Raw genomic sequence first — 72,089 nt, 5'->3', positions numbered from 1 at the left:
CACAGTAAGGTCATATCAGACTTCTAGTCTCTGATAGCCTACATTTTACTGAAGGATGCTTTATTTTTTTGGAACTTCATCAGCATTCATCCCTAACCTCTGACACTCTGCAGCAGTCAGCTGTTTGGCATTCTCTTGGCATTGCAATGGGGTGATTCCTTCTCCTGAGAAATGTCCCGATCAGCTGGGTTTCTAACAGTGCCAGAGACTTACTGTGAAGACACTTTCACATGCCAATAGGTTTTAAATCAGCCATTCACTCGGTGAATTGAGCAGGGAGAAAGGAAACAAGACCCCAGGGGATCACTAGAGGGGAATGGTGCTGTAGGAGGTGGTCAGAGGAGGTAAGGGAGGACAAGGGTGAAGGTAAAACTTGGAGGAGAGAGGAGTGGGCTATCAAATGGAAGGTAAGGAGGACTTATGGCAGTTATGAACTTGTGACAGTGATACAGGTGACAGCTGGAGTTTGTGAAGCCTATAACACGCTTTTTAGGCATTTTGAGTCTGTGCAATAAGGGAAATGCAGCTGCAAGAAGCATATGGCCCAGATAAGAGGAGGCTAATAAACATATGGATGAGGTTTAAACCCTGCTAGATCAAAGGAATGTATTTAGCTGTTCTCATAATAAAGGGTTTACCCTTGCCTTGCTATTTCCCCTCAGATAGGAAACTCATTTGTTAGTCCCAGAGCAGTTCAAACTTTTTCTCTAGGTCTCCAAACAACACTTGTGAGAGTCTAAAAAGAAAACCGACCTCTTGGCTTACACTTGCTCTCAGCACAACACACCAACTTCTCTCTTGTCTCAGTCTCTTGTTCCCCACCATTGCCCTGGGTCCTCTACAGCTGTACACACCCCAAGCAGCAGTTACATCCCACTCCTCAGCCCCTGTGCCCCCAGACCAGTCCAGGATGCTCCACAACTCTGACTCTGGGCTGGGGAAAACTGCAGTGAGCAGGAGATGCCTGCTAGGGCCTTACCTCTCTCTGGGAGTGAGGCCAGGGCTGCTGCACATACACAGATGCACTGACCTAGATAGGCTGCCTGCAAGGCTGCTAATGCATCCTGCACCCGCCAGCACCAATAAAAGCCACCATTACTCTGCTGCAAGTCCTCACTCTGTAGCTAAAGCTGCCAGGACTTGTGTCACTGAATGTTTCTTCTGTGCACACTGCTTCAAATTTTACAATATCCCTTTTCAGCTAGCCTGACCATCTGCAGAAGACAAGCTCTTGCCCTTCAAATACAGACCTTTCCCCACAAATCTGCTAATTGCTTTTACCTATTCCAGCCATCTGGCCTCTGTTAAAGGGAGAGCTGCCTGAACCCCAGAGGATATACTTTTTTCTCTAAGTAACTCAGTAGACCACTCTGTGCCTGTTCATTTGCATTTAATCTGGTAAAGCTAGCAAACATGTTTAGCTAAAAGAAAACGACAACATCTTAAAGATAGCATTGAGTATAATTTTGGAGTAAGGACTCGGTCCACTGAGGAATAACTCTCCCTTTAAGCTAATATGTACTTTATCTGTTGCCAAAAAATACAGCTATGTTTATCTCCATTGCTATTTGCTCAACAGAAAATATGTCTAGTTCTGAAAACACATCAGGCCACACAAAAGATCTGCAAAGTTCTTAATGAGCTGATGATTCATTTTGTATCCTTGTTTGCCTTATCTTGGGATCCAGGTTGTCATCTTTAATTATTTTTAAATTAACTCCCACATCTTATCTCTTAGAATACTTTTTCCTTCTTCACTCTTGTATCTCTTCCTTATTCACAACATGAAAAGGAAAACACTGTGGTTCTTCTTTGATGATCAATGTTTTAGCTCATTGCTTCTTAAAATGGGGAAAGTTTCAAAAAGCAATTTCTATTCTGGTTCCCTGATGTGAGTGTTCTTCACTGCTATTTAGCTCTTTCCAGTTGACTTTTCTTGTATGCTGGATGACAAACCCCAATGTCCTCCAGTTTTCCTGGAATGCATTAGCTATGCAACACTGGAGAAGAAGAGCTCCTAGAGACTAGAACAGGTGATATATGAGCCCACCTACTCTACTCCACTTCTCCTGCTTCATTAACTACAGGTTTAACATTGTGACAGCTATGCCGCCTCCTGCCAGCCCAAACACAATGTCCCTTTCCACCATGCTGGAAAACGTTGGTTTTGTTGATAACTGCTGTCTATCTAGCACAAAAAAATTTGGGACAGAGGTTGCAGTGTCTGATCTATCCTGAAGAAATGCAGTAATTTAAACAACTTATTTAAATTAGTTTAAATAATTTGTTGTTTGTTAAAACAATTTATGCTAAAGAGAGGCAGTATTTTCTCGGATGCACCCTGCTCTGAAAGAAGTGAGTATGCCTATTAGTGTACATCATTGTCACAGGGCTTGGACATGGCCTGAGGAGTCAGGAGTGCCACTCCCACCAAGGGCAATGGCATTTAGAATAAGATTTTAAGACCTCCTGCCATGAGTGGCATAAAGGTTCTGAGGATCATTTTTAGATGTTTAATGAGTGTGAGATGTCCATACAAACTTTCCTAGATCCTTGGCATCTGAATATTCTTAGATGTCTGTGGCTTTCACCTGTTATCCCATCTGTGACAGCATGTGCCCCATGTGGTCACTGCATTATGGCCAGCCAGCATCAGCAGCCACTCGCCCGTCACAACCACGGCCTGCAACAGGAGAAAGCTGCTACACCTTGTGGAGCTGTCTGTGGGGCTTGAAAGCTGTTCTCGAAGGCGACTTTAGCATGCGGGTTATTCTTTAGAAAACAGGCAGATGGTGTGAAAAGGTGACTGACACATCCCTGAGTGGGAAAGGAGTTGTGACACTTAGAAACCAGCTTTCTTTAAGATTATTTTAATTGTGGCCTCTTATTCACAAAGATCAAAGCTAATCTATACAATCTACACAATGGAAAAGGTTATGAGCACAGGCAACAGGCAGAGAAATGCCCAGGTAGATACGTTTCTATTCGTTTGCCATAATACGAGCTTTTAGTGATCAATACAACGTAAATTTTGAAAGGTGCGGATTGAGTGAAATAGGTTTTTAGCATTTGGATTATCACAAGCAGGATGTAGTGAAGTAGTTCTATGCCAAAACACTCAAACTGGTATCTTATAATGTATAAGTGTGTCTGTCAGAAGCCATTCATTTCAAATTTAATCATATTAGGCTTAAAATTAGGAAATATTCGGTACAGAATTACTGCCACACGAACCTGTGGATACAAGAGAGTATGTAAAACCAGGACTCACAGACACACAGTAGAGGTGGACCAAGCATATGGATTAGCAAGAAGTGAGAATGCAACACTGGGCAACAAGCTGCACCAGTATGGATATGGAAATAATTTGAAGTGGGCCAAAGAATGGTGTACAGCATCCAGCAAAGAAATCAGAGCCCCACGCTAGAGAGTGGAACAGCAACTGGCATCAGAGCAGAAGCTGAAATGAAAGCTGACAGTGGAACAAATGTTGGTCGGTAAAACACAGGCTGATGATATACCAGTTAGCATCGATTCAGATGCCAAGAATAACAGCAGGCACTGGAACAGAGTGGGGGAGTGTGAGGCACTGAGAAAGAGCTTGGCACAACAGAGCAGGAGATGATTAAACAAACAAAAAACCAAATAACCTTCCTACCCCAAGAAGGAAGTTATTAAAGCGGCACAAACAGGGAGTTGCAGCCTTCTTCTGTGGGAGGCTAATTCTGCAGTAAGCTGGCAGGACTGGAAAGCCAGCAAACGGCAACTTTAAATTACTGGAGGAAAATGAACCAGTGTTAGTCGTTCACTAGCATACATCTGACCTTTCTGAGAAAACTGACGTAAATGCTTTTATTAATGACCATGGCAGAGAGAAGGGCTGGAGTGGAAGGAGGTTGATTTCCGGACCATCTGTGATCCTGCCTTCCAAGTGATAGTAAGTCAGATGGCCACTGGCCAGCCCTGGCCCAGGACAGTGTCTGCTCTGACAGGCAAGGGAAGATGAGAGCCGTTTGTCCGCACTTCTCTTATGCAGGGGGGCTCATTTAACTCTTGAGCACTGGCATTTGGATATGGGGACCAGCTGAAAGTTCTGCAAATAAAACACACTGTTTGCCTGGGGAGTGGCATGTCCAGGCTCTGTGTGGCCTGGACATGCTTACTGGGAGAAAGGGGAGGATAACAAGAAGAAACACCCACTAGATTAAACCATGTAAGACCTTGTATTTCGTGCTACACAGAGTCAGTGTTTTTCTATCTGCCAAGCCATTGCCTTTTGTTTCAGGCACACTTGGAAAGTACTTTTAGTCTCTTTGTTACATTTTATCAATGAGCAGGAGCGAAGTTAGGCAGATAACAAAAAACGTGACATTCAGTGTGATCATAGAAATACCTGGTAATTATGTACAAATGCATACAGATGGAGAGTGCTGTGAAAGAGGTTATCCCAGTCAATATCATGGATTGTTTGGCCTCATCTCCACAGGAGCATTTAGTACAGTGACTCACAAGGATTTGTTTGTAGAGATGGCAAAAACAGAATAAAGATGAAGAAGACACTGTAAGAGTATTAATAGGTAAGGGTGTTGACAGCACATAGCGGTATCTCAAATTGCAACTAAGCCCATTTCTCTTCATGCCTGTGGAGCAAGACAAGGCCTGTATTTATAATGGATGGCTGGATTGGGAAGACTTAAGTAGCCTGGGGCTAGTAAAAGTATGAAATGTAATGGAAAGTGTGTGGCATAATTGAGCTGGAGTCAAAGAAGAAGGTCTGTTGCCACATGCTAAGATGTTACTCGGGGACGCTGGGTAGGAGAGTCATCTGGGTGTACTGTAAAGCAATCCACTGCTGCTGAGCTGCCTGTACTCAGCAGTTGGAAAAGATGTGACAGCAGATCCAGAAGGTATCACATGGAATGTTTTCCACAGTGGCAGAGAAGGCCCTAGTGCTGGCTAAGGCTCTGCAGCAGCCTCATTGAGCTGTGAATGTGCACTTCTCATCCTCTGCCATACAAGAAGATTATTTGAAGCAGGCAAGTGGGAAACAGGCTAATAGGAAAGAAGAGATGATTCACTCTGTTTCTTACGAGTAGATTAAATAGCCTGGCTTGCTGTGTTAACAGAGGACTGAGAGGGGCTTGGATTAAAAATAAAAGATAAAAGCTGCTAGAAGATCAGTCAGGTGTACACTGACCCTGAAATAATGTAAGTTGGAAAGAAGAAGATATTTAGTATTAAGAAATAAAATGCCAGAGCAGCCTTTGAACAGGGATGCTGAGAGACAGTATCTGACTCTTACAAGATAACGTCAGATCAGGTTACAGAAAAGGTTGTGTGAACACCAGAATGCTTCTTGGTTTTGGAAATGATGGTGTAAGGTACAGGGTTTCAATTCCTGTAGTGTTATTCAGTGTTCCAGTTGAAAGGAGACCTAGTGACATGCATTTGTGACACTAGATTTAGCTGTTTTAGTGCCATGCCAGGCCAATTTCCTGGTTATCCTCAGCCTCCAGGATAGAATTTCTCCTTCTTGCTTGATGCTATTCATTTTGATTTTGTTTTTTACTATTCTTGCGGGCACCAGAGACATTGCAGGCAGCAATATGTTTTTGGTCTGGATGCATGGATGCCTCAGTGGCACAGAGACTACTCTTAAGAACCTGACTGGTTTGTTTCCCACCTCCAGAGTGGCCCAAATGAGACTACAGGACCATTTTGCTTGTTAATTTCCTTGAAATTTTAAATTGTATTAGATGTGATGAGGGGAGACTCATGTTTGGCAGCTGACAGCATGAAACTGAAGAAAACAGTATGGTGAAGAAAGGCATTGCCATCTGCAAATGCCATCCTTGCAACGGATGGACTTTTTCCTCTGACCTGGACTGAGTCCAACCCTGCAAATATTTCCACACATCAGTAGACCTGGCTTGGGAGACACCTTCTAGTTTTGGGGAAGATTTACTTACAGAAACCATGAGCATTTGTAAACTGGGGCTTTCAGCCTGCACCCTTCCCAAGCTGAATGCTCATCCAGGCTTCCTTGTCTTATTAGAACCAAATCCTATTAAGGGACAACAAACTGAAAAAAATGCATATAAATAATCCAAGAACTAACAACCCATTTATACATAACCGAAGGAGCTGATATTTGAAGTGCATATTTTTTTCCCCAGGAATATTTGCCAGCTGCAGTGTAAATGAGCACGAAGTCTTTTTTCCTCACCCAAAACCTCCCTCAGAACCAATCTTGCCCAGCTATTAAACACCTTGGATGTATTTAGACTAACCCATTTGACAGCAGCATCTCTCAGAGGACTGATAACTAAGTCTTAAGCCTGTTGAAAACATACAGCTCTGCTGTGGCATTAATACATACCTACAGCTGATATGAAGCCTAAGTCTCTATTTGTTTTGAGTTTGTCCCTACAGATGATAAATGTTTATCCAGCACCTTCCAGCCGGTCACAAATATTTTCCTGTAATCCATTTAGCTGGTCTTCAGCTTAAACAGTATCGTATAGAAGAAGAGCTGTCAATGCTATGGCTTAGCGCGTGGCATTGAATTTTGGAGGCAGAACAGGGAATATATATGCTAAAATTGCTAAGCTTCCATGAAACCATGCACCATGAGCACTGTATGGGGGTGAGAAGATGAACTGAATTTAAGCAAGAGAGGAACAAGGATTCAAATTCCAGCTCAATGCCTGTTCTTGCTTCCTCAGTCCTTCAGAGACCAGGTTGCCATAAGGAGCTGGATTTGGGCTCTTGGCATGGAGGGGGAAGTTCCAGGTCTTGTATAGGCTTCTTGGATAAACTCTGTGTGTCAATACATTTATTTCTGGTAAAATAGTAGCACAAATATGACAGAATCTGGTTGCATTTCTAGAGCATGATAGAGCCATAACCTGTCAACAGCAGGATTTACAAAATCAATGAATAAGATGAACTTGGTTCCTATTCAAAGAGATGAAAAACTATTGCTTGAAATTGGAGCAGTAATGCCTTTTATTATTCAACAGATGGGTTTTCTAGAGATTTTATATCTCACACCTTACAGGATGCAATTAGTTATTAAAATTTGAGATTGACCGTGTGCCTCGGGGAATGCCTCAGGGAGCTGCCAATACGATGGCGTTAGGACACCATCATGATGCTGATGCAACACCTCAAAAAATAAATTCAAAATAAAGTTGGATTGCATTCCAGCAGAGTCATACCCACTGGATTTGCAGGATGAGTGAGAAGTGTAACAGTGATAAAAGGGTAGAAAAATAGCAGCAGCAAATTGTTGTGTTAGCTATCCCTCTCAGTCATTTTGGTGCATACACATCCTCTTGTTTCTTGGGATGCAGCAAAATTACCTTCCCAGGGACTTGCTGAACTGGAGTTGTGTGCTTTCCATTCGTTCCTGCTTGTCTGCTCCAGCTATCTTATGTGAGAGTTTATCGCAGGCTTAGATTTTGCAGATAGGGAAGATGATCCTGGGTAACAATTTGCCCAGTGGATCTATTTTTGTTCAAACATTGACAGTCTCTCGTTTGTGTACAGACCAATGCATTATCCTGTTTAGTCACCAAAGTCACATTTAAGGGCATTGAGGACTAAAACCATTGGAAGAACTATTGATGTTTTGAGATTAGTTTTTATTTCAATTAATATCATACAAAGAAAAAATTTTAAACCTTATTAGCCTCCTTTGTGAGAAGATGAGATAGCAATACTTGCACCATCAAAATAATTAGTAACTTGGCAGACACTCACAGGTTTTGGGATTGTTTAGAGGTGGGTCCTTGGTGCCTGACTCATGACATTGCCTTACCCACCTTGGTATCCTGGAGTTAGGGCTCTTACTTCTCTAAAAGGAAGCTGCAGCCTCAACTGCATTTTAATCAAAGTCAGACCTCACTAAAAAGATCACAGTGTGAACATCCCCAGTGAGCATCACATGGGCAGTGTCTGTCATGGGAGACAGTATAGCCCTAGAGCAGCTCCAGTGAATGCAGCACATTATTTTGTTGAGCTGTACCCTGAAGTTAATTAAAAATACATCTCTGCCCTCTCTGCAATGCTCTCCCTGCAAGGTGCTTCACTCCCAGCCAAGGGTGTATTTAAATTCTTGGCACCTTGTTGATGCCTGAGGCACTGTCAGGAAGGCAGGAAGATTGATAAGTTACGTCTATTGCCCAAAATTAGCGTTCTGAGATTGCTTGAAGTAAATATGTAGTCCTCCCTTCTGGTGGGTCAGCCCATGCTTCTCTGAGCTCTGACAACCTTTTGCATCCTGGGGGTCAACACAAGACACAAACAGCTCTTGCTTAGCAGGCTGCTCAGGGCGGATGGACTGGAAAGGGGTTACAAAACTTCTGGCTCTCATAGGGTGCATCAGGTCTTGTTTAAAACCAACGTCTCTGTTTCAGACACTTAGGACTATCTGGGGCAGAGAGGACTTGGCGCTGCCACAGTCTCATCCCTATCCCCCAAGCATCTTCCCCAGGGTTAGCAGGCACAGGGACAAGTACCACCTGTGCTGCCGTCCCAGCTGTGGTACCAGCCACGGACCACGGGGCTAGGTGAGGAGAGGGATAAAAGGAAACCTGGGGGTCCCCAGGTAGACAGAAAGCAGGGTGGTGGGGGCATGCTGGCTAACGCTGTCTTCCTTTTCTGCTCCATGGCCACAGCCCAGCCCATCTGCAGTTACCATCCCTGGTACTGGCAGGAGTGGCATCCTGCTTTCAGTGCTTGTGCTGAAAAACACATGTTGAAAAAGTGAACCAGGAATGAGCTCAGCCTTTGACAAAATGTTTGCTTTCATTGCCCAGAGGAGCTCAGCCTGCTTTGCCTATTAAAGAGGACATTGAGGGATGCTCATCTTCTCAGGGCAAGCTGATAACTAATGCAATGTGGTCTGTCACCTAGCAGACAAACACATAACAAAGTCCTATAGAAATGCTGCTTTTTGAACATTTCATTAGAAATTGTGCAGCCAGACAAAGGAAACAGGAAATTTTTTACACAGAAGGTAATTAGCTTCTGGTATAGGGGATGAGAACTGGGGCAAAGTCTCTGTCAGGCTTCGAAATCTGATCTGTCCTAACACAACTACTGCTGATAAGTCTTGGATCCCATAAGATGTCAAGGAAGAGCATCACAAGGATCATTTCTGCCTTTAAAAGACAGAATTGCATCTTTTCTTTCAACATTTCCTAATTTTCACATGTTCACTAGTTCCTACTTCTCTGTATTGCTTTGCAGTACACTTCAAAGTCCCCAGAACTCAGTGTGGAGGACTAAAAGTTAAGTAACTTCAAAAAGCAGCACCCCTGCCCCCCCGCCTTTGATAATCCTGATGTCAAATTAATTCACTCCTTTCTTCACATTGCAGCAAGTGCAGGTCCTTCTTCAGGGACTGGAGCAGGATGCCTGCCTCTGCCCCTCCAAGTCCCACAGTGTCCCCTCTTCTACTGTCCATCTTTGCTATTTACCTTCAGTCTCAGAGCAACTGCGGCCTCTCCTCTTGCAAGCCAGAGAGTCTGCTCTCCACTTGCTGCTCCCCAGGGCTGCCTCATCTCCCCAAGGCCAGGGAAGCTGTTTGCAAGACTTCCTGGGCAAATACTGCCTGCCTCCATCCTCTGCAGGGGCCTGAGCAGCCTGGGAATTTTCTCAGCTCTGGGCACTCTTCAGCAGTACCACATCAGCCTCCCTTGGAGGCGGGGTATGAAATTAGGTCATCATTTTCTTTCGTATTGATTTTTATTGTTTTCTCAGAACATGCAGGAGGAATTTGAGTTAAATGGAGCATGGATTTTAATTTTTGCATAATAAATTTCAAACAAGGCCTTATTACCCCATGCAAATAGGATTAATCTTCAAAAGCCACTAACTAAAAATTGGGGAGACTCAATCCCAAAGGTTCAATTGTACATTATTTCTGGACATCAATATTTTTTGTATCTCTGGTCATAAAGCATGCCTCAAATCCCAGCTGCTAATCGCTAAACAAATTCAACAGATCTTTGTCCATAATCAGGAAACCAGCCCAGGAATGCAGAATTAGGATTTTCTAATTCCCATTTAAACTGATACTACTAGAGTTTGCTGTCATAGCAAGCATGCTAATTAATTTTTGCCCATGCATGGCTAAGACATAAGCTTTACAGTTGTAGGATAATGTGGCATTGCAGGCCAGAATAAAATTACAAGTCTAAATAACGCCCAAAAGCACAGCAACAATGCACTTGACAAGAAAAAGGAAGTAATTTAATTCTTCTAGATGAGCTATTAGTTTTTATAGCCATTACGTTACTAGCAGCATGAACTTTGGCTGACGTACAGAGAGCACAGCTGGGTGAGTCGTACAGTCCTTATATGCCAGACACTGGAACAGGTTTTAAATATAAACTGGTACACCCAGTGGTGGCTGCACCTGAAGTTAATGTACACTCACGGGCAGGGGTGGGGCTTTCCTAGTGAGGTGCTCTCATCTCACCTATTGCCATTGCTACCCCTACTTGGGGCAGATGGTTTATGAGTCACTTCTTAATCTTTCCTCACTGCCTGCTGAAGTGGTCAAGCAAGGCACTGGTGAGTGCTTAGGGACAGTCAGTAAATACTGCAAGTCACATTATCAAATAGGGAAGATAGATTTAGAAGGTTGAATAAATTGACCAGTCTCAAAAAATCAGGCATAGAGATACTTAGAGTCCAAACTCTATGTGCTACTCTGGATACTTGCACATATATACCACATGTTCAAAACTATGAGACCTCTGAGATTAGCACAAAATGGGTTTGAAGAGCTTTGAGCCTTCCAGAAAAGTGGGTTTCTCACTTTTTAAGGTAAAGGTTTCACTTTTCTCTTTTCTGACAGCTTGAGCTTTTAAAAGGGAGGTAGCTCCAATGCCAGGCAGTGCCCTGAGCCACATTTGGCCCTGGAGAGTTTCAGCAGTAATGCTGACTTACGCTTCAGGCTTATGGGTCTGAATATTTAGTGACATTAATACAGAAAAAACTGTTATGACAACAAGTATAACTTGCTTCAGAGAGAGAGACAGGGACCTTCCACACTCAGGAAATGCCAGTTCCCCAATTCATGGTACTTACAGTGCAAGTGAACTAACAGAAAGCTACAGACATGTAGTGAAAAAGCATAATTCCATTGAAATTCATTTAGGATCACTTTTGGCAATGTCCTTCCTCCTCTTCTCCGGAAGCATTTTCTTCTTACTCCTAGCGACAGGCAATGAAGCCTGGTGAAAACTTTGTGGTCACTTAGCAGTCTGCCAGGATGATTTTGTTCTGATGTTGGCTGTCAGCCCGTGCACCTGCTCCCATCCACACTGTCCCTCCTCATTACCTAAATTTGTCATTTGACCCCAACTGCCACACGTGAGGTAGTCTCATTGCAGCTCAGACAATGGCTCTGACAAATCAGCATCACCAAAACTCTGCATCGCAGCACTCATAATCGGGGACAACGTGATGGTATTTGAAGATAATTGGGACATGAAAACCATGGGATAAAGCAAGTAGAATGGTAACTTAGGAAGTGACGAGACTAGCACTGTAGGCATTAAAAATTACACACCTCTAGTGCCTAACGTAAATTAGTGAGTAAATTAGTGAGCATATTAATTTGAAGAGTTAGTCACAGTAATTTCAAAAATTACTCTTTGTTTGAAAAGAGCAACATGAAGATACACACTTTTTTTGCTATCTAGGAGGTTCTTGTTACCTATTGTGATAATGGTTAATTACTATCTAGGAGGTTCTTGCTAGCTATTGTGATAATGGTTAATAGTGGAACTCTCCATAGAGAATAGAAACCCTCCTCTTTTGTACTGGTGTACATCTGGAATAACACCACTTCCAGCTATAACAAACTTCCTTTTGCTTCAGTAGAAGCAGAACCTGGAAGAATAAATAATAATGGAATAGCATTAGGGCAGTAAAGTTTCTGGCAACTTATAGTTCATCTCAGTGCATTTCTGACTACTATTTACAAAGCAAATGGTAACGTGGACTTGCAAGATTTAGCATCAGCAAACAAGTTCTGTGTATATTCCTATCCACCCAGATAGACATCAATATATTCCTATCCACCCAGAAGACAGCAGTGCATAAAAGGCCTTTCCCTGCATTTCTTCCCGTTTTCAAGAGACCATCCCATGTAGTCACAGTGTTAGTGCTACCCCACCTGGTTACTGCAAAGCACTTAACTTGAAACTGCTTTGTGGGAAAGCAAGAGGCAATCTTCATTTGTTCCTGCGCAGGATAGTCTTACTGAGCAAAATAGAGAACATGCACTTCAGTGTAGCACATCTTCCACACATCATATGTACACTGACTTCCTATACCTCCTAGATACTGCCACAGATCCAGAGCTGCACATTGGTGGGACCTAGGAGGATATTCTGGGGAACTGTTGCTACATGCTTTCCCTCTCCTTACCCAAGTTCACGTCTGCTCTTGCCAAAGCCAAAATACTGGGCTAGACAAACTGGGCTAGTGTAATCCACGACTGCTGCTCTTGTGTAATTATTCTGCCATAAATGCCCAAATAGGTAACTTTTGTAGTGCTGGCATTAAAACTGCAAACCACCCAAGTCTCTGAACCTACCTACTTAGGACACGCCTCATTCCAACCTTCAGCAAGTCTTATGTTCACCCACACCAGGTGTGATCGGTGACCCTTGGGAAGACGACATGTTCTCAAAGGGACATACGTGGCTGTTGCTCAGCTCCAAGATCTAACTCAAGTGGGTTCTTCCATTTTCTTTCCTCCAACACAACTGAATGGCCTGCCAGTTCTTTCCCTTGAAATAAAACTAAACCATACTTATATTTAAAGACTGAAAGATAAGGAGAAGAAGGCAAACGTCAGCTGTAACATGGGAATAAAGCTATTAATGGGATATATGCCTGGATCAGTTGAAGACAGGAGAGTGAGGATAGGACCCAGGCATTCTTTTTCTGTGTACAAGTCATATGCCCACATTTCTAACTCCCTCCTGCAACTTTTGTTTCAGCACCCATGCTCTTCATTTGGGTTTACACACACGCACTTCACAGTTTGCCCTCTGAGAAACATAAGCACTTTATACTAAGTTTCTTGCATGACAATCTTTCTCCTAATCTAGATTCCAGTTTTAACTATTCTGATCTGGTGTCTTAGCTTCACATGAAGATGCAAAAGCTGTAGGAAATGAAGGCCATTATTTTCATCAGTACTACTGATAAACTGCAATGATATTTTTTCAGATTTCCTCAAATATCGGACTAGCAAGGGTTTAAGGAGAAGATAAATGTTATACCACTATTCTTTTTTTTATTTGCTATAACCAGTCAGCATCTGAAACAAAACCAAACACACTTCAGAATGCTTTTTTCTTCTATAGGAATAACCACAATACCAAGCTACAATTACTATCACGTTTAGATAACGCATTCTGGCATTAATGGTTCCTCCTTGAGTTCAGAAAAACTAACTTAAGGATGCACAATCTTGAAAAATATACACAGAATTTTTGCACAGTACGTGCACACACATACCAGTAAAGAAAACACTCTCCACTTCATAGTGCAGGCAGGCAATAGCCACACGTTTTATTTGAGTTTAAAATAACAAATACTCACCTACATCACAGTATACTGCTTAGTTTATCGCTTCTGCTTTGAATTCTGTGCTTTCATTTCACGTGTCTACATTTTGCAATTGTGTACACGCTGCAAAATTAACTTTGTATATCATTTAGCATCTGTGCATATCCCTTAGAGCTTAATGTTACAGTGAATTTAAAAGAAATCTTGAATTATAAGGTACTGAAAACAAAATTCTACTGAAAAAAACCAGTATAAATGATTCTTGTAGTAGTACAGTACTCTTGATTTTATGTCAGTGTCATTTCAATGCCATAGTTTTTAATTATTCACTGTATAAAGAGAGGTCTAGGGAAAAAAATATCTAAAATGCCATTCCTAAGTCTGTTAAACTCTGCTGATTTATGATATATGTACAGTATATAAATATATTTATGTATATATGTACATATATATTGGTTAACATTCATTATAAATAGACCTGTGTTAACTTAAGCAGTATAAAAATAGCCACTTTCCTGGGAACATGCAAACACAGTATGCTCTCATCTAAACTATAAAACCCAAAACAACCAAAACCTTTAGCTCTGGTCTTCTATAAATATAAATTTTAATTGAAGACTTTCAGCTGATTTAACCTCAAACTAAGTGTTTCGAGTAAAGATATAAAATCTGTTTGATGCTAGTTATAATTAAGCTCAAATACAGCATATTTTGGGTTATTTACTTTCAAGTATTTTTCCCATGTGTGCTAAATCTAGACACACTGCATTTTTTTCTCTTACTGTAAAATACTACTCAGCTCTAAACACTAAAAGCCAAATTACAGGCAATCTGGCATGCTTGCACTGCAGGGAAAAGGCTCTCCTCTACATTATTCCTATGTGGGAAGCTGTCCTAATATGGCTATTTGTGCTCCAGATCTTTTATTCATTGCAAAGCATTATCAAGATTCCCATATTGTAGATTCTTAAGGCCAGAAGAGAGAGTACTACAACCACTTAAGTTTCATCTCTTTCACTCCAAGGTCCCTGCATTCAGCACAGTGACTGGTAGCTGGACTAAAATGCCTCTCCTGTTACAGCCAAAGAGGTTTCAGCTTCAGAAGTTGAGCAAGATCTTGACTTTTTAGTGACTTTTCCCAAGGGGAAAAAATTTCGGTTCCATCCGAACCAAATGTGACATTTTTCCTTTTTTCTTGCCATATGAAAAACTGAAAAATTGTTTTGCCCTGAAACATTCCCTTCTACTCCAAAGTGCTCTAAGCACTAGTTAGAAAAGCGTAAGAACAAAAAGAGGCTGTGTTCAAAGGTGACACCATTTCTGTTCCTCTGCTTAGCTATCAGCTCAGCAGAGAGCATACATGAAGTTGGACTGTGGAAGAAACACCAGTGAGTCCTTCTGCTGAACAGATTGCAACCATCTACTAGGAGCATGCCGCAAGCACATGATTGTGCTAATTGTGGCATATGCTGAATTCCAGTTCTCTCTTTCATTCCGCTCCACATAGCTAAACTCCCACTCCTACCCCTTCCTACTACTTACAGAGAACAAAGGACTGAAATGCAGCTGTCTCCCTTTCCTACATCCCCATCCCACCTAGCACTTTAAATTGGTCTTCCTACCTCTCAGAGTTTACAAAAGCATTTTATACAAACAGCATGGAAGACTCAAGGCACACTCTCTTCAGGACAACATTTTTCTTGTGATCGGGGGACCTTTTAAGGAAGTAGGAAGTAGTAAATGGCATGGGCAAAGGAAGGACCAGAGCTAAATTTTTTCATCCCTAGAATTATTATTTGTATCTGCAAGCTATTGGGCAACAGAGGGATTATCTAGATACTTCCCCCTCCAGCAGATCTATAGATATAGCTCTGGAAATGTTTTCAAGATTAAGATGTTTGGTGTGTTTGCATTACATCTGTGACTACACTTCTGACAATCAGAAGTGCACATCCCAAAATCTGCTATATCACCCAGCTGCAAGCTGGGGCATGCAACTAAATGAGTCGGATGAGAGTGAAGGCCTGCTCTCCTAAAAATGTTGGATGAAGCTTCTTATGCAAGCCCTTCTCCCTGAAAGTGGTATACCTAGTTCCTTTTCCCTCAAGCAAAATGGCCTAATGTTCCCAGCCACATCCTAATTATTTTCCCCTATTTCCAGGGTGGTTCCCGTATTTTTTCCAGAAGTCTTTTCTATGTTGGAAGTGACAAATCCTTGTTAAAGTAGCACAGTCTTCCAGCTTCTATATTTTCAGGAGAAAAAAAAAAAAAGGCTTTCTATTTCTTATGGTAAGTAGCATAAACGCACCAAAACATTGGTATGGATACCCCTGTATTAATTGTTTAGAGAGCTGTCATTGGAAGTTGGGGACTGGGAAGCCACAAAAGGCTCGTTTGCCTTCTGATCGTCCTTCATGGAGGCTGCTTGGTCTGAGATGGAAGAGAAGGAGAGTTGGTCATGTTCCATTATATTCACTTGGTCCTCTTCCTTGTCCTTCTTCACATAAAATAACTTCCTAAACTTTTTGAGTTCATGCAGCTCACAGAAAGTCTCGAGAACCACCAACATTGCAATAAGGCCCAGCAACAGATAACCTAGGAACAACAACAACAAAAAGTGTTTTAATTATTAGTCATTGAGGGTGGAACAGTTTTAACCCTTAGCTTTCCCCACCCCTGTCATCTCTCGCTAGTATGTTAATTTTCTTTACAACCTGGTTTCTGAGTTGGATTTAGGACTGGCAAATGCTTTTTTTACACCCTTTTTCATTCTACAATCAATAAGACCTCACATAATCAAAAAAGTAACACTAGTGGCTTTAATTTTGTTACAGCTGTACAAGAGAAAGTGTAAAGGCATTAAGTGAATACCAAATTTGCCATGTGCACCCCCCCCCACTTACAACCTTGATGATCAAGTGTTCTTCAACACCTTTTTCCCTTTGATATTCCTACATGGTACAAATAGTAGTAAAAATATGGCGGCTAATTGTGGTTATTTGTTGTTTGCACCAATTTAGCAGGACAAATCACTTATATTTATCACAAAAACTACTGAATTATTTTGCTTTAAAATGATAAGATATACAATACCCTGAAATGAGTGGAAAACCAAAACACCTAGAAATGCATATAAAAACAATGGAATAAAAATGAAAAATTACTGTAAAATTACTGCTAATATTTTAAAAGCCCGACAAAGCTGTTATACCGGATGAAACCTTGAAGATTATTTCATACACAAACTATCCAAACTTGGAAGCATTACTTAAATGGTATTACTGATGACTTTGGTGGTGTACTGACTCTGATTTTTAAACACAATGGACAGCTCTCACAGACTATGACTCTTGGAAATGGAGCTTTGTATGGTTATCAGCCCTTTGTAGTCTACCCCTCCCCCAACCACATCCACCCATAATTTGAGGGGAGGTGTTAAAATGAGCATTTCTTCATCCTCATGTTTCATTAGATCCCTGCTACTTTTCATTACAATTTAACAAGGAGCATGACTACTTGAATATTTTATCATTTCAATGAGTAAATCAAGCAGAAGCTAAGTGTATAATTATTAGTACAACACGCTCATCCAAAGGTTGAACATTAAATATGGTGAAAGATCAACACAAATTAATTATTACAAACTACATATGGTCACTGTTCTGTTACCTAAAGGCATAAATATTTCACCTCCAGTTACAGATTATTCACTGGAAATAACACTCTTCCTTCCAGGAGCACCATTAAATCATTACAATAGCAGGTACTGATCTAAATCAGCACTACAGCTAAAATTTATGAATTGCTTTTAAGCTTTATCTCATAACATCAAACGGGAACTATGCACTAATACAAGGAAGAAATGACAAAGCTATGCTAATTAAAAGGCATCTATAAATCTGCACTGAGAATTTTGTAATCATCTCTGAAACTCAGTTCAGCTGATCACCACATGATTTAGAACAGGACTTGTGTTCTCCTAAAAATTTTTGAAAAGCTCATAGCATTTGTTGAGGACTTCCTGATGTAGAACTCAAACAATTTTCTTGAATAAATTTTACAAGAGACACTTTATACATCCTGTTTGGTTCCTTGAATTGTTCATATGAAAGGAAAAGGAACAATTTAAAAGTTATAACCTTAAAAGCCAATGAAAAGAAATATTTAAGGTCATAACTTTGCCTAAAAGCTACTTTTGTCCTTTTAGTATTTCCTGCAATTTATTTTCTAAGCGTTCTGGAACTTGTTAAAGGGTATTGTGAGCCATAATGCTTTCTTCTGATTTTGAGTTTTCAGAGCAGCTAAAATTTTAATAAGGCCTTTACTATGTGTGACTTTCTGGATTCACTTCACCATTTAGCATCCCCAAGTCAGCTCTGCAGATCAGCAGGGTAATAATTAAAAGCTACTGTTGGCAAGATAAACATGATGGGTAGAAGGGAAACCTCCTGCAGTGACAACAGGCCTGGAAGAAGAATAAAGGGATCTGTTGGCTAGTTCAAGGCCCTGCTGCAAGGAATGAAAATTCAAGGACCAATCTTTCTTTAGGTAAGAGACCTGACAGGAAAGGTTGGTTTTGGCTGTCCAGATCTTTTAACTGGTATGTCTGATGACCCAGGACTGTATAGACTTAAGCCATATCAGAAACTGGAAGGCTTCAAAACTCTGTCACTGGAGAATACGTATGACCTCAGCATACATTCTTTCAGAATCCCAACACAAAGATAACTTCCTTACCTCTACTTTGATCTAACCACTGATCACTGTCCCTCTCTTCTGTGTCAAACATAATTAAACAATTTAACATTATTGGTCTTTCTTTGTTATCATCTCAGTCTACTTGTCTCTCTTTGACAGTTGGTATATCCCAGTACCAGCTTTAGCTACCTTCTGTACAACTGCAGCCAAAAACTTTGCTATTCTGCCTCATCTCCCATTGCTCCTTGATTCATCTCTGTCTACCTGTCATCTCACCTGACGAGATGACCTCAGGTTAGAAGGATCATCTTCCTGGCTCTGTGATGCACTGAAATCTTAGCCCAAGATGCTCATTACCCCTTTCGTAACAGTAATGTGAGCTTTTTTTTCTACTATCAATAAGCGAATAAGTAGCTATGGTTTAGCAAAATGGAATTCTAGTTTTAGCTTTTTCTTTCTTAACTAAGAAACTGACCTTATTTAAAAGTTTCCTCTTTTCACAGCTACTTGCAATGCAGTTTGCTAGCTGACAGCTCACAAAACAATCACCATCCACAGAAAAGAGAAGGAAAGTCTGATTTATTTTTTTTAATATATATAAAAAATGCTTTTTATTTAGCTAGTTATTTTGACACTCACATGTAATTCCAATTTTATACAGCTCTCGGAATTTTTGATTGTAGCCTTCTCCTGGCACATAGTCTCCGAGGCCAATGGTGCTCAGGGAAATGAAACAAAAGTAAAAAGATTCCAAAAAATTCCAGTCATCTTCCAGAACAGAAAAAATTGCTGCTGGGATTAAGAAGAAGCACGAGACAGTGATGAACCCAAGGACTATAGCATGGATGATTGCAACAATCTGCTTGGAAAAGCCCCAGCGAATGTGGAAATACAGTACAGGCCGCCTGGTGACATATACAATGATACGCTGTACCACTGCTGTCAGGAAAAGCAGTGTAAAGGGGATACCAATGACCGAGTAGATGATGCAGAAGGCCTTTCCTCCATCAGATAAAGGCACTGTGTGTCCATAACCTGCAACAAAACACAGGAGGCATAGGTTAAGCCAAATCTAGAAGCTCACACACCAGTTTGATATTAGCTGTATTACAAGAGTTAGAGATCTGCTTCCCTACTGCTAATTCTGAATTGTGCTGTTCTTGACAAATGCTGTTCAGAGGTCTGTTTTAAGGCGGCAAACAAAGCCTAAATACTAGCAATAAGAAATGCAATTGTATAAATGCTTATTTTCAAGAAGGAAGAAAAGCCTAGTCAGGAGTGGGAACCTATGCCAGGATATCTGTTTTATTCTGGGTTTTCCTGCTGATCTTTTTGCTTAGCTTCACAAAGTGATGTAATTTTTTACCTGCCTTGTCAAGTGGAATAATCTATACTTCATAAAAATGTTCCTAGACCTACTTGGTAGTAAAACATTCCAAGACCTTTTGTGAAAGTCATTTAAATTATACAGAAGTATTATAATCAGCATTCCACGCTATATACTTCAATGCTTCCGCAAGGTGTTTAGATGATAATCCAAGGATATATAAAAACAGAACAAATATTTTCACAGTAAAATTCCTCAAGATCTAACCATTGTGGCTGGATTTTTGCCTACTCATTTGCATACTACATGCATCAACAGTGATCTGTTTAGAGTGCAGGAATGTATCCATTGTTGTACAGGCTGATCAGAGCCAGAAATCTCAATTCCACAAATGGGTGCAATTACACTTGTACCCAACTCAAGCAGCTATGCTGTCAAAACACACTCTGCCAGACAGCATGGTTTTAAATGTAGATCATAGGCACAGAAAAGAACAGTAAATCCAGCACAAACCAGAAATGTTTTCTTCTGTTTGCCAACCCTCAAAAGAGAATTTTGCTTTCATTGATTTTCATTGCAGCAAGGAAGAGGAAATTTCTTGAAATCTAGTTGAGGTATCCTTTGCACTGATAAACCAAGCAAGTGCAGACAGGTCCTAGTAATCCTGCAGCCCCAGACCTGCCAGTTCATTCAGGTTATGTTAGTGCTATACAATGAGGCACTTTCCAAAGCTACTGCAACTAGTTCAGTGTGCACAAGGCTATGCTGCTTCAGATCTCCGAACTGGGCTCACTCTGCACTCGCCCAGCCTGCTCAGTGCAGCAATACAAGAGATTTTCCCTCTACATTAATGAATTTAACAGTAGAAGCACTGCTATTTTGGGTTTTCCAGTGGAGTAAGTAAAGAAAACGTTCTTCTTATTAGAGATGCATAGAGACACTTCCAGATCATGAAAGACAGGCAAAATGTCTTATCATTACAACGTACAAAGTATTAGAGAAGAAATGCATGAGGTGTAGTTTGTCTGTGTTAGCTAACCTGACAGGAAACTTCAGTAGTATTTAAATTTTAATCACATTATGAATAATTCACCCAAGCTCAGTCTTTTGATCCCCAGAAAATCATATTAATTAATGGCCTTTTTCCTTGCTCACCTTCTGTTTGCTTTATCTGTTTTGAGATAACAGAACCGGCACGGCACAGTGCATGTCAGATGCAGATGAGTCACATTTATGAAGTTGTAGAGGTTTCCTCACCTTATGTTCTACTCTGTCCCCAACAGCACTGGGCATTTGACTGGAATTTCTGAGTAAGACTGAGCTGACACTTTCTTGGCTCTGCCTATCAGAACTCCAGCATCTTGCCGCCCCTCAGAGGTATTAGTGAAGACACTAGTGCACAACTCATCACTTCCTATGTGAAACTATGACTGGTTTTGCCACATGCAGCACTTAACATTTTATCTACATTAATTTTCAGGCGCTATTTTATTACCCAGTTGCACTTCAGCTCTTCTATTATCCTTACTCCCTTAAATAAGAATTTTTTTTCACAGTAAGAATAGCCAGCCATTGGAACAATCTCCCCAGGGAAGTGGTGGGACACAGACTCAGCTGGACAGGGTGCTGGGCCATTTTGTCTATACTGTGCTTTTGCCAAGAAAGGTGGAAGCAGATGATCTTTGAGGTGCCTTCCAAGCTGGTATCCTATGATTCTACAAAATAATTTTGTGTCTTTAATAAACTTCATTACACTCCTCTTTTGGGTCATTTACAAATGTGTCGAACAGCACAAGCCCCAACACAGGCCTCCAAAGACACCCCTTGTGACATTGCCCTACTTCAAGTACTCATCATTTTCTCCTACTCTGTTTTCTGTCTTTCCCTATCTCACATCCATTTAATGACCAGTCCCACTAGCTTAGTTTTCCTGAAAACATTTTATGACAATCAACTCCAAGTTTGGAAGAGAAGAAAGATCTTGAGTAGATCAGAGGGTATCGAAAACCATGTAACACAAACATGAAAAATGCAACTGCAATGCTCCATCACCTTACAATGCCTTCACTAAACTGAACTAGAAGCATGTTATTTGGGTAAGATGCAGATCAGCCCTCGTCTGGAGTAGTCTACCTCATTCTGTATATTCACATTTAAAGAATTAATTCACACTGGAAGAAGAGCAAAGTTACTGAAACCACCAGAGGAAATAGACACTATTTTATGAGAGGAAGATAAAAGCAGTTGGCTTCTTCAGCACAGCTGAAAGGAGGCTGAAAAGTGATGCAGTATCTCCCTCTTAATGCATCAGTATACAAGTACTACCAAGGGCAAAGAAGTGCTTTAGATGAGGAATAATATTGCCGCACAAAGAAATGGCTTTGATGTAGCATGAATAAATTTAGTGCAGAAATTAGAAGAAGGTTTTTAAATTTCAAGAACAGTTTTGGAGCAGCTATTCACTTTCAGTACTGGTGAAAGAACCCAGCTATGTTTTAAATGGAGCCTGATGAAGCTTAGTAACTTTATGGATGGTGCAATATCACGAGGCTATACATGCCAAGCAGAAATTGAGTTCACAGACCTAGAAAGTCCCTTGCAAGCTCCAGCTTCCTAAATTTAACATACACTTGCACTGTACAATTTATTCAAGCTTTCATTAATTTGACCCCAAATATCTGTATCTGTACCATGTGTAAAAAAAAAAAAATAATCTCTAACATATTTCTTGGTTCATTATGCCCAGAGCAGGCTTACGGTGATTTAATTTCAGTCTCTGCACCGACCTAGGAAGCAATCACCTCATTTCTTGTTGAGGAGGTGTTCTGTTACATCTCCAATAATTGTCTTACAATTCTGAAGGACAGACATTGGACAGACATTGTCCTTCCAGGTGCTACATAATATGCACCCAGACTCAGAGGAAAGCACAGAATGAGAAAGACTGTACTAAAGGGAAGTTTTCAACAAGGTTATATTAAACTAGGTACTCAGACTAGTCTGCCTGGTTAACTCTTATAGAAATTTTCCTAATTCACAGCATTAGTTGAGATGCCTGAAGCAGATGCTACCTTCTAAGGCTCGCTTTGCCATTCTGGTGACGTTGTCACATCACTTAAGGGATAGCTGAGGGGACTGTGCATCTGCTCATCAGCTGCTGACAGTTACAAATATATAATACTAAAAAGCGTTGGCAGTTTCAGACGGAGAAGAGAATATATGCTCCACTCAGCTAGCAGCAGTAACAGGATGACATCTTCCAAAAGCAATGGATGAGTGCTCAATGTTTGCTTGCCACTCAGAGTCACTACATGGGAATAATTATATTGAAAAGCTTGAGCTAAAACAGTCACAATTTACGAGGCTATGGCAAGCAGTGAGGAAAGTGATACGTATTTTTCCCCAGTATGAAATTGCTTATGTGATTTTTCCATAACAACGCCTATAAATTTACTCAGTGCTGTACAAAAGTCATTAAAGAAACCCAAACACAGCTGTACATTGAAAGAAAGGAAATTACAGATTCAATGCAGGAGATACTCCATGTCTGCTTTCAAACACTTGCGCTCTATTGCCTCCCATCTCTGCTCCTGCACCTGCTTGTAGCTTCTTTGTACTGCAACCTCTCCAGGGAAATTCCCTCTATAAAGCGTCTGTAAAGTGCCTAGCACATGTTAGTTCCACACCATAGGTAATAAAATGTACGTCGATTTGTCTTTTTCAGTGGAAACTACTATGTTCAGAAGCATTAGAAGTGCAATCCTAAGATATTCTTTTTGTTATGAGAAAAGGATAATCATGAAGAATGCACTACTTATGAAGACATTTCTTTATTCTATCAAGGAGACTTGCTATGGATGACTAGAATTAAATTGCCCATGCAGCATATCTGATAACTGTATTACTGACTATGAAGACAGAGAAGACTTACAGAATTCTGCATTTTCATATCTATAATTCAAATATAAGATAACAATCACCTCTTTAAAAGCACTGACTTCTGAAAAATCAAAGCCTCAGATAACCTGCCTAAACGCTGAAGCCAGAGACTTCTGCGTGATACCAGAGACAAAAGGGTATTACTCACATAGTTCTTTCTACTGTCTGTTCATAGCTTAGACATACCATGCATTCAAAAAACCTTACAGAAAAACACATGTAAGATCAGCAGGATTTGCCAATTTAAACGAGAGCAACACTCCATCTAGCTCAGTGTCTTGAGACAGACCAGACTTGGTTGATCATACAAAGAGCAAAGTCCCACAAGATGTAGGCAGTTGGCTTTCAGTTCTGTTCACATATGGGAATTTCTTCCTTAAAAGTAATTTACTCTTTTACAATTTGAAGGACTTCTACTGTTATAAGTTTACATAAATATACAAAACGTCTTCATCTGTTCCGATGTAATTTTGAACGTCATCATAGTCTACAAAAGTCCTTATTTTTAAAAATCATTTTAAATGTTTAGAACTTTTTACATTGATCTTGGTGCTACATGTATAACAGAGTATATAACTGAGTTATACAGGTCTATTATGTGTTCAATAAAATATTTACTCTTCCATTCACCGTCTGTCAATTTAGTCTTTTGCTCTTATATTTTTCTAAAAAGAACTGGGCAAGACTTTTCTATACTTTTCAGCACTTTGTATCTCTCTTGTGCAAGTTCCTCTTCTAGTTATCTTCTCTTCTATTTCACCTCTGTCTAAATTGCTCCTGTTAGATCATGTGGTAAAGAAATATGCAGAATTGATCATTGTATTCCAGGCAACATATATTTTCTCCTTCCAATTTTATATACCATCAAACTTTGTTTTTCCAGAGTCTCTCGGTAGCTTACAACAATGTCCAACTCAGAATAGCCTCTGCATACGAGCATTTCACAGAACTCTTCCACTCTGTTTTAGCTTGGTGTTTGCTGGCACTGAGTATTTGTTCCTTTCATCCCTCTCAGATACTCCTTTGACCAGCCTAAGAAGTCATGTAGTATCTCTGCTGTCCCTCTTTGTAGTTCAGTCCCTCTTGTAACTCGTTAACTGGTCTTCTCTCTGTTGAGAAACAGTGGCCTTCTTACAGGTCCTTCAGGACCATGAATTGAGCATTTAGTGCCATATTGCTGAGATGTTGCAATTCTGTGTTGTGATAACCCAGCCTGGACTTCCATAGAGAAGTCCTCAGAGGCTTCCCTGAAGACCAGATGTTTGAATGTTATAAATGAGTCTGACACCAGTTGAGTCAAGCAACAGGCAAACAGAAGTACCACAGCTCTCAGGAAGTTTCCCCCAGACAGCTTCTCAAAGGCTGTGGTCACAAAGCCTGGAAGGTGTGCATGCAGGCTGCAGCACTGGCTCTCTATCACCCCTCTGTTACACTCTCAGAGTATCAACTGTCCATTATTTTTCTCATGGGCTGGTCCCATGAATGGGGACCACCATCCACGGCATTTAATCTCACTCTTTCCCCTTCATGACCTAAAGAGTCAATGGCTTTGTATCATCTGTTTTCTTCTGCCAAGTGCTCTTCCTCCTCTTTCCCACCACAGGTTTTGTCAAGCAACTGCTTCCTCAGGCCCCTCTAAGTCCCAGGTGACCCGTTGCAATACAACTAGCCCTATGTGGCATGAATGAGCTTCTCAAGGCAGGGAGGGAGTTGACTTCAGCACATCCAGTGTCCTCCCCAACACACCCACTCAGATTACAGGATCATTACACCCAACTCCAACGTGTTGACACAACACAACAAGCATGCCCAGCCCTCAGCTGGTTTGAGTCAGCGTCCCTGAAGAGAAGTCAGCCCTTTAAGTCAGCTCACAATCACAAAATGCCACAAGTGAATCATGTGCTATGTAGTAAAGTTACGCAAAAATCTTCCATTCATCCCAAGTGTAACATGACTCACTAGAATATGATGATGATCAAGATCAATGATAACATTTGTATAATTTCTACACTTTCCTTTTATAAAGCTTTGACATTTTCCACTGTGATTTAAAGTGAAATACATCCCTCTTCATAACTGGTCTATTGCCTTCTAAGATAGAAAGGAAATGTCAAGTGACTATAAGAGAGATCATAAGTAAGTCTCAAATATTTTTGCTGTTGCAAGGAAGAGCATAACAGCAAACAAAACGATCAGAAACCTTCCCTGTACCATTAAAACCAAGAACATTATGACTGAAGTAGCCAATTAGGAAGTTTGCGTGAAGTACAACATCTGACTGGGACATAAATTTGAAGGCAAAAAGTCATCTACCATACAGAACAAAAGAAATGAGGAAAAGAGGCATATCTACAGGTGCCAAAGCACCTGCTCAGAATCAAATTCTTTCAGAAGAAGTATTTGCTTTTTCTGCTTCTATGGGGCACTCACTGGGTAGGACCAGCTTTAAAGATGGCTGATAGGTATGTAACCAGCCTTTTAGCACACAATTGCACACAAACCTTTCTTCCCTGCAATACAGATAGAAAAAAAGAATGTAAAGGACTAAACAGGCACTGAAAATGGTCCATAGCTAAAAATATGCAAAATAGTAGCATTGTGCTGCTATAGGAGGCTTTTTCAGAACTCTTAGTCAGAGGTTTGAAACACAGCAATGCCATTAAAACAAGACATTACACCGAGGTAAAAGGGGGTTAAAATTAAAAATTCACCAACACAGTTTTCTTAATCAAACCTGAGCACTTCGTTTTCCAGACAGGCTGAGGTAGACTCCCTATATAGCAGAAAGGAGGAAGAAAAATCCCACTATGATAGGCATAATTAGGGAAGTGATGAAGGGTGTAGTAGAAACATCTTAAACAAGTTTTCCTACTAAAGGAAACACTTATTATGTTCATCTGCACACAGTATCAGTTAGGCTGATTTAAAATTCCAGCTGAAGTGATTTAACATGGACCTGTGCCAGTTCCCTTCAATAATATATCCCTCAAACCTCACTGGAATAAAAGTGGTAAAAACATATTTAAACTACTAAGTTAACAATGAGAATTAGATATTTTTGATAATGATTTCTCACCTAATCACCTCTCAGAACTGAATTGTTTTGTTTTGCCAGTTTCTAGTGTCTGCTAACTCCTCAGAATCTATGTCCTGCTAACTAAGTTTGGAGTTGCCCTGGAAAGGCAACTCCATATGTTGTTGAAAGTTGAAAGTTCATATGATCAGCTCACAAATGTCACCCGCAGCACCAAGAAAGGCTGAAAAGGCTTTGAACATAGTTTAGTAATAAGGTTGTATGAATAATTTGGCTGACTGTCAGCAACATCTGAACCCCAGAAACAAGCCAATGATATGGATATATTGGCTTCTATGTTCAAAGCCCAGTCTCAAAATTATTTTCTACCAGAACAGCTGTATGTCAGAACAATTAAATCTTACAAAGCATATGAAGTCTGCCACATTCATTCCTGCACAGGAAGCAATGTTTCACCTGCCCAAAGAAACCAAGCTAGAAACTGGGAAATCCAGATGCTGAGAAAAGGCAATGCTGATGAATGAAACCAGCGGAAATGTTTGAATGAGGACACGGGATACTTCCACACTGTTTATATGAATACAGTCTTTATGGTCTGATATTTGGTATTGTTTAAACTGCCCAAGGATTTGTACACGTGCTAACAAATCACTGAAGTTCAGTTCCTGTACTAATAGGATCTGGATCAGCCTAAACAACCAGTGTAACAGTGGACAAAGCCACATATTGATATGTAACGCATCCACATCCAGAAAGTATGGCAACTGTTAATAACAAGCAAACAAACTCACCCACTCAATATGCCAGGAGCAGAAGTAGTAATGATCCCAGTTTCCTATCAAGTCTGTTCTGAGCCCTCTGAAAAGCTATCCGCCTTTCTGCAGTAAGCCCAATCCCATCCCCATGCCTTTTCTGGAAGTCGTACATGAAAAGACAGTAAAAGCTCATACTGATCTGGACCTACACACAGCGTAGTTGGAAAAACACTTCTATAGGAATAAAATAAATAAATAAATAAATAAATTGTTAAATACTGATTTTTTTAAATGTCTTTTTATATGAGTAATTGTGCATATAATATTCTTTTTAAACAACTGCAATAAACATTTAGGATTTGATAAATATTTAAAACTAAACTAAAACTTCTATTAAAGTATTTCATATATCCCATGGTATCACTAATATTTATGTTCTTTTCAGTCATTGTACACTTGTGCTACCAAAACAGAATATTTCCTTGCACTCAAATTGTACAACTTCAGTATAAACTATAAGGCAGCTAGTGAATATGAATGGAAATGTGGAAAAGAATAAGATGATACTGGGCAGCATGCAACACAAAAGCATCTGTATGCCACCCGCATCATCCCTGCTTAAGCTACCCTTTCAGCTATTTATAAACATTGATGAGCTCCCCCTGAGCCTTGTCTTCTCCAGGCTGAATAGTCCCAGTCTCTCCCACATCATAGGAGAGGTACTCCAGTCCGTTCAACATCTTAGCGGCCCGTTGCTGGACCTTCTCCTGTAGCTCTGTATCTTTCTTGTATTGAGGAGCTGAGGACTGGACCCAGCATTCCAGGTGTGGCCTCACCAGTGCTGAGCAGAGGAGACAGATCACCTCCCTTGACCTGCTGGCAACACTCCTACCTAACGCAGCCCAGGATACCATTAGCACTCTTTGCTGCCAGGGCACATGGCTGGCTCTCTGTCAGCTATTAATTATGCAAGGAAAATTGAAAGTGCATTAGGTTTTTTCAGATTGGTTTAATAATTAGGATCAGAACAAAACCATACATTGTGCATGTATTTATTTTCTTAGCTATAGAAAAATGACTGTATCATTTATCTACAACAAGAACTCCCTTTATCTTTTTTGCCATTTTAAGTACACGTGCAATTTTCTAGAGCAATACATGTCCCATTCTGCAGCTTAGCAGTCCTGGGAACTCCCAAGTTCCAAGAAATATTTTAAACTCTAAAGTTCTAGCACAGAAATACTTACATTATTCATGTTTATCATTAACCCATATTTTCATGATCTCTAAGGAGTGTACTTTTTTCTTTCCAGCTAGGAAATGTGTTAAGATGCTTGTTGCCTTTATTCCACCCTAGCTGCCAATGCTGGGGAGTTATATGTTCTAGGAGAAATTTCTGCACCCTGTAGTACATAAAGGTTGCTGTGCACCTATATATCTATATAAAAATGTGTGCTATAGGAGGTGGGAATATTGATATTGTGGCCTAGACATGCCTTTCCAATTCCATTTCTTTTCTGTACCTATTCTGCAGCAAGAGGAAATGTTGTAACATTACATATTGAGGACAAATGACAATAAAGACCAAACACAAACTTTTATTTCTTTCTTCAAATTCTGACACACTTTCATATGAGTTGTTATAAATATTTTTTCTCACCTAGAGATGAGAATGTCTTTCAAACTAGGAAAAAAACACATTTGTGAAGACAGATGAAAAATAGCTTTGCTTTACTCCACCTTTGAGTTAGCTGCTCTCATTATCCACAGACACTAATATTAAAATGCATGTTAGAAGCATTTTTTTATCAAATTCAAGTGACAAAACAAAGCAGTACTAACCTGTTGTCATTTCAATCAGCAAGAGAAAAGCTGCAGTCAGTGCAAGGGGACCCCTGGAAATTATACATTTTCCATTTTAAAATAGTGATCATTTTCTACAGTCTTCATAACACACAGAGGCAGAAGGAGAAATTATAAGATGCCATGATAAAATATTTTTGTGTTATTGGGCTTGTCAGCAAAACTAGGCCTTTAAAACACAAAAATAGTTTGGTTGCAACAGGAGCTGAGGTCTTATTTTAAAAATCTCATCTGAATGTAATGGGAAAAAAAGCACAACATTTGATCATATTATTAAGGGATCAACTATCTGCTGATTCCTGCCAATTATTTTGAATATAAACACGTGAATTATAGCAACAAAAAAATAAATGATAAAAACAAAAAAATAATTGCACAATCACTTTGTTCACATTGTTATTACAGCGGTGTAAATGTGGATCTATAGATTGGAATACTTGGTAGCAAGACTTTCACTTGCAGTTTCTGAATTGCTGTCATGACTCAATAAGATGAATGACAACAGTATTCACAGTCTGTGAGTCTACCTGAACCACAGATCACTTGAGAACATACAAGGATGCTCCATGAAGTGAAGGGAAACTAGCCATAATTCTAGGCCAAACCAAACAAATGCTAATATTTTCTAATTCTGACCCAGATATTCTACACTTCTTTTCATCAGAAAGTTCATCCATGTCTCGGTCACACCACCATGCAAGGCAATGCATGCCAGATGCAGTCCAAAGGCTGCAGTCTGATGGGCATACTTGAACAGCTAGCAAGCAGTAACACTTTGGCCATTTACAGCAACTTGTTTTAGCCGGTATTTACCAACCATTATTTACTGAAGTCAGTGGAAAAACATAACTGTATAGCAGTGATGTTATTGATAAAGTCATTCCTATATCAGCATGGTATTGGGGGGAAAGTGTTACAAGGAACTGCTCAGGAACAAGGAACTACAGATATTGCAGACTAGAAGGCTGTGTTGTACAAGAGCACAGGAAGCAAATGCAACAAAACAGTAAACACCGAAATCAGTATGTCCTTTCCACATCGGAGATCATTTGTGAGTGTTTTGTTCATTTCTACCTCTCCTCAACAAAAAGTACTGGGGAGAAATGCAGCTCAAAAAATAACTTAAAGGGGAAAATGATACCATTCTTTCATGCCACGTCTGACACTGGATCTTGCTAATCCTGCTTGGATACATTATGTATAACAAAAGCAGACACTATGAACCTAAGAGAATTGTTAGAACATTCCAGCACAGTCTACACGAAAGCACGCACTGCCACGATAAAGCAACCTACCATGTCTGTGACAAGGATGGCAGGACTCCAAGTGAAGCAGATAGTCCGTTCCAGGGTTATTAAACATGCCTTTAGAAAAGACGCTCTTTCTGGAAGAAGAGCTTGGGTTCTCTAGGCACTCAGCTGGAAAAGCTTCCCCCCTTGACCCGTGAGCACACATTTTTCAAACCCCAGGTGTAAGCCACACAGGTCCTATCAAACTATTCACTGAGAAAACTCCATTTTGTTGTGACACGCTAAACCTTCAGCCTGACATGAGGTTCATGTGTGCTAGACCTGTGCTCCCACACAGCCCTGACAACTTCAGTCATGTTTTCGGAAGTGACGTTGTCATTGAAGACTTCATGCCCTCCATGTGCAGAGCTTCACACAGTGCTGAAGGCAAAAGCAAAGACTAAATATGAGAGCATTTATCAGACAGAGGTCTGCTAAACTTTGGTTGCACAGCATTCAGGCTTTACTTCTATCCCAGGTGACAGTCAAGAGATAAGCATGCATTTCTGGGCACTTTTGTGCTTGTTGCTACTTTAACATTAACAGCACTTTTCTTCAAATGTGATGTCTTTATCTTAGACTTTGGTTCCTGTAAGTGTTATCCTAGATTTAAGACCCTACAATAGTTGAACTGCAGCACCAGATGGATCCTGGTTTGACCAGGATTTCCACCCCCACCCCCCAGCCCCGACCTCTCAATAACAGCATATTTCCAGAAATAACTATCCAACACATGAACATCACATCTTTAGAACATCACATCTTTAGATCTGCCCCTAGCAAAGATTTAGCATAAGCAGAGAAATCTGTATGTTGTTTCAACAGTTATTTTCCCTGTTATCTCAGATTCATTTTTCAGTGGAGGAAAAAAAATGAAAATTACAAAAGTCTGCTGATTAAAACCCAACCAACAGGTCAAAAGCAAGGTGAGACTTCCTAAGGGCTCCTCTGAGAATTCAGCTAGGAAAATTCTAATTATTGTTTTATTGGTTTACCTACCCTCTAGGCAACAGATGGTCAAAAATCTGTATCAAAGCAGGGGCCTCACCAACAGACTACTTCATTATGAATGCTTCCTGATAGAACGAGTCTCAGAAACTTAAATTTCATAGAAGAGAAATACAGATGAGCTTTATTAGGAAAGTTTTACTTGCTGTTCTCAGAACTATTAGAAAAGAAGACAAAGTTTTGTGCTGGTCTTGTGCTAAGGTTTTTTGCACTGTTAGGTTTAGCAACACATGTGCAGCAGCATTCCCACAATAATGGATTTTTAAAGCCACTGATCAACAAGATCAACATGCAATCAAAGAAACAAATTGATGAAAAACTTAAGAACTTCAACATCAACTTCAAGATACTGAAAGGGGTATAAGCCCTTCTGTAGTTCCTCCTGGATTTCACATCCTTAAATATTTAAAGTAGGAAAAAAAATCTTAACATGGACAATGCTTTGGCAGAGAGACTAGAAAACAGAAAACGAAATTAGTCAACTAGGTTTTAGCGTGGAACTTGTCCATGACTGTGATCTTCTCATTTCTTATGTTAATTTGGTAAAAAGCATGACGACTTTCACCTTCATTGCAGTATAAAGGTGGTATGTCTTACACAACAGTAATACTTCCAGACTTTGTCTGTAGACATGGCACTCTGCACCTATGGCCAAACTCATTTTAGCAGCTAAAACACATTTAGCATCTAACTGGCAGCGAGACTGAGAAGATACACACTGTCTTAAGAGATTGGCAGAAGATGGAGCTTATTCTTTCCGTAAAAGGTCTGGAACCATGGTTTCACTTCACACTACAACTTTCTCCTTCCCTACCTCTCCTAATTTTCTTGTAACAGGTTTTAAAGTTCTACCAATTGCTTCAACCTTCCACCACTTCAAAGACCTTGTTTATGCATGGTACACCACAGGGATGTGCCAGCTGCAGCTGCTGAGCCCACCACCTGTGCAGTTGCTTGAAGCCTTGTGCAGTTTCCTGGGAAGAGGTTTCTTAAAATTAATGTTTGCACATGTTACCATCTCAAATACACCTTGGGATGTGTCAAAAAGCTTTGAATGTGTTGCAGTGGCACTTGCTGCAGTGCTTCAATCACGTAGCCATTTAGTGAAGAGTACCTATCTAGTCTTGCTAAGTTATCATTTCTTGCACTGAAATGAGCCACGGTTGTTCTTCCTACCATGTGGGAATAAAAAACAACAACCAGCTGCAAATTAGTATGCTTCCCTCCTCCACTTCTGGAACAAAAATTGTTTCATTGTACCATCAGCAAGAACAGAGCATGAAAACACTGAATGAAACTGGTATTGTGGGCATTAAGGAAAAAAAATCAGGCCATTTCACGCTGTGGAGTTAAAATCAAATCTCTAAGCAGCATCTTTGCATTAAAACGCAATCTCGCATGGAAGAAAGCGCTATCTACTAGATACAGCAGGGGAATAGGAATTTGTGCTTCTAATCTTGTTATCGATTTAACATGTGGAACTCATGGAAATTACTAGCATCGGCTCCCTTGTCTCACAGACATATAGTCTTTACCTATCTTTGTAAGATACTTCAATATTTCATACATAAATCAATCAGACATCATAATATATTTGCATACAAATAAATCCTATTTGTCTTGTTTTAATAGCTATTTCTCAGAAACACATAGAATTAAACAGCAAAATAGAAGCAAATCAATTAAACACAAATAGCAGAAATTACTAAATCAACTAACAAAACCAAACAGAACTGAAGTGCAGCAGTCTCCACTTTTACATGCGGCATATTCCATCTGGAATATTGATTTCTAACTTAAAAATAATAATTCAGAGAAATTAAGGGACAATATTTATACAAGGGCCCAAGTGAGGCACTTCTTCAGATGAGATGTCTTGTTTTAAACTCTAAATCACAGTCCTAAATGAAATACTTGATGGTACTCAGCCATCTGAATATAGCCTAGCTGAATATACTCACAGTTTCATGCTCAAATAGAATATTAATTTGCAAGGTCCAATGGGGGAATACTTAAACTGATGTGAGAACTAGCTTACTGAACCAAACGCAAATTTTATAGACACACTAGTCCTATTGAATTGTTCACATGTTTAGGACATCCTGCATAGCAAACACTAATTGCAGGAACCATACATTTGCTTGGTTATACTGGAATCAAGATATCCAGGATAATCATAACTGTCCTACCAATAAATAAAGGGAAAGGAAAATAAAAACAATAGCATTGTAGTTGCACATACTATTTCTGTTCATAAGAGGATGAAATGTAGATACTTTTGCTTGTCTAGAAGTTATTTAGCAATTTAAATGCTGTGTCATTTTTGAACACTATTTTATCTGTTTATATTAATGGCAATTTATGTTAAGCTGGTGACCCTCTATTTGGTTTGTTAGAGAAATGTCTCTTGGTGGGATACTTGACATTTCCAGAAATGCAGCTACAGGATTATCTTCCCAGTGAAAATGTATCGTCCTAACCTCCTAGGGGCAGAACAAGATAGCCCAGCATATGGTGAAAGCAAACAACATTAAATCGGTAGGACAATTCACCAAAAACACTCCAACTGCTCAAATGCAAATCTGAGTCCACCATGTCAGTCAAAGACCATCAACACTGACCAATGATTTTGAGTTCCGTTTCCTTAAATCTCATCACACTAAGGTAGCACACGTATCAGAAATGTTTAGCAATCATCCAGGATGAAGACTGAATCATTCCAAGTTTTCTCACATTCAACAACCTCCTGCCAGAATTTGCATTTGCAAACTGCGGCCAATATGAAAAAAAACTGTATGGATGCAGCTGTGACCCTCTAAGGAAAGCGGGATGCTGCAAGTGACATCTCTCAGATCCCAATATGAAGGGAGTGGGGTGTAAGATGTTTGGTAATTCCAAAATAAAGGCCAAGCATCAAAGAGCCTAGGCAGCTATCATAACTTGATAGTTAATGTATCTTTTCAAAGGAGAAACTTCTTTGCAAATGTCTGGCCCTATGAATTCATCCAGTTTCTTGTTGTTGTCAATGATCATAATTTGTAAACAAGTTACACTAATTAAACACAACAGTATGCCTATGTTAATTCTTTACTAGTTACAAAGAGGAACAATTTATCACATAGTTACTCAGTGAGAAAAAAATAAAGTTCCCCTTGAGATGTGTGTACCTGAGGTATACCAAATAGAAATATTTGGGTAACAGCATCTGTTAACAAAGATGAGTCCTGTTAAGTTCTCTCAGCCTTTGTAGCTGTCATTTTAATCCTGCTTGAAATAATGCTCCTTTACATGGGTCAGCCAGCAATTGCCAGATACATTATCATTACAGGAAACGTGTTCTTATGTTGCCAGCTCCTTTCTTAACACCTATTTTTAATTTGGCTGTGCAGTTTTCATTCTTTCTGTGTTTTCATCAAGTTGGTACATGAAATGTCTAAGCCAATCCTAGGGTCACTACTGAGAAAGAAGATCCTTTTCTCTATTGGAGTCTACCCCCTTTTTGCACGGGTTTTAGTTTACCTGAAAGCAATAACTCAGGGCAAACTAATCCAGCAGAAAGTCAATAACTTTCTTCTAGTCTGATAAACTGACTTGGCTTACTGTTGTGGTCCAGTAGGCAACAGTCCTAGCACAGAGAACAAGGTTGGACCATGGGGTGGGAGTCAGGAGTCCAAGTTATCTTCTTTCCACTGGCAGAGCTGTTAGGTAGGCTCAGTCCATTTTGTTTTACATTACCCTGAGCAAACATTTTACTAGATAATGAGAGGCAACCAGCAAGCTCAAGCAGAGTAAACACTAAAAGGCTATTCACGTATTTGATAAGTCATGTGGGCTGTATTAACTGATGTTTGGTTTGGTTTCTACACACTGTACACAACTGAAAAACTTCCTGGAAGGGAGTGGCAATATTTCTGGCGTCTCCACTGAAGGAAAGAGACTGAAATATATATTACACACTTCAGCATGGCTTCTGTAAGTCCCTAGTCAAGTTGCTGCAACCTCCTCTAATATTACTGAGCCAAAAAACAACTACTAGAGGAAAAAAGAATATCCAAGGCAAGAAACTGAAAGCATGCTGAAGTGCATCCACAGGATGGGAAATTAGCATACTATCTGTGAACACAGCCTCGCAATGGGAGCTGAGAATTGCAAGATAAAATTGACAGGCTCCTATTCTCAACCATACAAATGGCTCTGGCATAATCTTTCACAATTGTTTTTCCTCTTTGTTTGTCTTAGTTCATCCTTTTGCAAAATACATACAGAAATACTACTCTACTCTCACAAGATGTACAGCATAATAAAAGTGCTCTAATCAATAAAGCAGCTCCTGGTATGCACATCTAAGGACATGCATATAATGCAAGGCTAAAACCTAGAACTCAAACTTCTGCTTCAGACGTTGAAAGTGTTCCTATCCCTTGCTTTGGTTGAGATTCATGGCTAATAACTTCTATGGTAAATGACATACTCCTCAAAGCAGCATACAAAATTCTGTCAGGTGGTAGTTACCACCAGGAAGCATGACCTGAACATTCAGCTGGCTTTACTTAGTACAAATAGCTGCACTAAAAGATACGACTGAAAGATAAATCTTTATCTTTGCACTGTAGATAAGTAGAATATAAATGCATAATAAGGCTGTTGGTCCTTAAATTTACTCTGTTCTTATCAGCATGAATTGTGGATTCATGCAACACAACATCATGTAGTGTTCACAGTTCTTTGCTCAGCTGGAATTGCAGCCCTGGACCAGAAGCCAGACTGGGGACCTGGATTTGTCAACAGATGTGCAAATGCACATAGGTAAAGCAAACAATTTCTTACCCTCATGTAAGAGGGCTTTGTTAGCAACTATTAACCATTCAAATGATTTACAGCATTTTGCATTCATTCCTATGCATCAGTGTTACAATTTACAGTAGCTAGGACTTGCAAAGAGTAACACGATGCTACATCTTTGAGCGTTGTCATTCTTAGTATGCTGAGTCAGCATGCCAATACTGAGTAAAAATATAGCCATAAGTAACAAGACATGCTGTGAAGTGTTTAAAATTTAATTTCCCATTAGTAAATCACACAGCCTAAAGGTTCCAAAACTCTAGAAGAGATAAAAGATCTCTGGTTTCCTGTAGGATTTTCTCATGTCCTTTAGGCTGCCGGGAAAGGGAGAGGTCTATGCCATTCTTGTATGGCATATAGTTGGGAAAACAGCTACTTAAACATTATAATAAAGGAGTAGAGACTTCATGGCCTTCTCACATTCATCTGAAATACAAGCAATTTTTAGGACTCTTTGTTCCCTTTTATGAAGTCAGATGTATGGAGACTTCAAAGTACAAGCCTAAGAGTTATACACCCAAGCTACTTAATTTTGTAGCAAATCTCTGAACGGTTGCTACTTCCTGAAGCCAAGGATTTTTTTCACTACAGCTGACTTTAAAGCTGCGTATAGGACGATCCTAGTGTATGGGGAAGAAGTAAAATCAGAGCCTTTGCATTTCGTGACTCTGAAGCAACAACTCGCTTTTCAAACTGTATTGTATACGAAGGAGGATACCTACTCCAGCTTGCCTCCAGATTTTGGCACTACTACTGCATGTTGCAATGTCTAAGCCAGCCAGCCAATCACAGTTTTAAAACTTCAGCAAGCAAAATATGTGCACATAGTGTGCCGTGTAGGTTTAAAAAAAAAAACAAAGAAAGTAAAAGACCAAGTTTCATGTAAGAGACAACTCAGTACGGGATTTAAAATAAAAACATGTGTACGCCCCATTCTAGGCAGTGCTGCCAACATCTGAGGTCTTCTAAAGGATCACTTTTGCCTCTTAATTCTCAGAAATCTTCTCAAATTTTGAAATAATTATAATTTTAGTATGTATTTAACCCCTGATATAACAAAAAGGGGGAAGAACTTTCTGAAACAATAGTAAATTTTATAATACTGTTAAGCTGGCTCCCTCTTTTTTCCTTGATGCAGGAGACCGTTTCCCTGCAATTCTGTGTTTAGCTTAGCTTGAAGATACTCATGTGTCACCTTTAGGTGTGTTACTATAGAAAAGAAAATGCAAAAGCAGATGTGCACTTGTTACAGAATTCCCAGCAGGTTTTGTAGTTGTATAATTTTCTGTAGGGTAGGCTTTTTCTTTCACCAAAAGACCATATGTTCTTACTTTTAGTCTCACCACATATTTCTATATGAAAAGCTTAGTAAATGCAATGCCTTTACTGTAAAAAATAAATGAAGAATATTTAACCTTTAAATAAAAGCTTTTCAGTGAAATTGGGAGTCAGTTCAGCACACTACAACTAGTAATACCATACAGCCAGTACAATAAAGAAACTAAGTCCCAAACCTAAGTGCTGCCTGAAATGAATTTTATTTCGCTCAGGCCAGTACTCTGATGTTAGATTCATCTACCATTAGAATTCAGCTTCTGCTTATAAGACAAAAAAAAAAAAAAGGTAAAGAACAGTGCAATGTATTTCTTAACATTATCACATCAATACTTAATTCTGGTTGTGCCCCTCCCTCCCCTAAACCAACTCACATTTCTATTCTTAGAAACCATTTGTGAAGTACCTTCTCTTCTTAAACAATTTAAGGTTATTTAGCTGATTCGGTTTAAAGAGTCTTTAAATAATTGAAAGACACAGAAAGAGGTACTCAGATACTACATGTAGAATGAAATTCAGAGGTACATTTTTACCTTCTCATTTTAGCTTCTGGAGTTATTTTTAACATCTTCAGAAAATACATTCAGAGTGTGGAAACGAAATGAGCAAAACAGATGACAAAACCTCATTATCATGGTACCACCTCTTTCAAAAGCTGCGTTTGCAATGGTATTAAATTATGCTTGAAAGCATTCTGTATAGAAGTTCCGGTTATTCCATAAGTTTTCACTTAGTGGTAGAGGACAGTAAAAAGACACAGAAACCCTCTACTCCATATTAGAATAGCAACACTGTGGATTCGTGATTTTTAGGAGAAAGGTGGAAAACTGCTGTTAAAGTTTCTACTGGTAAATAGTATGCAGCTTTGTCAGATGGCACAGCACGTCCTCCCTTTCTGTCACACAAGCAAGCTGGTGCTCAGAAGACTACTGGTTTGGCTTGTTCCACTGGCAAAACCCGTTTTCCAGCCCAACCTCCTCCCTCTGCTGCTGCCAGCAATACTACCTAAGTGATCTCCTTGCTTCCATACCTGCATTCCCCCAGTTCCTCAAAGATACTGTGGTACCTTCTGAAGCCACTTAAGCTACTGGCACAGAACCAGTGTAGAGCACAGACTACGGTAAAAGCTAGCAAGCATCAGTAAGTAAATGTTTAGGATCTGGTGGCAGCTGGCATACCACCATATTCACATGCGGTTTTCCTGCAAGGAAGTTTTCATACTGTTTTCAGAGATGAATGTGTATCTTTTTATTTCCAGGCGAGAGAAAACCCATATGTTCTTGCAAAAGCCACTCCAATGCTTTTCTGAAGCACAGCCACTTGAAAAGCTATGCTTCATTCACAACCACATTACTAGTTTTGTCCTCATAAAAAACACAATCTGTGTAAGTTTTCAACTAGGTTCTTAAGGTAAAAAGCAAACTGACGTTTCTCCTAGAGTCTGCTGTGACACCATCAGCAATTACTCTAGTATTTCAGTTGAATTTTGTACAAATATCTTAACCTCCAAGCAGCTGAGGTCAGATTTAGGCAGCAGGAGTTTATGAGGCTAATTCCCAAGAAACTTTTTATTGTTATTCCTTAATCTTGAAGGCGTCAAAACTCTCATAGATATCCTATTTTTTCCTCAAATTGCTAAGATTCCACTTCTGCACACGTCAAGGAATATTCTCATCTTCCTATGGTTTAGGAGCTTGTGGCCTACCTTTTAAGCCACCTCGAGCCACGGCTATAGCAGACATTTCTCTATAGGTTATGATGTTCTTGTATCCCAAAACCCCACAGATTATTAAAACAATGATGCAGTGAGCCAAAGTGAAACAAAGAAAGAATATAAAACAGAGAACAAATAAATAAAAACAGGAGAAACTACAGATTTGAAAGAAGACATATTCTAAATCGCATTCACATACAAGTAAAAATCCTGCTCAGCAATGGTCAGAAACTGCAGATTTAATTGTTAAATTTTAGAAGTCCTGCTCTGAAAGTGTACAGCTTAGGATTTAATTTGGAGATGTCAGTAGAATGCCAATAAAAATTTCAGCTTTTTAAAAGGATTACAAACAGAAAAGGCAATTTTTTGAGAGATTACTCTCTTCCTTTCAATAAAGACGTAAATACCACACAACAAAATAAAGCCAAACAGAGTAACAATTAAAAATAATGGTAGAGTAACAAGAGGTTATATAATCTGTCTGTGACAAATGGCAAATAATTTTAACATAGTTAAATTAGGAAAAAACAGAGAAATAGCAAAGTTAGCATTTACACAGAATGAATCAATTAATAAGCCCAGGGCAGAACACCATTAAGTCAGACCTGACCTCAATTACACCGTGTGTATCCAAGTAAGTTTAATGCACTGGTTTTGTGATTTATTCATTTAATTATTTAAATTTCAGCAGAGGAAGAATGACCCTAGACCTGACAGAGACAGAGTACAGAGGCAGCAGTTGCTGTCCTTTACGTGTGGGGAGCTGCTGGACTGGCTCCTCATCACTGGGAATTTAGCAAGGCAGGTAGAACAGGACGCAGAAGTTAAGACAGAGATTGTAAGAGAGATACTCCATCTGTCAGCAGACAGCACTCCTCCAAACAATAATACAGTCATGCTACTCCATGTCTTCTCCAGTTTCTGCCGAGTGATGTTTTTTACTACTTACTGGCTTGTAAAGCATACACAAGAGATTAGAACTACTATTGCCACCATTTGTTTCAGCAAGTACAAGCAGGAGCTTGGCACAGCTGATTGCTGTAGTCACACAAGAAACCGGGAACTGCTACCCTGCCTGGAACAGAAGACAAAGACAGATCTGCATTTTCTCTCTGCTTCTACCTACTTCAGCAGGGAAAACAAGAACTTTGTCCTGGACACACAAGACATAAAGCGACCGGTCCGTTGGCTGCAACTGTTCTCTCTGGTAAATAGTGGCTTGTGTCCTGAAGCACGCAGCCTAATATCCTTCCCAAAAAGTTTAGTATCACTACATTTGACAAATACAGATATTTTGGAGATATTCATACAAGAGATTTTTTGGTGGGTTCGCTTAGCTTTGTTTGGTTGGGTTTGTTGATTCTTTTATAAAAGTCTTGTTAAGTTCTCTCCTTTCTGGTTATAATTTTGATTTCTATTTCATTGGAAGTTCTCGTGTTTCTTGTGTTGTAAGACAGAGAGAACAGAAACATCCAATCTACTTTCTCCATATTTGTCTACACATATTCATCTTGCCTCCTCTTACAGCTTCCCTAGATGGTAGTCTTTTTGTCACCTCTTCCTAAAGACAGCTAGAAAACCTTAGTTCAAAAATCTTTGTCCTGAGAACGGCATTAAACAGAACTCAACTGAAACCTCCTATATCCCAGAAGACATCATCTTAACCTTGAGGCCAGACTAGAATATGACAGCAGCAAGTCTGGAGGTGTTCTGTGGCATATAAAATACAGGTATTTTCCCCAAGAGGAAAGCAGACACACAGGCAGACAACTGACTCTCTCACTTTGTGTTTATACTATTTGTTCTGAGGTGGGTCTCCTAGTTCCAGCACAGCCTACTGATTTACCTGGAAAGGGACAGGCTCCGGGACGGTAGCTAAGACTACCCTGTCCCAGAACACCCTGTAGCATTCAACCATTTTACTCGGGCGAGGTTTCAAATCCCTCCAGGTAAAGGAGGGAAAATAATGTGGTTTCTCACATCCTAAGTTAGTGCCCAAACAGTTGGCTTATTGAAGGTAATCCTTCTCCTCTGGCATGTTTCTCAACCTACCTCTTCATTTCCTTTGCTTTTCTTAGGAGGACTCCAGGATAAAAAAACACTCTTGCAGAGCACAGCACAATCTCGCTTTGTCTCCTAGATCATACGCAGCAAATTACCTTTTCCTGGACATGTCGTTGCTGAGTAACAAACTACTCTTAAAAGAGGAACAAAGTTCCTTCCCCAGGTTTGGCATCCCCACCCTGGTGAATAGCTGCAATGTGTCACACGTATTTAAATACTCTATGAGTGCTATAGTCAGAGAAGGAGTACAATGAAACTTCAGTTTTCTGCTGCAGTCAGAGGTGATTACCAGCGAGACTGAGTTTAAACTAGCACACATGAAGTTTGTACATTTTCATGAGAGGCAACGGAGAATCTTGTGACGGTCTCTAGACATATTTTCGGTATGAATTATGAAATGTATTTATTTGGTGTGTATTAATGAGCTAATACAGGCATCCTGAGGGACACGGAACATGTATTTTCATGCCAGCAAAATAAAATAAGTATTTTGCATTAAATTATGATTATTATTTTTTTTTATATCTGCTTTCCCTAAAGCTTCTGTGAACTATCGTCTTTCTAATCAAGTTAAATTCACATTCTTCCATAGGGTATGAAAGACGCAGTTAGCCTCTTCTACCTAAGGTCTCTAATATAAGCACATAGGAATCCTGCAGTGGAGTGGAAAAAGACATCATGATGCTTTCATGGCACACCCTAATCTTCCACGGATTTGTTAAGATCTGTACTGCACACTAAATACGGATCAGACATAGGGTCTGTACCCCTCTGGGAGAAGAGAAACTAGAAAAACCACTTATTGACAGAAGAACATGGAGAAAATGGAGACTGACAGACTTCTTTCTTTCTGGTCTCTTCATATAGACTGTACCTTCTTTTGCAGGGTGTTCACTGACTCCAGGACAGTCTCCCTGTCTGTTATCTTACATAAATAAAAAGAAAGTTTCGTTTCTCTTGCAATCATCATTAGTGATCTTATGAGAATCAGACCTAACAGCGAACATCCCTATGAATCAAATGATACCATTAATATTACTTCCTCAAACTGCTTGCCATAAAGAGTCATATAAAAACTATTTATCTTGAATGCAAAACTTTTCCTGAAAGCCATATTCTTTCTTTACTACTCCTCCAAACAGTTTCAAGGTGACAGCATGGGCTAGCATTTAGCTACAACTATTGCCTTACTCTCTTCAGAATACAGCAAGCAGAAACCCGAATTCAGTATATCCTGGATCCCGGGTGTTGTTCCTTTCAACGCTGCATAATATACCCACCCTCAGTACCATTACTGAAAACAGTACAGGTTATATTCTAAAGAAGATACTTATGTGCACAAACCACGTTGCAGACAACCACATTAAGCTCTCCAGAAGAAGTTGGATACCAACAGCCCTCTCCTCCTTTCCCTAACCGTCTTGACTCCTGTGGCTCAGACGAGGGTCCTGCCTCATCGCAACCGAAATTAAAAAGAAAAGTGTGCACTCTCATTATAGAAGGTGCAACTTCTCCTCACTGTTCCTCTGCACATTCCTAGATCAGTACAAGGCTATGCTAGCTTCCTTGTAATATGTATCTTGCCAACTCTATCACAATAGAAAAGACCCAAAGCTCTTTCTTAGCATCCCTCTAATATCCAAATTTTAAATGAAACCTACAGTCATATGGTGATGGAGGTAAAAATACCCAAAGCTGGGCAGTCAGAGTAAGATTTGCAGTCCTTCTGCATAAAGTGCCATGGGATATCATGATACTGAGAAGACGCTTTCCAAAAATAAACATAAAAGCACAAACCCCAAGTTCCTAAATTGGCACCTTTTTTCCTTTCCTATCTGTTTTCCTTCAACAAACAGAAGCCACTTTACTCTTCATATCTTGCAACACAAACAATATCAATTTCTTTTTACTCCATTCTACTTACAGCTCATGTAGTGCAATAATCCTGTATTGCACCAATATAGGGTAAGATCTTAGAGTCTAAGAGCATGCCAAGAATAGTGAAAACACTCAAATGATTACCTTATTTTTATTGTTAGAAATAAAACACATTTGTACCGGTGGCTCTACAACAAAACTAACCAGAAACAACTGCTTCACCAATATTATTCATGACATCTAGCACAGAGACAAGCAACAACCATAGATGCGTGTAAGGTCACAATTGCAGAGTTTCCAAGATGCTATTTAAAGGCACACAGTTCTATATTCTTAGTGTTTATGTGGTCAATGATTAATAACCAAATTGCTTCCTCTTACATGCTCAAGTTGCACAGGGAGGAATAATGTTGTTAGAAGAGAAACCTGCTGTCAGTCACTGCAATAATCTGCTGAAGCCTCACCCCCAGTCCATTTCACTGCCCTTTGTTTGCCCATATTTCAGGCAGCTTGTGACAGTCCTGTGACAGTGTGCAGCAGTATCAATTGTTTTCAAGTATCAATTTGTGTCACTGTCATTACTTCGCAAACTCCCTCCATTACAGAATTTGTCAAAATTCTTTACTGGCTTTACCATTTTCTTCAACAATTTTCTCTAGTGAGTAAGAAGCCAAAGAATATAATAAGGGTGGGAGGGAACAGAAGTGGAGTTGGGGATGCTGAAATTAAATACATTGCCTACATGCTTTATATAGAAAACTAAAAGGCTGTGAAATAAGTCTTGTCCTTTATACAAGGGGTAGGCGTGCATTTATTTACATGATGAATAACAAATTCAGTCAGCTGAACACAAGGAACATCCCAGCACTTCCTGCAATTTCACTTATGCAAAGAACCAACCTCGGTTGGTACCATCAGCACTAGGGTTCTCTTTTCTGCATTTGTCCTTACTGTACTCAACAGAGAGAGGGCATTTAAGGTATATGATTTGCAATAATACAGCATTATTTGAATGTTCAAGAACTTCTGAACAGCTGTTTGAAATGACCAGGTAGTTCCTGCTTCTTGCTTGTCTTTGATTTCAATGATCATATCAAAAGACCTGAAAAATTTCCTGCACAAGTGCAGAGTAAAGGGGGGTGGGGTGGGGTGGAGGTGGAGGAAATGCACTTCACTAGAGATCTATGTGCTCTGGGAAGAATTTGGGCAAGTGTTGGACATACTATATTAGTCTGGATTTACACTTGTCTGCCTGTACAGGTCCTTATTTATACTAAATAGGAAATAATTAAGCTTAAGACCACTGCATAAAACAAGAAACAGATGGATTTTGTTAAAAGGAGTCCAACCCAAAGGACAATGATCATAGGAGCAAGTACCACCATTTGATGTCTAGTCTATTACATCGATGACTACTAGACGACCTTCAGATTCCAAGATTCACAGAAATAATGATAACACATACATTTCAGACAGTTTGCTGACCGTATGCCTCTTAAGTGGAGTTTTCTAACAGGTTTTCAATTTGGACAATGGTACCTTGTGTTTTCAATACTTTCCTTGTAGGGCCTCTATGATCAAATCAGCTAAACACGCAGGGCCAGGTTATGCCTTGCCCTTAAGCAGATGTGCAGCGGGAAAGACGTATTTCCGCTTGGACAGTACTATTAAATCCAAACATACCATAGTTACCTCTTAGCAGGCAGTACTAAAGTGTTACCGAACTCAGTCCAATCCCCACTGTTCTGATTGTGAACATTTTTGACCATTTCCTGTCTGAAATCAATACTGCCAGATTTAAAAACAATAAACTGCAGGGACTGTGGCTTAGATTTTTGTCTGCTCAAAAAAATGAGAAGTTAAGTACACTACACTGTATAAGAACAAACACAAAACTGAGACATTTTCGCATATCCTTTTTTTGAAAATGTGGGTTTTTACTGTATAGAAAAAAGTAATCTGATTACAAAAATAGCCCTTGGACAAAATAATTTATATTTTATAGTACCAAAAAGTGTAATTCATTAGGAATGGAAACAGGCATCATAAGGTCAACCTGGCACCTTAAGGTTAATGTGCTTTATGGTATTACTGAAAGAAAAAGGAAAAGAAAAAAAGAAAAAAACAAAAACCTAAGTGCTAAAGTACTATCATATTTCCATGCTATTCTCACACATATTATGACTATATATTAATTAAAGCTTAGAATTGTAGTCATTAAAAGTATTTAATTATCACAAGCATGTAACTTTCTTCTAACAAACACTAACTCTAGCTATTAAGACGGGGGGAGAAGAAAGTGTTACAGGGACACCCATAACCCAATTTTTTTTTTAAAAAAAAAAACCAACCTCCTTATAACAAGAAGGCAACCTGATCTGTATACCAATGACAACTATTTTTAGGACAAGCATTGCCTGTTTGAGAACAGACAGGAAGCACCACAATAACATCAAGTAAGTAAATTGTTAAATGTCATTATTGATATCAGCTGGCAATGTTTCCCTTAGTAAAAAGAGGTGCTCACTTGGGGGAGAGCAAAGCCTTGCATCTTTTATAGTAGTATGAATACACTGCCAACACTCGAAGCCCACCGGCTGGACTAATTTTAGGGTGCTTCTTTTAAAGCTTTTCTTACTTGAGAAGCTTTTGTGAGTTATTTCAGTGAGCCACATTCAAACTGCCACAGCCCAGCTTCCCAGTACAAATGACTGCGCTCATCTTTTACAAGAAGGCTCTCACTACAATCTAACGTGAAATGTAACTGTTGTAAAAATAAGTAAAAACTACAGCCAAAGGAATGTTTCCTCGAGCTTTTCAAAACACCAATAAAAGCTGCTATGTGGAAGCAAGCAGGCATTATCTTTTAAGTCTTTTGCACAAAAATATTAAACCAGAATTGATGGTAAATTGAAATGAATGAAATAATGAGTAAACTGAAATTTTGGTCCATCATTATACCCAGGTTAGCAGCTCCCCCTCCAAAACCAGACTGCAAGAAACAAAAAAAGAGACGAAGGGCTCAAGGACAGACCCTTAAGAGCATTTAAAGTTCAAAGAAAGAGATGGGCACCTGGACGGATCTTCCAGCCTCAAGGAGGGGGGGTGCGGGGCGAGCTCACCCTCTGGCTCCTAGTGCTAAATAAGGTGGGCTTTTAAAATAGGCGATGCATCATCTCACATGAGCACAATCCACACCGCCCCCCTCCCCGCACGCCCGGGACTGCTGCGGTCGCACCGGTCCCGCGCGTGCGGGGAGGGGGGCGGCAGATTTGGCTGCTCCACCGCATCCCCAGAGGCCCGGAGGGGATTCGGGCCTCCTCGTCAGGCCTCCGTCTAGCCTTACCCGTGGTGGAGAGGACGGTGCTGGCGAAGAAGAGGGAGGAGGTGAAGTCCCAGTTCCAGTTGCCCGAGGCGTTGCTGAGCACCGAGACGCCGTAGTTGCTGGCTTCCAACACCCGCATCAAGAACTGCTCCAGCTGCTGCTCCGACAGGCAGGAGTGCTCCTCCAGGAAACGCTGCTTCAGCTTGCCCAGCTCCTGCCGCAGCAGGTCCTCGTAAGGCAGCTCCACCGAGGAGAAGACCACGGCGCCGAACACCAGGTAGAGCAGGTAGCCCAGCACCAGCAAAGCGAAGCACCAAGCGGAGCGGTGCTGCTCCACCAGCCGCACGCACGAGCTGCCCGCCAGCGACTGCAGCATCTTCCCGAAACGGGGGGATGCTGAGAGGGGGAAGAAGGGGATGCTGAGAGGGGGGGAGGGGGAAAGGGGGGGATTGGGGAAGGGGAGGGGGGAAGCGCAGCCGGCGCTGCCCTCCCTCTCTGCGGCCGCTGACTTTGAAGGCTCGGGGCGCTGCTGATGTGGCGCTCACGTGGCGGCGCGGCGCAGGTACCGCGGCGGAGAGAGAGAGGGAGGGAGGGAGGGATGGAGGGATGCCTTTGGTTGGTGCCGCCTTCGCCCGCCCAGCCCGGCCCCGCCGGCGGTGGAAGAGGCGCCTTCTCTCTCTTTCTGTTTCTGCTCACCGAGGGGCCCCGGCTAAAGCTCAGAGAAGCCGGCGCCCCGTGTCTCTCCTTCGCGTCGTTTCTTCCCCTTTTCACGCTAAAATGTCTGATCGTTTCCTTACCCCTCTGCCCCCCGCCACCCCGAGACACCCCCAAAACAGCAATTATTTCCATTGTTGTTGGGGTTTTTTAATTGGTTTTCTTTTTTTTTATATGTATTTCAAAAGGCACTGGGCAAAGCAAGAGGAAGGTAACACCAGAGACAGAGCAGTGTTGTTCAGCAGGAGGTTGAATTTTGGTTTTGAGGGTCCAATGTGTTCAAGAAGGAACCCTGATGGCAGGTGTTGATGTCCTCCCTCAGGTCTACTGGGACATAAGTTCAAAATGGAACCTGCCTGAGGCTGCGGATTTGAACCACATAACCTCCATCCATGCTAAATGTGTCTTTACTTCTCTGCTGGCCTCCCGGAGACAGTTTTTAATGGTACAAAGTCCTTGGCTGGTGCTCAGAGCAGTGTCCACAATGAATACAAATGCGCCATCCATCCAGCCCTCTGTGTGGTCCCAACCAGTGATCTCAAGTTTCACTTCAAAAGCTGCTTTCTTTACCCCTCTCGAACTCCATCTGGCAATCATACAGTTAACCTGCAAAGAAGTTCCCCACCACATGAAAAGGAGCAGTGAAAATAGTAGCTTCCCAGAAAGCCCCTTAAGGTGACTAAAGGCAGCTCCTGGTACAGGAGAGAAAGGAGGTTCCCCCACTGTATCCTGCAGGGCTCTGTCACTTTCCTTTCACATCTCAGCTGATGGTAACTTGTACAGTCAGAGAGACAAGGGAGTAGCTTGTAAATTAGAAACTCACCGGGCCAGAGCCAGTGAGTTCGGACAGAGTATATCAAATCCAGCAACATATCTTAAGCTGTGAGATACCCCTCTAAGCTGTGAGGACTAAAATAAAACATTTTTTCATGCTGGAAACTTAAAATGATGTGTCAACATTTCCTTTCATACAAAAGCTACACTGGAGTGTCAGATGAATTGGGCCTGGCAGGATGGTTCATCCAGTTGCTGGCCCATTCCCTGCTGCCAGCTGCAGCTGAGTTATTCCAGGGGCTTAACCCCTCCTGTCCTGTTGGATTATTAAAATGTGAACATGTTCATGCATGTTATAAACACCTGTTTGAATGCCCAGTCAAATAGCACACTTGGAAGATGTGATAGGTACACACTTGACAGGCCTAGCATGCAGAATTTTTATGCCGTGACAGGAGTGCACGTGTCTACAAATCTGCATCTGTCACGTGTGTGCGTGTGCATCTTTTACGTGCACATTTGATCATACAACTAGGGAGGGGGCACCACAGGCACTTGAGCATTTCAGTAGGAAGATAAACCTTTCTTCCATGGCTGAACTGAACAGCTGCAAAGTAAATGGTTCCAAAGTGCTTTCTTCATCTGGACAGAGGTGCAGCATAAATGAATTAGAGGAGGGGTTTGAAATGAGCAACTGAAGAAAATCTGTGTGGTATATCCAGAAGATAATTGACAGAAGGACAGACAAAGGCAGAGATGCCAGGCCCCCTACACCACCATTTTCATCAGTATTGGTGTCTCTTTAAAATGTATTTTTTTGCTGTAAACCAGTGATGTATAGGACAAAGGTGATCTAAATAAATAGCAATGACAATTAATAATGGCTACTGTCTGAAAGAATGTAATGCAGACAAGGTTTTGAAGGGAGTATTCCAAACAAATGTTTTATTGCATCATGCTAAGACAGTGTGCTTTTAAGGATCATTACAGTAAAAGAGGTAAAAGAACCTCATTGACCAATTTGGTATGCCTGGCTAACTCCATCCCATTACTTAATCACTTGTCCCCTCAAATTCCAATGACTGAGTATCTCCATCTGTAATAGAAAAGGGATTTAAAACAATATGTTTGACGTAGTGGGCAGCGTTTTGATCAAGTATACTTGGTTTGCCAGATGCAATGGGTTTCATAATATTATCGAATTTATGGCAACAACCAGTAGTTACAGTTTCATTCATGATAGGGAATGGGCATGTCTTTGTTATAAAACAATATTTTCCCAGCCTTCAAGCCAAATATTTGTTTAAAGATTAGAAAATATTTGCCTAAGAACACACCTCTCTTCAGTGGTGATATGAAACTGTGACTGGGCAGCTAAACAGTTTTATTTACTGGCCTCCTTCAGTTTTCCATTTTTATGAATCACTCTCCATTTTTAGAAGTCTTTTGCACACAGAGGCTTGCTAGGCTAGAGAGAAACGAAGACTCCCTGCTGAAGAGAAACCTGCACTGCTCTTACAACTTGATTTTTCTCTCACAGGATTTTGGAGGCCTGGGCTGGAGGGAACAACAACAGAAGAGCAGGGCTGTGTCACCAAAGTGTTCATGTTCTTGCTTCCAAAGCAAATGTCTGGACAGTCTGAGGTTTAGCCACCATTGTTTATATTGAAGTATTAACTCAAAGCCCTTAATACTCCTGATAATTAAATTATGGATTGCAGTGGGATGGGTGTGCAGAAAGGTGTCATAATGTTAATTTTTCTGACTTCAACTGATTGTATTTACTATGATATTATATGTGAATGCAATTATATTCTGGTTTCCACTCCAGAGTATGCTGTGTTCAATTTTCACATTGTTTTGCTTGTTAATGATCAAGCTAGTCACAGTCTTTTTCCAGAAAAAGTTTCATTCTGCTGTGATCAAACATTAATCCATTTAATAAAGCGTACCACATCATGATATTACTCATCCACTAGCTACACGCAGTGATGACTGGGCTCCTTACTGCCAGAGAAGTTGAGCTGCTAGCAGGGAGAAGAAACCTACTATTGGTAGATAACCGGTACGCTCTTATCACACCGAACTCCGCTCTGAGGTGCTGAAAATGCAAGTACAAGCTGCCTGCCTACAAGAGCAGAAGAGAAGACAGCCATTATAACTCACCCATGGAAACAGAAATCAAGTTTGTGTCCTGGGGTGCCAGAAAACCTTAGAGAAAGTTAGAGGTCTTTCATAACTCTGCTACTTGGGTGGATATGACAACTCTCCTATCACATCACTGGGTTAGCAGCTTCTCTGGTGTTGTACAGAGGCTGAGAAAATCCTCTCATATATAGAAACGTAAGGCCTCCTCAAAACTGTGTGAATCACATTTTCTGTTAGGAAAGGTGAAATTGAAATAAAGAGGTTTTCTATTAATGGCAGCTTATTTTTATGTGAGCTTTTCCATTAACTAAAAAAATCTCTTATTACTTAGACATTTCCAGTGAAATGCTGAAATGCTTCAAACGCTGGAAGACAAGGAGGTGGTTGTAGGCTGGAGGCAGACAGCAGCCTGGTGGCAGGCAGTGACCAGAGAGCGGGACCCGGTAGTCTAATCATTTGTCCAGTGAATGTAAATGATGTTAGGCAAAAATACTAGCTTCATGAAAAGCAAGAATAGTTCCCAAGAATGCTCCACTGCCAGAAGCTGCCCTACACTGAACGGCATATGAGAAAGTAGAGATTTGATGCTGGGGCTCTGCTGCTCTGATCACTGAGGTCTAGACCATGAGGAGGATGAGTCTATGGAAACACCCACATTTGGCACTGTTACTAATATTGAGACTGGAAAATATTTTAACCATCGAAAAGAAATAACTGAAAGTGACTCAAATACACAGAATTTCAAGTTGACTGAAAAGGTTTTTAGTTTTTCAAAAGAGCTAGTCTCATGGCAAAATTACGAACAAAAGCCTCCATTTTGACATCAGTCTTAGAAGAAAATGTCCTTCCTCTCAAAAAAGTATAAATAATTACACTGAAGAACCCTAAGTCTTGAGAAGCATGGTAAATGAAGTCAGTTACTAGGCAATAGTTGTCCTGCCAAACCTGTTCTGCTCTGGCATACTTACAGCATAAACTCACAGTACAGTGAACAGAGGAGGTGGTGGTGGGGAAGAGTGGGATGAACCAGGACAGTGTCGGAGCCAGTAAAGAGTTACGTGCATAGAACATGAAATCGTATCAAAGCAGTGTCACCCTGACAGCTGAATATTGAATAGCAATAGGGAACTGATTTGTCCTTCACAGTGCTTCAGATTTGGCTTGAGTGTAGATTCAGTGGTTACAGCAAGTCTAAAGTCTGACTGGTATGTCCCACGTTATGTGTACATAAAGAAACATAGCCATAAATGTAAGATTCCTTGAGTTCACTTGCATTAGAGATTCTGCCACATTTAATTGTTCTATTAATTATTGGGGGTTTTTTTTAATGAAATTGAGAACAAGTAGAATCCTTCCTAACTTGCTGTATCTGTTAAATGAAAGTTGGAACATAATACATTGATCTAGTGGGACGTGTCCCTGCCCACGGCAGGGGGGTTGTAGCTAGGAGATCTTCAAGGTGCCTTCCAACCCAAACTATTCTATGATTCTATGATTCTATGATTCTATGATTCTGTAAAAATAAAACCATTGCTTGTTGTAGAAGAAAATATATCTAAACAATTGTTTCTGAACACACAATTTTTGTGCTTTTGCAGAAGTTAATATAAGGTCATCTAGTGGCTCTGATTGGATGTCATGCCCCCATGGACAGGCAGGATGTGGAATTATAAGAATCACATCCTCAGCAACAGTAACGCAGATGTAGTTAACTTGAGAAGCAATCAGATGTGTTGCCATGCATTCTGTTTTGGATGGGTAAGGTGTTCCGTTTTGGCTAAAGGGAATCGTCTAAGTTTGGGTCAAATAACATGAATCTTATGAAAGTTGAAACAACATAACTTGACTTTATAGGAAAAAGTAATCTTTGAAGAGGAGATTCATTCCCATCTTAATGTAGCAGGAGGACAGAGGTGCGACAGGAGAGTACAGACATATTTAGGTCTTTAAAATTTATCACTGAGCAAGCTACTGACAGTAGAAATATTGCCATGGAAGAAATAGTCAGTGAAGTCTGTGTCTGTGCCATTTCCAATATCCTGCCTGGCTGCATTCTACTTGAGAGAAGGAGGAGAAAGCTTGAGATTTAGTGCCTTCATCAAAAAAAATCATTTTATGCTGTTAACTTAATGGTGCAACGCTGTCCACAAAGGTTGAGACCACTGATCTGTGACAGCAAAAGAATGAATGTGCCTGGTTTGGGGCCTATGTTTAGGGGAAGATTTATGGTATGGAGTCGTAGTATTTAGCATCGAGAAAGTTTATATGCATGGTCAGGCACAATCTCTTTCTTGAGTGAGTCATGACTTGTTCAGCGTATATGTAATTTTCCTTAGAGTTGCAATAAGCATTCATGTTTAGCCGATGATCTCGTTGTCCAAATGGAGTAACTGATAGGTGACAGTTGTTATAGTAAGATAAGCATTTTATGTTATGGAAAAAGTAATTTTATGTATATTGGAGACAGGGTTACCCAATGGCGTTATTCCAAAAGGGCTGTATACACGTACATAAGCACATGCATTCATGTATATATAGAGATAAGTTCGGGTATAATTAAACATATAGAGTGCTTCTTCTAACTTTTCACTATTCCAAGTTATGCCATGTTTTAGTAGAGAGGTGATTTGTAGGAATGTGTTAACACTGAAGGAAAATAATAGCTCAGAGAATTCAGGATGTCACCATGACCTTTTTAAAGCATTAGATTAAATAAAATTCAGTGTTTTAAATAAAGTGACTTTGCCCTCTGAAGTCCAGTGGGAGTTAGCCAGTAGAATTAGTCCTTTTAACCTCATTCCAGATGCAGTATAGAGCAACACCTGTTAAGATACTTTGTACTTTGAACTTAAAATAAGGATTCAAGAGATCTATTATTTGCTCTCCTTCCACTCTGTAGAATTTTTAGTACTTCTTGCCCCTTCTTTGGGAGCCTGGTGTTAAATATGATTGTGGAGGCAAATGAAAAAATGCAGTAGCTGAGGTGAACTCAAACAGCTGTGGGTGTCTAAGCCTCCTTCCTGATCTTCTCACATCCAGGATCATTGGTTTTGTCTCAGAGACATTGGCTGGTTCTTGGGCACTCAGGCAATGACAGTGCCAGCAAAGCCCACCAACTTTCTCCGAGTCACTTTCAAAACACACAGCCCCAGAAAGGGTTATGCACTAAATGGCCAGCCTGTAATTGCGTTATTTTCAGTAGTTAAGCCACATTTCCATGATTTCTGTTTTTGATTAAATGAGGCCCAGCCCCAGTCTCTTAGTTCAATGCTGCCGTTGGGGTGTATTGGTAGGTCCTTCTGCCTATTTTAATTCCGTGCCTTAGAGTTTGTGTACTTGTCTAATCAATTTTATGCAACAGGCTGAGTTCTACTTGTGTTGCAAGTAGCTGACAAGTAGCACACCCTCTCACCCATTAATAGAAAGGTTACATTAACTCGCCAAAATAGCTTTTGGCTTCAGCTCCACTTGACTCTATTTTCTTGGGCTGGAGCATGTGTAAACAGAATGGTACTGCTCTCCAAGGCCTCCCTGACCCAGCTAATTAGTTCAGCCTGAACAGTGTGCACATTTGAAGTTCTTCAGGCACTCAAGTCGGCATTCTGAAACCTGGTCCTGACACTGAGTGAGCTTTGCACTCAAGCGGATGGAGATGTTTTTGAAGCTGTTGTTGTTTGTAACAGTGAATTTCTGGATGCCTGCGACTGTCCCGGCCCATATGAGAACTTGTGGTAACTACAGATCAATTCCAGGCCAAGTTACTTTGCTAACTAGGGAAGTCTTGTGCTACATATGGCTTTCTATGTGTGGATCATACAGGGCCCATAAGGCAGCTTCTTAGGACGGCTTTCAGATGCTGCCTAGATGCAGCCCAAGAAGTAAGGGACCTTGGAAGGACTAGGTTTGCAGCTCTGGGAAAGGATCTCTCTTTTCCTGCTGCAGCCATAACTAATAGTTAGGATGTACAGCAACTTGGCTTGTCAGGGCCATAGACTCCTAGAGAATATAAATTCTAAAAACAGACTCATCTTACACATTGTGACCAGTCTCTGATACGTAGAACACGCTTTAACACAGGTCCTCAACTAAGAATCTTGTGCCTGACCTTGGCTATTTCTTGTGCTGATCCTACAACCTGAAGGAGCTTAATGCTTATCTGTAGGCTGGCACACTGTCCAATACTTTCCTACAACTGTCCTACTGGGATGGAGAACCCAGGCAAACCTTCTCTTTAGGCACACGCTTTACAGCCAGCACGTGGTAGGGGTGAGCGTTGAAGCAGACACCTTTCCCCTGTCATTTCTGCAGAGCAAATCCATGTCTTGCAGTGGTCAGTCCTGATGGTTCTGAGGTCTAATACCTCTGCGCTGGGAGCACAGCATGAAACAACATGCTGTACCAGAAACCTTCAGCCATGGCGTGTATTCCTCGTTGCTGAAGGTCTGCATTACTACAATGAAGTAAGCCAGTGTTACTATTCACAGATGAGGAAATACAAGGAAAACCGTCTAATCTGTGCTACTCCCACCTCACCATACTATTTGGATAGGTTAATTTTCCAGGCAACCCTTCTGCCTCAGCAGAGTTAAATTTTAATAGGTGCAGCTCATTACCCAGCTGAACCAACATCTGCAACAGCCCATGGGTACTATTGCCACATGCACCTTCTGTAATGATTACCAAAGCCTACTTCAGTGACCTGGATCTTTTGAAAATTTAGTCCTTTATTTTTATCCCTTAGAAGGAACACAAGCTGCAGTGTCCTACTTTTTCTCGACTGTGTCATCTGACTCATCAATCAAAACTGAATATGAGTCCTATTTTCACCCACTGACTCTCAATCAACCTAACAAACCTATCAGAAGTACAAAAGGACAATTTTGTCACTCAGCCCAAGATACCTCTGCAAATCTTGTGTCGTGAGATATTTTAAGCTTTCAGGAAATTACAATTTCAGCAAATTTTACACTTTCTCCTGAAAAGATACACTTGGGTAGAAAGAATATCACAGGGCAAGAGAAGAAGTTCCGTGAAGTAAGAAAATGTCAATGTGCGGAGTGTTTATGCTATTGGCTTGATTAATTTTTAATAGTATACAGTGGTATCATCATTTTATCCACTTCTGTCAGAGTGCACTATACACTCTTGTGACATTTACCAGATGTTCACGAGTGCGTGTGTGATGAGGAAGAAACATCAAAACTGCTTGGCTTACAGCTGGTTAAACAAAAGGCTTAAAATGTAGGTCTCTCCAGTAAAACCTCAGTTAAAAGTCTGACAGTTTTTTTCCCTGCATTTCAGAAATGCATGAAGAGATTAAAAAACGACAACCACCCCACCACCAAAATCTGGTTTTCTTGCTGTAATAGCAAAACAAGTATTAGTGACCTGATCCTGTTCTGTCTAGCTCATGAGACATATATGGGAAACAATTACAACATATGTTCAAACAAGGTCATTACTTCCTTCCTCTTGAAATCTCTTTCCCAGAATCCAGCTTGCTGCCCTTCAAACAAGTCTTTAACCTTGCCAGGAATGGAGAATAAAAGGATGAAAAAGCCAGTGCCACCACTTCTCATCTCTCATGCCTGATTTTAAGGTAGATCTACCAAGTGCTTTGAGAAAAAGGGTCTGGCAAATAATATTTGCAGCCCTATTGAACACTGCCAACTGTGGATTCTGATTTTATGCTACGTTATGATTTTCCCTAGCTCCCTTACTTCTTTATTTAAACTAATGATACCTCTGCCTGTTCTTGGTCCTAGCTAAAGTCCTTTTCTCCTACCCACCCCATATAGCCATTTTAGGTCTATATTTTCATTAACAGGAAAATTAAGTGAAATGAACACTACGTATATTTCTCAAGCTGTCCTTTCGTTAATGAAGTCCTAAGCATTACTTCAGTGCAGGTAATTAATAACAACATCTTAAATTAGGCTGGGGAACTGACCATTATTAAATGAGGGCGCTGGAGAACAAGTCTTATGAGGAGCGGCTGAGAGAGCTGGGGTTGTTTAGCCTGGAGAAGAGGAGGCTGAGGGGAGACCTTATTACTCTCTACAACTATCTGAAAGGAGGTTGTGGAGAGGAGGGAGCTGGCCTCTTCTCCCAAGTGACAGGAGACAGGACAAGGGGGAATGGCCTGAAGCTCCACCAGGGGAGGTTCAGGCTGGATAGCAGAAAAAAATTCTTCACAGAAAGAGTCATTGGGCACTGGAACAGGCTGCCCAGGGAGGTGGTCGAGTCACCTTCCCTGGAGGTGTTTAAGGAACGGGTTGATGAAGTGCTTAGGGACATGGTTTAAGGGAGTGTTAGGAATGGTTGGACTCGATGATCCAGTGGGTCCTTTCCAACCTGGTGATTCTATGATTCTATGATTATCATAGGTTTTCCAATGAAACTGAATTGATGTTAAATTAATTTGGGGATAGTACATATACAACTTAGTGTTAGGAACAATCTTCCTGACAGGTTTTATGCTTTGGATAAACCTCTATTTTCTCTTCAATTCAACATCAGATCCCTCATCAACATCAAACAATCAAAATATTATTAATGAATATTACAGTTATAATTAATAGTAATTAGATTTATTCCCACAATGGCAATTACTCATATTTCTGTTTGCTAAGTAAAGGAAGATATATTTCTAGGCAGTGCACAGAGAAGGAAAGAGGAAGATGGGACCTACAATACTGCTGGAGATTAGAATAACTTCTAATATTACAGTCAATAGGGACAAATAAATTGTTTTCACATTGTACTGATATTTTCTATTTCACTACAATTAAGGTCTTACTTTGTATAGTTGGACTATAACATACAAAGGCTTTAATATGCTTTGCGGCTACCACACCATACAAAATGTTTCTTTTTGAAAAAGCTCTGTCAGCAGAGTACAATTTACTTGCAACAGTGCAAAATAGTGTTGGTGAGCAAAAGTGAATCTGCTGATGAAATTCAGTGCATCCAAAATCCTTTACTGAATTAAAAGGGAAAGTATTGTTTATAGAAGTACCAGCTCATGGGCTGTATACTGTTCTATATTTAAACTGAGGTTTGATTACAGTAAGGCACAGTACGTTCCAATGAGCAAAACCAGAGAAGAATCAGGCTGTAATAAAAAAAAGTTTCAGCAAGATTTTTTAAGAGTTATGCATGCTAATAGATGTTAAACATTAAACTTCCCTGATGTTAAGCACTTAAGCTTGTGCTGAACAGACCCTTCAGTCCTCAAAGGATTCTCAGTCCAATCACACAAAGGAAACAAGCATGAGAAGACAAGAATATATTATGCACCCAGCAGCTAGAGGCTGAATGTTTTCCTGTTAGAATATCAGTAAAGACAAGTCTTCTCTAGCCAAAACCAGTGAAAGAATCTTGTGGAGTTGCCTTAAATTGTTTAAGGCACTTGAGAGACAAAGTTTCAGTGTTTTTTTTTATTTTCCAACAGTCTTTGAGTGAGGAAATTCTGTTTTCCTCATTTCTGTATCTGGAAAATGGAATTGTAGAAACAGAAGCCCCAGTCACCAGGAGTTGTAGACATGCATTTAATACTACAGTCAAGAGTGCTAGCAAAGCCCTACTGAAATCATTAGGATGTTACCATGTACAGTTCATAGTACTTTTCTGCAGTCTCATGAAGGACCTGCTTGTCTCCCTGCTTGGAGGAGAAAACTATCACAGGATAAGGTCTTTACTGCTGACAAATAAGTCTGTGCACAAATCACAGGCAAAGTGTATTTTTTTACAGCATGTGGAAGAGATGTCCAATTTCCAAACTGGCCTCTGCCAGCAAGTTTTTTCCCCTGCTGGGGTCTTACCTTGCTCCTTGTCTCCGCCACAGTCTTTGTCTGTTAGTACTTCCTGCAGGCTTTTCTGGATGTTTGTATGCATGCAGGCATGTCCAAACTCCATCCATGTCACAGCTGCTCTATTGCCATTCACCACTGGCCCTTTCTACATGACACTCTCTCCTACTAATGACAACATCTCCCACCATTGTCCTCCAGAAGAAATAGCAGTTGTCTTCAGTAGAAGTATCAACGGATGAAGAATCCTCTGCATGTGCAGCTCTTACATTTGAGTATAACACTTCTCGGAGAGCTCCACCTGTGGTGGAGGTGCATCATATGGCAGGGATGCCCCAGCTGCTGGCACGCTGCTTCCTCCCGTATGGCAATATTGTGACCCATGTATGACTATCTCCACAGGCAAAGGGGACAAACATACCCAAAGGAGCCTTATGCAGAAGGACCTGTAAAAACATGGCACCTTAGGGAAGCCAAGTGGCTCGTAGTTAGTTTCCTAAACATCAGCTCAGAAAATTGCGGATAGACACTCTGAACTTTTTAGCCAAAGGTTCCTGTCTGCTTAGACATTCTCATTCATGTTGTGTGATAGATGGGCAGACGTTTCGGCAGAACAAAATGTGCTGTTACCACAGGATCATATAAATCCTGTCTGTCTTCTGGGAAGTTCAGATTGAAAGAAAAGCTGGATGTAACTATTCTAAGGTGTTAAATAGTTATGAAAAATATATATCACAGTGTTTTATGTACAATTGTGCAATATACTTTTGTGACTTTTCTCCCAAGGTACTTCTTTAATATCTTAAGCTGTTGACAAATGGCATGACGCTTGGCAGAGGGAAAAGATCTCCCCTCCAGCCCCATAAATGAACTCCCTAAGACATATTTCTTCTGCTTGAAGTTAAAGAATAAAACTGAATTTTCACCTCATCATTTTATATTGAAATGGTTTGGGTTATGAAAGTAGAATAATCAAGAAAACTACTTTAAATATAGCTTCACTAAACTACAGAGGAAATGACATTGTCTGCTGAGTTTGAAAATCTGTCTATAATTAGATTTAAATGTTACTCCTTTCAGTGCATCTCAGCATTTCTGTAGACTATAGACCTCATGATATATATATAGCTTCAGAGTATAGCCTTCCTCTTACGAAAATTATGATCCCATGGCATTTTTTCAGGAGAGCATGTCTTTGTATTAGCCATAAAAGTTAATCTAATAGTTGATGCAGTTATTGACTAGTTTCCTCTCATTCCCATAGTACTATTTTTATCCATGCTTTTTATCTATTGTTTTTATCTATGCATTGTTGTGTCATGTAAGTTTGGGAGGATTCATCTGCAGCTATAATTCTTTTTTACTATAAATATCTATATTTCATATTTTACAAGTGATGCTTGTATATGTAAAATGCTATTGACGTTATTTAAAGAGCAGTGGAATTTCAACAATTGTAATATTTTCTTTTCTTCTAAGGTCTTCCTGTGCAAATAAAGAAAAAAGGTTATTGAAATGAAAGCTATTTATGTGGCTGTCCTCTATCAGAAAAGATGCTAACTGACCAAAATGTTACTTTATATGTAATACCACAATAATGCCATTATTTATAAGGCTACTTTTTTTACTCATCCACGTCTCATGGCCATTTCCAAATTGAGGCTTATTTGTTTGAAAAAGGAACTGAAGAGTAAAATATGACTTCTAAAAAACCTGTTGACACCATATTGATATTTCATCTAGTTCTCAAGACTTTGCTGTGCTTCAATGCCTTCTGTAAGTTACAGCATGTAGTGTGTGAACAGGGAGAGGGGAAGGACACAAGGGAGCTGTTGCGTCCCCTGGCCACCTTGGCTCTCTGCCATGTGTCCTGGTGATATGCGCTCCCATAGGAGCAGCTACAGCACTGGGAAGCCTCTGTGATACCTTCCCCTACATCTTCCAGTCGACTTCTAACATTTGATCAGTTCAGATATGGCCCCCTAACCAGTCTCTGAGCAGTGAAAGGGTGTGGAGGGGAAGGGGAGTATAGGTACACAAGGTCAGATCATTAGTCAGCTCTGATCAGAGTAAACAGGACCAATGTAGATGGTTTATCCCACCTGCATTTTAGAACTGGGTGCCTCCATCCATGAGATGAGCAGAGCTGCACCGCCCTTTCCACCACATATTGCTTGTTCTCAGGTGTTCAGCCACTATTGGATTAGTGTTTAAACAACAGAAATATAGAGAACTGGAAATATTTTCCCTTCAGGACCTCTGATTTTCAGAAGAAATAGTTCCCCTTGTGAGCCAGAAATACACTGTAAACGTCATACCTCAAACCAAATGAATTCTGACTGTACTTGAAACTTTAACCTAATCAAACTGTTAACATCAAGCTCTGGTATAAAAAGAGAAAAAGAACCTTGTCATTTTTTTCATTAGGTAGAAAAGGCAGCATATCCCATTTTAGCACATTTTCTACCGTATAATGGTGAGTTCAGATGTTTCAGATCTAATTAGGACATATACAATGGACTATCAGTAAATTGTCTTGTAAGTAGAGCCATCATTTCCAGCGCAAGCAGCTCAGGTGACCCAGCAAGCCTGGCCCTCCTGGCTTCCAGACAACGTGGCTGGGTGAAACAACACTATGTCTTTTATCAAGAACTTGTGGCTCCAAAGATCTGTCACTGCAAATAGCCATGGGAGCAAGTCATTTGTCAGCCTAAGAAATCAATACTGAGAAACAAATTGAACTGTAATAGTGTATCTGTCTGGTTACTTAAGAACAGATGAACAAAGAAAATGCAAAGAACAGGAAGCAGGCAAGAGAGTTTTACAGAAATTGCTCAAAGGTGGAAAAAAATGAGAAAAACTTCTTCCAGCAACAGCTTGGCTCAGGACTCACCAAAGAAGTGGTTTCATCCATTGACTTTGAAAGTCTCATCTGCATGTCTTCTCAGACACATCGTTTGTGTCTTCTCAAACGCAAATAGATAGTACCTAATTTCGGGGGGGGGGGGGGGGGGGGGGGGGGGGGGAAGGTGAGTATGCTCATGCTAATGCCCTCTAATATTGCCCAAATAGTGTGAAGGGAAGGGTCTTGGGCCTGTAACAATCTAGCCTTCATACCATTAACTTACAAGGAACTAGAGCACAACAAATCCATCAACAAATGGAATGAGCTAAGATTGACCCAAGAGACCTTACTAAAGTTATGAGAGAATTATAGACACATTCAAAGGGTTCTACTGAAAATTACTATTGAAACCTCTGAGCTGTTATAACTAACCTTTGGCAATACTCAGGAGACTTCCTGTAACAGTCTACAGAAGATGCAGTTCTCCTTTAAACTCCAGCACGTGCTTCAAAAGCCTGCAAGGGTTGTAATTTTCTAATAAATGTTGTATTGAACAATTCTTTTAAAATGATTTTTCAAAGAAAAGTGTAATGCAAAGAAAAAAAGAAAAAAACACTCAAAAAGCAAATTTTTCATAATAAAGAAAAATTAGAAAGGAGCGAGCTAAAAAAATCAGTATGCATGTATTAGTAAGTGTGAATATTGTAAAACTCAAGGATTGATAGGCAAATTATTGGTATTAATGAGTCACTAACAGTGATCTACAAATAATAAAACATTAAAGGCTTCTAAAAGTAGCTTGGTGAAGTTCTAAGAAATACCATTAAACCTGACTGTCTCAATTACCTCCCAAAGCTATGAAGGCCAAAAATTTTAATTACAAATACTGCTGTCATTTATCTGTCCCAGCAGCTCAGAAGGCAGAAATATGCTTTACAACCAGAACTAAAGCTCTTTGTATGTTATCCGGATTTGCCATTTTGGACAAGGTCACAAGGATTGATTTGTGATTCCTGCTGATTTGTGATTCCTGTGGAACAGCATGTAGGTAGGTGTCAAGTTAGAGTGCAGAAGCAACATATGGATTTTTAGAGGGCTTTGTGCCTGAGCTGGTAAAACCTGCAAGTGCACTGCTAGAAGATGTTAAGTTCCTGCGTGAAACCAGCTCTACTCGTATGTTTCTGCTCTGCAGCACCAAGTCTGATGAGCCAAAACCCTATAAACCTCTGTTGCTTTATAGTCACTGAAATTTATTCATTGTTAAGCATAGAGCTGACCTTGACTTCTGTAAAGAGGTCTACTTGTCTGTGGTTGTAATATATTCCTCATTCAAAAGCATCCGCTTTTGGGTTTTGGTGTTTGTTTCCCTTTTATCCTTGGTAAAGAAAGTTTAAGGATTGTATTTCAGCAGTGATTATCAGTGAGGAATCAAGGGAGCCTGGTGGTAGCTTGAGCAAGTTCTTACAAAGCGTGGTTGTACAAGGTATGATAAAACACCTGCTGTGTACAAAATCTGAGAAAAACTAGAGTGATGGGTGGATAAAGTCTCAGGTTTTGTATCCTGACATTCTGCTACTCGGAAGAAAGTCTGTTTGGGCTTTGAAACTCTCCCTCTGATCCTGTATGCATTTAATGGAAAGAGAAAGAACTCATATTACAGTTATTTATATAACATTAGCCTGTGATTATTTTTTGCTTGAGAAAAATGTTCTTTTATTCATGGGAATGCCTGTGAATACGAATAGCTCCAGGGGATACAACAGCCACAGAAAAGTTGGTATTTGGGACTCGTCTAATTCCTGACACTTTTGTTGAATAAACACCTTCTGAAAGCCAGACTCACAGGAATAAACCTTGCTGGGTGCTGTATCAGAGCAGGTAGGTTTTCTCTGGAAACTCACTTTGATATGCTAATAATTTTTTGCAAGCTCTTTATAAATTATTCCTAGAATTATTCTGTGCAACTGTTCCTCTTCTCATCACTGGGATTGCTCCTGTTGGACAAGGGGGAACCTGTGGTCTCCAACTTGTGACCAGTTGTTCCTCAGATCCTGGCCAGTGCATTCACTACGGGAAAGACTCATTTGTTACCTACACCTTGAATACAGTGCGTGAGTCAGCCTCTCGCCCAATGGTGCAGGAGCTCTTGGATGCCAGTGAGAAACTTAGGTCACGAATTTCTTCCTGAATAGATTTTCCAGAAGAAGCTGAAATAAATGAAGTATCTTGTTGCCTCTACACCAATGCATGCAGCCTGGGCAACAAACAAGAAGAGCTGGAAGCCAACATGCTGCTGGAAAGCTGTAACCTGGTTGCCATTACTGAAGCTTGGTGGAGTGAATTCTGTGACTGGAGTGCAGCTATCAATGGCTACAGGCTGTTCAGAAGGGACAGGCAAGGAAGGAGGGGCAGAGGATTTGCCCTCTACATCCAGAAATGGATAAGTGTGAAGGGCTGTCTCTGAAGAATAGCCATGAGGGGGTTGAAAGCCTATGGCCAGAAGTCAGAGACCAAAGCAACAAAGGGAACCTAGTGGTTGTAGTCTGCTACAGGCCACCCAAACAACAAGAAGTGATTTATGAAGTCTTCTTACCCCAGCTCTAGGAGGCATCATGCTCTCTTGTCCTGCTGGGGGACTTCAACCACCTGGACATCTGATGGAAGAGTGGCATGGTGAGCTGTAGGGTGATGGAACACTGGAACCTGTTCCCTAGAGAGGTGGTAGGTATCCCATACCTGGAATCATTCAAGGTCAGGTTGGATGGGGCTCTGAGCAACCTGATCTAGTTGAAGATGTCCTTGCTTACTGCAGGGGGGTTGAACTAGATGACCTTTATGGTACCTTTCAATCCAAACCATTCGATGATTCTATATTAGCCTGTTTTACAAGAAGTCCACCTTGCTTTTACTGAGATAATTACCCTGCGATCATATAGCTGGTTATGTTTTCCTAAGGCATTGTGAAATCTTTTGAATCTACAGCCACAGTAATTATGATGTCTCAGGTTCATTTGTGATTAAGAGTAGTGACTTCTCACAGCTCACATTTCATCAGAGAATCTCGGAGCATTTTATAAACACTGTTACCTCTCAGAACTGCTGGAGAAATATACCAATTACTAATAAGAAATATTCTTATATTTGAACATTAAACACTCGTTTTGTTCTCAAATGTTTTCTGAATATACAAATACTTAAAAGGTCCGTTCTGCATGGCACTATATACAGAATATAAGCAACCCAATAGAGTTTAGGATAGGAATTGCAACTGTAGTTGCCAGTAGAAATGACAAGAGACCATTCTGAGATGCAAAAAGTAAATATTCAAGTTAGAATTTGGCTAGTATATTGAAGCTAAGTCCTCTGCACTCTTGGAGATAAATAATGCCATTTTTAATAACCACAGTGTCAAGGGTGTTCACTTACAACTGTTTAAACACAGCTCCTGCTAACACAAATCTGGACTTTATGTTAATATAGGATCAGAGAGATGAATCATAGACAGTGAAGTAACAGTGAATCACTGAACCCACCTGTAATAGATGCCCTCTAGACTAGCTAGGCGTTAGTGATGTATGATTGCTCTGCTAAAAGCGGTACAACTTCAACACTCAGTAGGGACAGGATGGGTTTTCTATCTGTTTGTTGTGGAGAGCTTGTACTCCCATCCTAGGTCACACAAAGTACGTGCAAATACATGTAGAGGAAGGTAAAGGTTTAGGTATAGGTTTAGCAGCCACACGACTCTGTCTATTCCCAGGTGCTGGACAGTAGACAAGCATTTCAGGTACAGGCAGTTGATATGGGTTTATGGCATGCATGCAAGAGAAGGCAGCAGTCCTGGCATCCTGCAAATGCCAGAAGTGCTAGTGCTAGGTTGGCGAGAGGTGTTTGGTGCCTGCGTGAGGGCACCTGGCAAAGAACCTTCTGGAGTGATGAAACTGAGGCACAAGGAGGCTGTGTATTTTTGGTAAAAAATACAGCTGGCTGATAAGAGAGAGAGGATATTTTACAGGCAGAGAACTGAGACAGTGATGAGGTAACTAAATGAAACTCAAACACATGAGACAGCTAATAAATAAACTAACATCTCCTTATTCCCTGCCCAGATTCTTAAAGCAGATGGTGTTATGTGCTCTGCTCTGTCCCTACAGTCTCTATGAGAGACTGTCCCTGCTGACTACTTTGCACTGCAATGCATGCTGAATATACTGTGCATGATGAAAGGCTTGGAGCCAGTAGGGTTGTAGCAGCCTTAATTAAAAATGCAATTAAAACCCCAAAATGAATTATCGTTAGCCAAAGGGGCTAAAAGAAATCAGAAGATTGGTTTGGGTTTGTTTTTTTTTATTCCTTAATATATTGGAGTGTGAATGGAGCTAGAGAGATAACAAGGCAATTCAAAATGAGAAATGGATTAAATTAGCGATGACTCAAAATGGCTGAGAGAGGCTGATTTTTTTATTTTTTATTTTTTTTAGATCTGTCTATTGTTTAGAAAGAAGTTTGAATAATCAGGAAGTCAGAATGATGCTGTAAGATTTATTGCGGTTTAAGAACATAGAAAGAGTAATAGGAAAATAAAAGAAGCAGTAGCTACAATAATACAAATCTCAAAGGAGCAAGAGGAGTTGTGGACTCTGAGTGGATTTGACAGGGTGCTGTAGGGTGATTACAACATCTGGCTGCATGCACCGATCTACAAGGCTTATCCCTCTGTGGTCATAGTGAGGGAGCCACCTCAAGAAGACAGCAGTAGAAATGAGGATACAGGAGTTTCTGAGGGAAGCCAACCAGTTATTCTGGGCATCTGAATCAATGCCTTGATGCAGCGGATGTGAAAATCCTCTTTGTTTCACACCACAACACTCCATGGAGAAACCAGGGGAAATAAAGTGCTTTCTATCTGAGATGGATGTGATGAAACCAGCTGCTGCTGCTGCTATTGCTCCACTCGAGTTATTACAGTTAGAGCCTTACTGGTATTGAGTTCATGCTGGTTCTGTATTCCCCTAACTCCCACAGTTTCTAAGGAAAAAAAATGAAGGAAACTCAGAGAGAAATGAGGTGTCTTCGAGGAGCAAAGCTGCCACTTCAGCTTGTACCAGCACTAACCTCGCAAAGGTAAACTTCAAAGAGGATGAAGCAATCCTAACACATATCAGCACAGATATGGTTTTCCTGTCTCCAAAGCTAAGAAAACATCTTACACAATTCTGAAGACTAGAAAATAAAAAATGATTCCCTCTTGATTTCATCCTTGTCCCTTAAACTTTTAAACAGGAATGATCCCTGGCAAGAATCTGTTTTAACAGGAACCAACAGAGAACTGTAGAGTTAATACGCCTCAAAAGGCTCCTTGAATAGGATCTATCTGCTAAAATAGCCAGTGGGAGGACAAGACAATAAGATATCCTAAGACCAGTGGTTCACCCTTCCATTGCGTACCAGCTCTTTCTCCACTTACTGCTGAAGATTTATGCATCCTTGATCATTTGCATCTGCTGCCCGGGCTCTGAAAGCACTGTGAAGTGACAGTAAACAGGGCAGTCTGGAGAGAGTGTTCCAGTTATCACATAAGGAAAGCCCTCGTGTACCGGTGTGAAAAGAGAGAAAACAGTTCTGACAAGCAGACCATGTATGAAATATTAAATACTAAATATCCTGGCTACTGTAGGATTGTATCCAGCATTGGTACACTGTGTGCTATCAATGGGTGGCACCAGGGATTTTAAGAAAGCAAGGTGAACACTATTTTGCATACAGTATTTTTTCCTATAGACTGCTAATTAAAAACAAACATACCAAAAAACCCAGAAGAAAGTATTTTCTTTGCTGCCCTGCTTGTTGTAAGCAGCCCAGTTGAGACAGAGCTCTCTGTATGCTACAGCCTCGTCACCTTCCATCTGTGATGAGCAAAAGCCGTCAGTGGGTAAGATGGGACAACAAAAGTCCTTAAGCCACTGTATGGGCAAATGATCTTTATTAACTTCTGCTTCCAGGGTCTGCTCCCACTGGCCTCCACTCTATCCATTAAATCTGCTGAAGTCAGACTAGGATCATCAAATCCCAGTGGCTTCTCTTGGTTGATTCTTCTTAATGCATGCATGCAGAGGAAGGCAGGAGAATTTTCAGTGGCTGTTTAAAGAGCTTCAGCCACTCTGGAAAAACCCGCAGCAACTATCAGTGACAGATTTTTTTCATTAGCCTGTTTGCAGTCTTAAATTCCCATGTACATCCCACTTGCTATTTTACAGGTGGCATTTTAGTATTTAGCTAGAAGGGAAGACCTACTTGTTTAGAAACACTGGGGATAAATTTGTATGAAACTGCATGTATACACACTGAGAAAGCAAGCAGTGCACAAGCAGGGAAAAGCAAGGATCACAGCAGAAAGACAAACTAGAATCACTTGGTCAGTTTTGGTTTAATGCCTTGTACTTCTTCAGATAGATCCACACAGTGTCCCATTAGATCCTCTGTCCTGGCCTTGGTGTAATTCCTGTGACTTTACTGTCTTTCCCTCATGACAGCAGAAGATGTGGGAAAAGAAGCATAATTTCTTCCTCCACAGGATGTGAAACACATGACTGTCTGCCCTACCAAGGATGTCTTCCCTGATGTAAGCCCTCTTCCATGTTCTCAGGGATGAGATCCACTTCTTAATGGTTGCCTGCAACAATCTTTGCGATTCAGAGAACTTCCTTGCTCACCTTCCCCCATTTACTTTACATTATTCAGAGAGAGATTTAAACAGAACGTAAAAAACACAGGTAAATAACATTCCTCAGTGCATTCTCCTGTGCTTTTCTGATAGGAGAAGTTAGAGTGGCTACACTGTTGCATTGTTACACAGAAAGTCAAATTCAACCCCAAGAATTCCACTGTCCAGTAGTAGAAATCATCACCACTGCATTCATGCATGAGTTTTTTATCTGCAATCCTCACCCTGCCTTCAGATGTAGGTGGTATTGAAGCATATGAACATAAAATTCCACCTAGAATTCATGCTACTAATCCATACATTATTTTAATCCCACTTAATAGCCCCTCAGTGTATATTACAATCCTTAGTTGTAATGTCCAAATACGATTGTACACTTACGTTCCTTTACCCTATGTCAGTAATACAAAATAAAAGAGAAAATGTTGAGAGGAGCTCCTGATAGTTTGCACTACCCGATTATCACAAAATCATGGTTTCAATGCACTAAAAAATCTACTCCGTAATCAGTATAATTAAAACCTTATGTACATATTCCTGTTTCCCCTGCAAAGTGGCAATTTGTTAAATTGCCACATAAGGTTGCTGCATTAGCTTTTCATTTCAACCTGATTTCCTGGTGTAATAAGGCTCTCACAATTACTCTCTGTGTCTGCTTGCGCATAGGTGTGTCAGCCCCTTGTCTAACAACTGTCGTACTAAACAATTTCAGTCAAATCTTTGGAAGTCTCACAGGTATTCTGGTCCTATAATATTTACAACAACAGAAGGCAAAGTGGAGGGACAATTTTCTGTACACAGTTTTTCTGAATTGTAAGCACCATCCACTTTATTATAGGTAAGGAAATTTGCACAGGAGCCCAGTTAAGATTTATTGGTCTTCTGGTTTGCCGGAATATTCATAGGTAACACAATCATCCCACGTGGACAGAATCATTGCAAAATAAGGAAACCCGAGACCTCTAGAGGACTTCTAGACCAACCAACTGGATAAATGATACATGTCATATGTCATACCTGACAAACATCTGTCTAACCTGTTAATGATTTCCAATCCTAAAGTCTCCTCAGGCAATTATATGAGCATACATCTTTACTCCTCGACATCTTCTTTTACAGCTGAAACACTGTAATACATTAGTGAAGCTCTATAAAATATGGTTCAAAGCTTGCTCTTTGTAGCTGCTTTTGCATTTCAATTTAGAAAAGTCTGGGTGAGGGAAGGAAGGTAAAACAATGTTGCAGCATTGATTTCACTCAGGGACATGATAGTTGCGTAAAGGGATCTGCTAATTATAGCCACCAGCTATCAACAGACTCAACAAAAGCCAGAACAGCACTGCAGCAACTTGGTGCCTACCATAGTCCACAGACAGCTCTTTAAGCTGAAAGCATTTGTCATGCCTAAGAATGGATTTTCAAAGGTAATGGCCCAGCAGCCCCCTGCAATAAAGCAAGGGTGGACTTGACTCCAAAAGGTCCTTCAGACGGTGAGTTGTTGCCAGAGCACTTTCCTCCAGAATACCTTGTTTGTAATTGATGTGACTTCTTAGAAGGTGGATCCATTGTTTATGACTCATTCAGCTTCAGGACTTTAATCCCGGGGAAGTTATCAGCAAAGCTCCCTTAAATTTTAGTTGGAAAAACGTCGACCATCCTTAAGAGCAGGGGAACAGTATTTAGGCAGAAATATGCTATTCAGTAAAAGACTCCAGAATGTCATTGCTTCTCAAAACACCAGTACTTATATTTCTAGATAAATGGAAGGGATCAGGCTAGGGAAAAACCACTGTCTTCGTGTAGATTTTTCACTGCCTAAAACTGAGCTTAAATTTGGAGGGCTATGTTAATTTTATACATGCTTGAAAGCAGTGACTTGAGGAGGACTGGGAAGACTGTGAAATGTAGTTCTCTCTCTTTTTTCTTGCTTAAGGGAATGCAAACTGCTCAATACTTTGCATCCTTCCAAGCTAACACCGAACTTCTGCTCACAGAATCTTTGTTCCTAGAATGTATGTGCATACACCAATCATACACACACATCCTGTTCGAGAACAGGAATTGATGAAGAAATATCAATGAAAATCAAAATACAAGGACTTTTCCTTGACCAGATCTAAGCTCGGTGCCTCTCCTAGCCTTTCTCTAGGAGTGAAAAGTTTAGCATGAAATTCTCTTTGGTGAAAATTCTTTGGTTTTCAGCATCATGTGGCTTAAAATCTGAAACCTTCTGCGGCTACAGCTTGGCACAGCTCCCTGTACTTCAGGGGAATCGTGTTGGTTTCTGTCAGGTTTGGAGCTGCATCAGCCTGGCAATGCAAGATGGTAATTCCTCAAATGAAGGAGATGACTTTATAGAATGGAATGATAGCATTTGTACTCTGCTCTCCCTAAGCCTGCCTTCTTGCCAAAAAATGACAAAATATTTAAGCATAACACAACTTTTAAATTGTTTGTGTCATTTGGAGTTGAAACTCCAAGCAATAATTATGCTAATGAGAAATAAAGTATTTTCTTGGCAGCAAGATACTCTTTTGTTGGCATTGTTGTTGACTTGTTTATTTGCTGCTTTCTTGTCATCATTGCTGCCTCCTATTTGTATGCAGTAAATGCCATTTACAGCTGTCCTTGAGAAAACTGCTGCAGCTTCCGAAAATTGCTTTCCCATCTCTTTTTTGTTTGTTTCGAAAGTAACAGCTTTCTTTCTTTTCAGGCTTTCACATGCCATGTAGCTATTCCCTGAAAAGGGTAATGACTTTCTCACCAGTGCAGTAAGGCAGTGCACTGGGGGAATAGATGCAGGACTTGCCATTAAAACAGATATGAGAAAAATGAAGTACCCATCCACAGAGGCCTCCGTACTGGGTTGAATGATCATATTCTCATTTCAGTTTTTAATCTCACAATGAGCAAGAGGAAACGGAATAGATCCAGGGGGATCTATGAAGGAAGAAAGTAAACTCTCAACTGGAGTTTGCTGCAGAGAAATACTCTTCTTCAGCTTGTACAACCCGAGCATAAGCAGCAGCTTTACGTAAACAAAGCCATTTTCATGGGGAAGCCCCTTGAAAAATGGGTGACTCAATGCTTCTTTTATTTGCTTAAGTGGACCAGTCCCAGTGACCTCTTCTGAAGATCAGTCTTTGCTGAGCTCAACATAGGAAGAGGTGAACCGGCATGGGAAGGCAGGGAAGAGGCCAGGCAGTTGCACAGTGCCTCCCTGCAATGTGCAAACACTGGCAGCAGCAAATCTGCAGTCCTCAAATTTTCTGCCCTGTCTGATTCAGGGCTGTGTATAGATGCCTGCAGAGGAGTCCCACCTACTCATGGAGGATCTTCAGCCTCCCAGAGCATGATGGGGAATGGAAGCTTAGCCACAGTGGAACTGATGCATCACTTCACTTAAGTGATGGGTCAGAGAACTGACCCGCTCAGAAGCATGGTTTGCACAAGGCAGAGAAACCACTGCCGTGGAAACAGGGTTGTAAGCTCTGTGGAGGAGCACTGATGTGCAGTGACTGTGCTATGGACCAGACCAGAGGAATCTTTACACAGAGCCTTTAAAATGGATGTGAGACAGTTTTCCTGGTTTCCTCTGTCACATCTATCGATAAATCACAGCAGCTTTTTGGCATTTCATATTAAGATTCAACTGACTCTATCCAGTGACAGTTGACAGGAGTTGTCCTGTGACACTTGCTTTAAATACTATAAATAGAAAGCTAAATGTTTTACTTTTTTTTTTTTTAAACTTATATGATTTCCTGTGATTGTGATCACATGCTAATGGAAGGTCTAATTAATGGGTAATTGAGTTAAAGGTGAGACACTGCAAATGCAGCTCATTAAAGTTCAAATTTTCAAGTACTAGTACATGTGTAGCTGTTAGAAACAGGAATCAGAGACACAGAATAATGTCTGCTGCATCTACTGTCTCTGTGTTGCATATCTAGCATGCAGTAAATGACATTATTTTCCTGATGTTCTCTGATGCTTGCTGCTATATTGGGCAGATATTGCCCAAAGAAATTATTACTTACCAGATCAGTGAATCAATAGATGTTATTTTTCTCCTTGTGCTAGATTTGCACCAAGTGGAGCAAGGAATATTTAAGTCTCAGTGCACGGAAGTTTGTGATTGGTAACACACAAAATGGTCACTATACAAAAGCTGTATGTTCCAGCGCTTTGCATTCCACTTCATTTCTTCACCTTTGGGTGTACATATCAGAAGGTATCTGATTTCCAAAATTACAGAATCATCTGTACTTACCAGAGCCACAGACTGACCAAAATAAACCTTGTTCCTTGCTTTGGGTTATATTAGAAGCAGTTTTCTCAGGGCCTGGCACTCAGCAGGCATTTCTGAGAGCTGCTCTGCTGTATTATGAGCAGTTGCT

At 40.4% G+C, this 72,089-nt stretch overlaps 1 protein-coding gene across 1 annotated transcript; it reads right to left on the bottom strand.

The window, feature by feature from the left end:
• Positions 1 to 13,643: 13,643 nt before the first annotated feature.
• Positions 13,644 to 47,113, bottom strand: KCNK1 (potassium two pore domain channel subfamily K member 1). The gene is made up of 3 exons (XM_009562157.2): positions 46,695 to 47,113; positions 18,940 to 19,335; positions 13,644 to 16,197 (listed from the first exon to the last, which is right to left on the bottom strand). The coding sequence occupies exons 1-3, from the start codon at positions 47,047 to 47,049 to the stop codon at positions 15,938 to 15,940; spliced, it is 1,011 nt and encodes a 336-aa protein (XP_009560452.2). The 5' UTR covers positions 47,050 to 47,113; the 3' UTR covers positions 13,644 to 15,937.
• Positions 47,114 to 72,089: the final 24,976 nt, after the last annotated feature.

This window comes from Cuculus canorus, chromosome 3, assembly GCF_017976375.1.
Source record: "Cuculus canorus isolate bCucCan1 chromosome 3, bCucCan1.pri, whole genome shotgun sequence".
Taxonomy (NCBI): domain Eukaryota; kingdom Metazoa; phylum Chordata; class Aves; order Cuculiformes; family Cuculidae; genus Cuculus; species Cuculus canorus.
The sequence above is the reverse complement of the archived record's forward strand: the minus strand, read 5'-3'. Positions and strand labels throughout refer to the sequence as shown.

Bases quoted from the DNA above. Each gene is read 5' to 3' on its own strand.
- KCNK1 (XM_009562157.2), bottom strand. From the start codon at position 47,049: ATGCTGCAGTCGCTGGCGGGCAGCTCGTGCGTGCGGCTGGTGGAGCAG. The intron at 19,336-46,694 runs GTAAGGCTAGAC...GTTTTGTTGCAG, and splicing joins CACCGTCCTCTCCACCACGG to GTTATGGACACACAGTGCCT. The intron at 16,198-18,939 runs GTGAGTGTCAAA...TGTTGTTCCTAG, and splicing joins GTATAAAATTGGAATTACAT to GTTATCTGTTGCTGGGCCTT.